The sequence below is a fragment of the Miscanthus floridulus genome, chromosome 8, assembly GCF_019320115.1.
Source record: "Miscanthus floridulus cultivar M001 chromosome 8, ASM1932011v1, whole genome shotgun sequence".
NCBI classification, from domain to species: Eukaryota; Viridiplantae; Streptophyta; class Magnoliopsida; order Poales; family Poaceae; genus Miscanthus; species Miscanthus floridulus.
In genome coordinates, this window is record NC_089587.1 from 53,578,949 (window position 1) to 53,650,024 (window position 71,076).

Genomic DNA, 71,076 nt, shown 5'->3' on the forward strand with positions numbered 1-71,076 from the left:
CTGCCTGACGGAGTCGCCCTTGGCTGTCCAGTTCCCGGCCCTCCACAACCACTATGATGCGCGAGCCATGTCGGTGCACGACGTGGTGCGCGGGGATCTCCGAGGCCTGTTCCAATGAAGGCTAATGTCCCCGGCAGCGGCCGAGCTCGAACACCTCCGTGACATGCTCCAGGAGGTCTCGCTGACCACGGATGCGGACGAACGAACCAGCTTCTTCGAAGATGGCGAGCACCAGCTGCTGTCCGGGCTTATCTACAAGGCCTCGACGCGAGGTGACCATGACTGCCTTCATCTGGAGAAACTTCGCCCCACCCCGTGTCAAGTTCTTCGGGTGGCTTCTCACACGACAGGATCCACTAATAGGCAGACGATGATGACGGAATATTTCTGTTTAGTAGTCGTTGCCTTTTTATTTTCAGAAGAATGTACACTAGAACAGACAACGTTTTTACACCTGTGGTATTTTCACATGTGTGTGGTTTGCAGGAATCGAACTCAGAACCTCAAGCATCGTGTATTACACCACTTACTGCTACACCTCAAAGTACATAACTTTTGACTCAAGGGTAGAAACATTTCCATCCTATTCAATCTTCCAGATTTTGAAATGAATATTTGAAGACCCAAATAAATTCAAATGAAAAAGCCTTTCACTAGAAAGTTTTAGACCTTTTTGATTTTGGTCGTTTTTCGTCCGACATCATTTGAAAAATTATAAAAAAATATGAATTTCAAAATCATTACTCTTAATTAGGGATGAAAACGGATCGGATACGGACGCATATCACCGATATTACATTTGTTTTCATATTTCTGTCCGGATTCGGATTCGAATACGGATAGTGTCAACTATGTCGGATAGGATACGACTGGATATCGACATCATAAATATGCGATTTAAGTATTCGGATACGGATACGGTATCGGATGTTGGATATCCGGACTCGGATATGGACAGATCTCAACCCCTCTAAACGGATTCGGTTTCGAATACGGTCGGAAAATATCCGTACCGTTTTCATCCCTACTCTTAATACATAATTTCCGGGCCCTAATTGATTTCAAATGAAAAAGTAGTTAACTATAAAGTTATAGGTCTTGTCAAGTACTACAAGATCATTTCTCCATTCGAGATCTTTTGAAAAATTAAAAAAATTGATTTCGATTATTTGTATTGGCGCTAGGTTAATAAAACCGTTAGTGTAAATATATCTTTACTGACGGTTTTCTTAAGACTACTGCCAGTAAAAATCATGTATCGACACCAAAAGATGCCGCCATTACAAATCGGACTTACAATGGCGGTAGGTTAAAAGAATCACCGGTGTAAATACATGATTTCTACCGGTGGCATCCTCAAGAAAACCACTAGTAAAGACATATTTACACGGTAGATTCATAGCCATAGGCCCACAACGAACACTGTATGTAAACCGTAAAAGACGTATGGATAGTATCAAACAGTGATGAATAGTACTCCATAAATAGTGATAAGCAGTACTGAAAACTGCTATTTTGCAAATTAAATCACTGATGAAACCATAAAATACTGTAATTAATTGGGCCCCCAGAACACGAGATTCATGAGGTTCTCATCCTTCTCGGCACGCCTCCTCCTCATGGCCGCCATCGTTTCCTCTTCAGTGGTCGTCCTCGCCGCCGGCCCAGCCAATTCACCGGACACCCGCCTCGCGCTTGCGCCCGGCTGCAGGTGGTGGTGGTGACCGGCTGCGGCCGCCGTCATCGATGGCTTGGGCGCCGCTGGCTGCTTCGGCTCGGCCCGGACGGCGGCCTGCACCGCCCGGACGCACAGCCTGCCCACGTACCCCAGGCTCATTGTTACTGCGACGACTTGCTGGACAAGAATGCCCTCAGGAAAATGGCTACTGCGACTCGCTGTTTGCTGGTGATACGACATGGGTCATCAACACCGTGCAACATGGCTACTGCGACTTGCTGGGCAAGAATGTCCTCAAGAAAACGCTTATTGGGCAAGAAATTACGTAATACAACCTCCTAATATAAGTCAGCAGGTAATCAATGCTTCCTCCTGATCTTTGCTCTATTCTTGCAGCTTTGAGAATAATATAGAATGGGAAAAATAAATATATGGTTAAAGGGAGTAGAAAAAGGACATATATTCCATCTTGTATGTGTATTGTTATTCCCTTTGTGCGTTTGTGTTTTGCGTGAATTGGAGGGATGGATCGAGTAAAAGATCATTACCATCATTAATTCGTTGGTCTCCCCGTAATAATAAAATAAACCAGAAAATTATCATCATTGTCATCATACACCACAACAACAACAACAACAACAACAACAATAAGATGAAAAATTGAAGTAACAACTGCTCCGTCCTTTAATTACTAAATATTCTAAAAATTTTAAGACAACTTAAAGAAATGCTCAAATAATGTGTACACCCATAGATTAGACCCGATTAAATAGTGTTTATTAAGTCATCATTTTCTTCTTAACAAACTCTGCCAAATCTTAACATATGCACTATATAGGACTCTTATATTTCAGTATAAATTTTGGAGGTCATAATGGATTGTATTTCAGGATGGAGCTACTTGAAGATAAAATATTATGACATCTAGTAAGATCAAAAGTTGAAATATAAAATATAAATTCATGATGCCTTAAATATATGTAACTATACCTATATGACTTAAGCTAAGAGTTCAACTAAATCTATACGATACTTTAATGAGGCAAAATTTCTCTTCACTTTTTTTTCGACCACCTCACTAATTATCTGAGCAATGGAGAGTTTCTCTTATGTCCCGCTTACATCCTCCATGTCTGATATGCGACCCCAACTAATATGATCCGTTCTCATAATACGAGTTAGAACACCTCGCGTCTAGCGATGATGATGGATACGAAACCCGATTCCAATAAGGCGTATTGAGGTCGCACCCACAGTATCTCGTATGTGACCTAGATTCTCATGAGTCTTGCTCATGCGAGTTAGAACAACTTGCATCTAGCGATAACACACATATTCCAATTCCAATATGTATTGGGTTCTTTCGCAACATAGGGGCACATTTTTGCTAGTGCAGAATAAAAACCCCACTAGATGCAATGCAAATGATGAAAGCACATATAGAGTGATTGCTAAAGTTATCAGAACCTGTTAGGAAATGGAGAGGGGGGGGGGGTAAAGATAATAATTTTGATTACTTGTATATACTACATTTATCCACAAAATATTGATACTCATGTAACATACTCCCTCTGTCCCAAAATAAGTGTCGCTATGGTATTCTTACCGATCAAAATTTCTTAAGTTTGACTAGGTTTGTAGAAAATATAAGGAACATTTGTATCTCCAAATAAGTTTATTATGAAACTAGATTCAACAATCTATCTAATGAAACTAATTATGTCCTAAAAATATTAATATTTTCTTGTATATATTTGGTCAAAGTTAAAAGCATCTGACTCCTCGGGAATGAGAATGGCACTTATTTTGGGACGGAGGGAGTAGCGCATTTTAGGATGTGCTGAAGCATTGGTTTATAAGCTGATTGAACAAACAGTATGTCTAGCGCCCGGACATCTGGACGGCGCTAGCATCCGGACGCCCGCACCTGCTGCTCCTGCTTCACGTGGGGGCCCATGCCACTCTGTGTCCTGTGCCCACACCGTGTCTCACGCCTGCCCCGTGGCCCATGTCACTCCGTGTCCCGCGCCCGCATTGTGGCCCATGCGCGCTTCGTGTCCCGCGTTGCTTCGGGTCCCGCACCCGCACGTGGCACCTCCTCCACACCCACGCGCATGCAGGCAGGCCCAGCAACTGCAGTAGGTGGCTGCTACAAATGGGTCTTAGTGCAACATGTGCAACAACATATCTACTTTTACAACATCTAGATAAAACACTTACAACATACGTATGAAACACCAGGGAAACACGTGTGTAGCCATTGCAGAACATATGCAACATTCAAATAAAACACTTGCAACATATGTATGAAATATATGCAACATCCAAATGAAATACTTCCAAACATATGCATGAAACATATGCGACACCTAGATAAAACACATGCAACATACGTCTGAAGCATTTGCAACATTTGGAACAATACACTTGCAACATATGTATATAGCCCCCGCAACATATGCAACATCCACATGAAACACTTGCAACATGAATACACCCCGATGAAATATTTGAAACATGCTCTTGCAACATGTGCAACATCCCGATCTAATTTTGCAACATCCGTACGAAGCATTTACAGCATACCTCTGAAACATCTAATACAATTAAAATATATGCTTACAACATGCGCTTTCAGCGCAGCGCAACATCTACTTGTGCCTGACGACGGCTGCACGACGTGGTAGGGAGACATCGGCCGCACGACACGGAAGGGAGGCATCGGCATTGCGACGCTGCTGGGAGGCAGCGGCCGCATGACTGGGAGTGGGCAACAGCACGCCACGCCTAGCAGGGCCGGCAGCTGAGCGCGTCGTGCCTGGCAGCCCAGTGGCCGAGCGCTGCGCCCCGGAAGCGGCTCGCTGGCCTAGCGTCGTCGCGCACGAGCGGCTGCCCTCAGGGCTCGCCGGCCTCCGCGCCGCCGCGAGCTCACCTCTACGCGGAACGCGTGCTGCAGAGCTCTCCTGCCTCCACGCCGTCGCTCGCACGGCTCGCTGGCCTTGCGTCGTCGTGCACGAGCGATAGCTGCCGGGGCTTGCCTGTCTCCGCGTCAATGGGAGCTCGCCTCTGCGCAGAACGCATGCCGCTGGGGCTTTCTTGCCTCTGCGCCGCCACGCTGCGGCTCACTGGCATGTCGTAGACCATCGGTGCATGCTCACTGCTCTGTGTTGGATGCGCACAAGGGAGCAGACTGGGGAGAGAAAGAGGAGCAAGGAAGCGAACGGATTGGATAGGAATGAGTGGATGAGCATAGCGCTGCACTCGGAGATAGCAGCAGAGCGGATAGGAGCGATAGGAACGAGTGGATAGGAATGAGTGGATGGGCTGATTTGAGAAACGAAAGAACAGAAGATTATTGGGCTGGCGACGCGGCCCACCAATGGAGCGTCCGGGCGGACAAATGCTCGCTTCCCAGCATTATCGTTGAACAAATGATGTGATGGTTTGACGAGTTTGTATATATAGGACAGTCTTTTCCATATTCTTATAAAGAAACCTGCTATATTTCAGGTGCCTGGAATATAGTATGTTTTCAGGCAACGATCTTCACCGTTGGCTCATGAGCATGTAAGGCTGAGATTCATCTTGATGGAGGAAAAATCAAGGCAGGAGTGGATACGGTGTCGCCCGAAGAAAAGCTAGAACTCAGGCATCTGACCATTAGGAAAAGTGTCTTATAAAACTACAAAGTATATGCAAGTGTCTAAGGAAAAAATCACTACGGGGCACAATCTTTGCAGGGATTTCCGGCCTTTCTACAACGTACAGCTCTGGGAAAAAGCTAGTTTTCACTACAACATGAATTTACCTTTCAGGGATTAATCCTAGATCAAACTTAACTTCCTGGTCAAATACCGTACAAAGGATACAAACAACGAACTGCTAGCTGCTTCAATTCTGCATGCTATGCCAATCTCTCTCGCTCTCTCTAATAGAGTAACGACAACAACAATCCCAAGTACCGTACCAAAATCAATCTGTGCCTGCAGCTATGAAGGATGAACAACAATTAATTAATCTTCATGGAAAGTCAGTCGGCGATGCAGATGAGACATTCGACCACCCTGTACGTCAAGCAATTCGACAGTGTGCATGGGTCAGCTACGTTGTTAGATTACACGTGCGCACACGGCTTCCGAGGTGCTGTAGCTCGATCAGAGTCAGACGCCGTTGGATCTGCGGCTGCCGCCGCCGTGTTGCGTGTCGGCGGTGACGTACTTGCCCCAGAACCAGTGCTGGCTCCAGACGAGGTTCATCTCCTCGATGGGCACCCCCTTGGTCTCCGGCAGGAAGAGCGCGATGAAGGTGGTCATGACGAACATCCACCCGGCGAAGAAGTAGAAGAGGCCGAACTTCATCGTGCACAGCATGGTGAGGAAGGACTGGCCGATGATGAAGGTGAGCGTCATGTTGACGCACACGGCGATGCTCTGCCCCGCCGACCGGACCTCCAGCGCGAACACCTCCGACGGGACAAGCCACCCGAGGGGGCCCCAGGACCAGGCGAAGCCGGCGACGTAGAGGCAGATGAAGAGCACCAGCAGCCAGGCGTTGGAGCGGGACATCTCGCCCACGCCGGCGGTGCCGAACTGCAGCGCGATCAGCGTGCCCACCACGATCTGCGAGATGAACATCTGCGTGCCGCCCTGGAGGAACAGCGCCCGCCGGCCCAGGCGGTCCACGCACACGATGGACACCACGGTGGCGAACATGTTCACCAGCCCCGTGATGACGGCCGCCATCAGCGACGCGTCGTCGCCGAAGCCGATGGTCAGGAACAGCACCGGCGCGTAGAACATGATCACGTTGATCCCCGTCAGCTGCTGGAAGAACGGGATCAGCGCCGCCACGGTGAGCTGAGGGCGGTACCGGCGCTCCAGGATGTTGCGCCACGGGTGCTCGATGGCGCTCGCCTCCTCGCTCGCCGCCACCATGTCGTCGTACTCGTCGTGCACGTCGTCGGTGCCGCGGATCTTCACCAGCACCTTCTTGGCGTCGTCGTTGTACCCGCGAGCGATGAGGGAGTTGGGCGTGTCGGGGAGCACCAGCGCGCCCACCGTGATGATGAGCGCCGGCACGCCGGCCAGCCCGAGCCCGATGCGCCACCCCCACCCGCCCGGGATGCTCACCGTCCAGAAGTTGATCAGGTTCGCCGCCAGGATGCCGATGGTGGTCATCAGCTGGAACCCGATGTTGAGCATGCCGCGGAGCTTGGCCGGCGCCATCTCCGACAGGTACAGCGGCACCGACTGGTTGGCGAAGCCCACGCCGACGCCCAGCAGGATGCGGCCCATGATGAGCATCAGCACGTCGGTGGCGGCGCCGTTCAGCGCGGACCCCGCCATGAAGGTGAGCCCGCCGCAGAACATGGACCACTTGCGGCCGAACACCCGCGTCACCGACGCCGCCACGAACGACGTGGCCAGCGCCGCCAGGTACAGCGACGACGTGAAGAGCGTCAGCAGCTGGCTGTCGAACTTGCAGTACTGGTTGGTGTCCTTGTTCGCCTCCGCCTTGGCGTACACGGAGGGGAAGAACTCCTTGAGGAACGAGTCCATGGAGGTGACCCCGCCGGAGATGCCGATGTCGTACCCGAAGATGAGCCCGCCCGAGGACGCCACGAGGCAGGTGAAGAAGACGAACGCCGTCATGCGGCCGGGGTACGTCTTGCCCCCGGCCGCGTTCACTACCACGCCGCCTGCCATTGCAGCAGCAGCTGGGCAATGGCAATTGGCAACGCGAGAAACGCACGAGACGAGGAACCAACCAATGCAAGGGAGAGGTGGCCGGCCGGGGGCGCCTAGCTGGTGGAGGAGACGCGCGGCGACTTTCTTTATATGGAGGAGGCGGCGGCAGCGGCGGCGATCCTCGTTCAGTGCCGGCACTGACGGATGAGACGCAGCTGCGATTTCTGATCACTCCTTGCACTGCCTCGTAAATTGCTAAAATTAGACGTCGTGTTTATCCATGTGCCGGTCTTAACCTTTTCAATCCATTTTTAGTCTTTACTATTTCTTCTCGGTCTTGCATGCAAAAGATGATTCTTGTTGACCTTCAGACTTCCATTGGCATTGCAGCGTTCTATGTTGGACGAGAAATGAAAACCACCTGAACAAACGTAACTATCGTTCCTTCTATCCGTACTGTTACAAAATAGATGGGGTTACGCGTGTAGTGTCAGGGGTGACATTCAGTTTTTTTTTCTAAAAATAGATTAGTGTTGCTCACGCTGGCTTCTTCCACTCTCTCTCATATACTCCTTGTGTGTTGTGTTCTCAGAAACTCTCAGTCCAATGCCTCAAAAAAAAATCTGTCAGAAAAAAAATTGGCATCCTAAGGGCCTCTTCGGTTAGTGTGGAATGAGGCCAGTAATTATTGTTGCTGATCAATGTTATACAAATTAGACAATCGTTCCGGCTAGAAATCGTTCCAGGTGTCCATTCCGAGGTAACCAAAGTGGCCCTAAAAGTTTCTGACAGATTAGCATAAGGAGAATGACCATGGTACCCATATTATTAGAGTGTTTTCCTAAAACGGGATTTCTTTCTATATTTGGTAACCACCTACAATAACTGCGTGTGCACTCATATTAAGGAAGAATCACATGCAAACATACAAATTAGTTGTCATCATTGGGACTAATCAGTCTACCTTGAATTAATGTGGATATAGTAATGGCATGTCTAGTTCACTCCACACACAAAGTCACTGTATGCATAGAGTTTATCCTATAGAATCGTATATAAACATTCATATATAAACATTTTTAGTAAAAAATCACTTTTCTTAAACAATCAGCTTCCACAGAGAGTCTAGAGCAGGAGTTCTAACAAACGTTTCATACTTTCATGCAGGTTTAATTATCCTGTCGTGAAAAAGGAAATATTTCCAGAGCAAGACTTCATCGTTTACTTAAGTAAAAAAAATATATCAATTCACAAGTGTACCGAGATCTTCCAGCACAATAGCTCGAGGCATCCTATACAAAACTCACAAACGAAGCAACTGATGTTTCTGTACACAAACAGCGTGAAGACGCTCTTGACCACAGTGTTTTAGGGGTCAAGCTAATACACAAGTTGGGCAAATATAAAAAAAAAAATCACCCAACAGCAAAAGGGTATGAAATACCATATACCACAGCAAAAAAAGATTAAGACAAGGAATGTCAAAAGTCAAAACCAATTCCATCTTAGGCTGTACTGTCCGTAGCATCATATAGACATGGTCATTGGGAGAATCTTCTGCGGCGTTGGTTGTGGTTTGATTTCCCACGATTCCTTTTCATCCGACTCTTGGGGGAGAATGAACGGCTGCGAAATTTCCTTGATCATCAGATCACCGCAGAAGGGGCACTCGCTTGCTACAGCATCATCCAACTGTGATCTCAGCTGCAGAAACAATGATTGACTGCATCAGCAAAGCAGCTGCAGGGTGAACGGTACGAGAATTCAGATATTTGCAGACCTTATCAACTGGGGTTGTGCTCGTAATAGATTCACCATTAACACTTGCCCCATTTTCTTTTGCTGCTTTCCTGTCCATCAAGCTAAGCCGTTTCTGAAGGTCCAATATTCTCTCAGCCTACAACATAACAAACTCATCCATAAATGATTGGTATAGGAGATTAAACATAAGCCTGCTTTACTGCTGAATATCACAACGATCAATTGAAGTATTGTAGATAGACTTACTTGCACCTGGTTACTGCAACGAGTTACATGTCCAATCAAGCAATTTGCATGGAAGGCATGTCCACACGGAAACACATAAAAGGGGGCCATGTGTCCAACAGATGTATAGCTTCTTCCTACCTGGTGTAACCCTCCAACGGTCAATATTTTACGCCCGCAAACCTGTTAGGTCCGGACAGAAGTTAGCATCACAACAGTAGTGCAGAAGAGTTTGAAAAGCAAGCATAGATTCATACAACCATGTCTATCAAAATGGTAAAGAATCCAAATAAACTCAGGGGCAAAAGAAATGCAACAGGTATCATTCCATATGTTTGAATTTCAGAAATGCAAAAAGGTGGGAAGTAATGAAGGCTGCAACAGGTATACATCAACGTAAAAGGCTGCAACAGGTGTACTGGAGTATTTTGGATACTACGATCACCAGTGCCTTACCCCACAATCCTGCTCACGATCAATTACGGTATATCTCTGAGCGAGGGCACCAATATCACTTCTGATATTGTCTGCCCCACGTGTGGCATCATCCATCTCCTGTTTCAGCTGCTCAATCTGGCTGTTGTAGTCCTTGAGAGATTTGCATATTTCCTCCTGTTCAAGCAGTTCCATAATTATAGAACGCAAACACAGAACAGAGGTTACAGAAAACAAGTGACATGAATCTCAAACTGAAGAAAGAACTGAAGAATAGAGATAATATTTTTAATAAAGCTAGAAATTTAAGAATTTTTTTTAATCTTACTTTGAAATCGTCAATCAATACGAAGTCTGGGAAAAATGGTAAGATATCCTCAATCTTTAACAAGTTATTGGTCTCCGAAAGGAACTCTATTGCTTTCTTTATATTCTCTCTCTTGACTCCTTTCTCTTGCTCGATGACATGCTTAGCAACCTTAAGCCACAGCTTCTTCCTAAGCTCTTCATCATCTTCTACTTTGTCAGCTTCCGCCTTTGCAAGTTCTAAGTCCACCTAGTGACAACCAAACAAAGTATAAGAAAAATAGGAACACGAAGAATTAAACTATCAACATGGAGAGGCACAACTACTAATGAGATGGAACTTAGGAAGGAATAAGGTGTACCTTCAAAGCAAGTGCCACAGCTTCCTCATGCATGGACATCATGCTGTAAATACGAACACAAGCACGCATTCTCTTCTCTTGAAGACATAGGCGGAGAGCATACTTGGGATCGTAAAAGAAGTCGAGGCCATTTGTTTGTCCTTTACCAAATTTTGTGTTGAGAAATTGCAAAAGCTGGGATTCATCCTCCTACAGATTAGTAGATCAGAGTACATGAACATTATAATGGGTTCATGTATGCAAATATGCACTTAACCTTATGGATATGGGTATTTATTCCCTCGAAAGAAAAACTGAATATGGCATGAATGCAACAGATGTAATATTGCTACTCTGCACAAGCACAAGCATTATTGTGTCCAACAGACACAAAGTAAATGTGGCGATAAATTAAGACACGTGTTTTGTTTGTAGTCTGAAAGAATGACAGGAGGACCCAGCTGTTAGCATACAGCATGAGAAAAAATAATGTGCCATGGCAAAAGGATTTACCTTCTTGGCATATAGTGATAACAACAGATTATGCACTCCAGGGTTCTCATTGTTCAAATCTTTCACACAAAACTCCAAGTATTTAATAACCTCATGTGTTTCATTCCTGCAAGAGTCACAAACATAATTTCATTACATCATGCACGTTGCAGAAGACCATGTTAGCCACTTTAAATTGCAGTTTGCTCCGGAGCTTAAGAAACAATGAAATAAAAGCATTTTATGGTTTGATTCAAAGTTTTGGAAGGGCAGCTTCAGATTTAAGTTTAATGGAGTTATCTTTCCATCCAAAGCTACATAAATAAAATGAGAAATATAACAAAAGTTTCACAATAGAAAAAATATAGGGTTCTCTGACATGACGATTTTCTTTTGCAGAAAAGCTGTTAAAATATGAAGACCATGGATATAATGTAATAATGGAAGAAAGAATGTAAAATAAACTTTCTACATAACATACTTCGCATGTGGTTCGCTCACATAACGCATCATTGCTGGTATGAGTTTCCCTGGATTCAACTTGTTTCTCGCCATCATCCATGATTCAACAGTCTCATAAGCATCTAACATGATCAAATCTGGGGCAAATTTATACTGAAAGAAAACAAATAAGCAAATTTAATAAGGTAGAAATAGCATGAAAATTTTGAAGTTAAAAACCAGATCATTGAAAGAACAGAATTATGTACCACAAGGTCTACAGGAACATTGCGCCGTTGAAGCACTTCCAATGCTTTTTTTGCTTCTCCTTGCTGACACAATAATGGAAAAAGCATTAGACCTGGTGTCTCAACTGAAGCCACTGAGTGCATAGTAAAAGGTGAATGATACTTCATCTAAGTACAAGAATGTGTCCTGAAATGTAACTGTCATGTGCGGGCGGGTGTACGCCCGGCGCAGGCGCGCCCGCGACATACGCAGGGCGGCCGAGCGCGCGTCCCAGGCGCGGAACGTGCCCAGTGAGGCCGATCAGGCACGTCGTGGCTAGGAGGCCTCAGTTGGAAAGTTATCAGGATTAGTTCCCTTATTATTATTAGCATCTATTTGTTACCTTAAGATTAGGAGTTTGTTTTCCTTTTGTTGGCAGCCGCAAGGCTATATATATTATGGTAACCGGACTTGAAGAAATTAAGCAAGATTGTTATCCTATCTTCCATCTAATCTCAAGCCTGTGGTAGAGGGGCATAACCTCACCGGAGAAGACGGCCGAAGGCTACGAGCTCCGCAGCCGAGGCCCTGCGCGTCGAGGGTTCGACGCCCTTGACAGCCTGGTATTAGTAGTCAGCCGCTCATCCTCTTCGCGTTCACAGTCCGCCGCGCCAGCACCCTCCCGCAACCAGCCGCCGCCCACCCACAACCCACCCACCGCGCCCAGTCAGTCGCCGCCCATGGCCGAGCCTACCCTGACCGATCTCTTCAACGAGATGAAGAAGGTGTCCGCCAAGATCTCCACCCTGGAGGCCGATGTCGCCTCACTCAAGGAGAAGGCGCCCACGGCTGAGAGCACTGACACCCGTCGCGCCGACAATCAGCGCGATCTCGAGTTCCATCCGAAGCACAAGAAGTGGGATTTTCCCCACTATGATGGCACGTCCGACCCCATGTCGTTCCTCCACAAGTGCGAGGCGTACTTCCGGCAACATCGCACCATGCCGGAGGAGCGCGTGCGCATGGCGGCCTACCACTTGGACGACGCCGCACAGCTGTGGTTCATCCAGCTGCAGGAGGACGAAGGCACGCCGTCCTGGGGGAATTTCAAGGATCTCCTGGACCTGCGCTTCGGTCCCCCCCTGCGCTCGGCCCCCATGTTCGAGTTGGCGCAGTGCCGCCGCTCCGGCGCCGTGGAGGAGTATGCCAACCGGTTCCAGGCCCTGATCCCTCGCGCTGGCCGGCTCGACGAGGCGCAGCGCGTCCAACTCTTCACCGGCGGCCTCGGGCCTCCGCTCAGCAACGCCGTCCGCATCCACCATCCGGACACCCTCGTCGCCGCTATCAGCCTCGCCCGCCAGGTCGAGTTGATGGAGCTGGACCGACCGGCGCTTCCTCCCCCGAGAGCAGGCGCGCGCGGGCCACCACCGCCTCCACCGGCCGCGGCCAGAGCCGTCCTGCCGGGCCCGCCGCCCCTCCTGGCTCTCCCTGCACCGCCGGCGGCTGCGCAGCCGGGCCGACCCGACGGCTCCCAGCGCCGTCTTACGCAGGAGGAGATGGCCGACCGCCGTCGCCTCGGTTTGTGCTTCAACTGCAATGAGAGGTACACCCGTGGCCATAACCGCTTCTGCAGGCGCATCTTCTTCGTCGAAGGGGTCGAACTGGAGGCCGAGGGCGAGGACGCCGCCGTCGTGGACAACGCCGAGGCGCCCTGTTTCTCCCTGCAGGCGCTGGCCGGGGTGCCGATGGCGGGCACCATGCAGATCACGGTGGGCCTGGGGCCCCTGATGCTCGTGGCTCTCCTCGACTCGGGCAGCACGCACAACTACATCGCGGAAGACGCAGCGAGGCGCTCCGGCCTGCCCCTCCACCAGCGCCCCCGCCTTACGGCGCTGGTCGCCAACGGGGAGCGCGTCGCGTGCGCGGGCGTCCTCCGCGCCGCGCCCCTGCTCGTCGATGGCGAGTCGTTCCCGGCCGACCTCTTCGTCATGCCGTTGGCAGGGTACGACATCGTCCTCGGCACACACTGGCTCGGCGCGCTCGGGGCCGTCGTCTGGGACCTCAGCCGCCAGCGCCTGTCGTTTCAGCGCCGCGGCCGCACCTTCTCCTGGACCAGCGTCGCCCCACCGTGGTCTCCGGCACTGCGCGCGACACTCGACACCGACTCCCTCCTCGAGGCGCTGCTGCTCGCGTACGGGGGGGTCTTCGCCGACCCGACCGGTCTGCCCCCTGTGCGCGCGCACGACCATCGCATCATGCTCAAGCCGGACGCGCAGCCGGTGGCCGTCCGTCCTTACCGGTACCCGGCGGCCCACAAGGATGAACTGGAACGCCAGTGCGCCGCCATGATGGAGCAGGGCATCGTCCGCCGGAGCGACTCCCCGTTCTCGTCGCCCGTCCTCCTCGTCAAGAAACCGGACGGGTCGTGGCGTTTCTGCGTCGACTACAGGGCGCTGAACGCGCGGACAGTCAAGGATGCCTTTCCCATCCCGGTGGTCGACGAGCTCCTCGACGAGCTCCACGGGGCTCAGTTCTTCACCAAGCTGGACCTGCGCTCGGGCTATCACCAAGTCCGCATGCGCCCAGAGGACATCCACAAGACGGCGTTCCGCACCCATGACGGCTTGTACGAGTTCCTGGTCATGGCGTTCGGCCTGTGCAACGCCCCGGCGACCTTTCAAGCCCTGATGAATGATGTGCTCCGGCCGTTCCTCCGCCGCTTCGTTCTGGTATTTTTTGACGATATTTTGATCTACAACACGACGTGGGCGGACCATCTGCGACACCTCCGGACCGTCCTCGATACACTCCGCCGCCACCAGTTGTTCGTCAAGCGGTCCAAGTGCTCCTTCGGGGCGCCCAGCGTTGCCTACCTAGGCCACATCATCTCGGCGGCTGGGGTGGCCATGGACCCGGCGAAGGTCCAGGCGATCGTCGACTGGCCCACTCCTCGCTCCCCCCGGGCGGTGCGCGGCTTCCTCGGCCTCGCCGGATACTACCGCAAGTTCGTCCACAATTATGGGACGATTGCGGCACCGCTGACGGGCCTGCTCAAGGAGGGCTTCTCGTGGGACGACTCCACCGCAGCGGCGTTCGTGGCTCTCAAGGCCGCTGTGACGACGGCGCCCGTACTCGCCATGCCCGACTTCGACAAGCTCTTCATCGTCGAGTGCGACGCCTCTACGTCCGGGTTCGGCGCCGTGCTGGTCCAGGAGGGCCACCCCGTCGCGTTCTTCAGCCGGCCGGTGGCGCCCCGCCACTCCTCGCTCGCCGCGTACGAGCGCGAACTGATCGGGCTGGTCCAGGCGGTCCGGCACTGGCGGCCGTACCTTTGGGGGCGGCGCTTCATAGTCAAGACGGGCGCTTCATAGTCAAGACAGATCACTACAGCCTCAAGTACCTCCTCGACCAGCGCCTCGCTACGATCCCACAGCATCATTGGGTCGGCAAGCTCCTCGGGTTCGATTTCTCGGTGGAGTACCGGTCGGGCGCCACCAACGTCGTCGCCGACGCTCTCTCGCGGCGCGATCAGGAGGACGGGTCGCTGCTGGCCATCTCCGCTCCTCGTTTTGACTTCGTCGACCGCCTCCGTCACGCCCAGGCCACGGATCCGGCCTTGGTCGCCATGCACACCGAGCTGCGATCGGGTGCCCGTTCTGCGCCGTGGGCGCTGGTGGATGGCATGGTCGCCCACGCCGGGCGCCTGTACATCCCGCTGGCGTCGCCGCTGCTGCAGGAGATTGTGGCCGCCGTCCACAATGACGGTCACGAGGGGATCCACCGCACCCTCCATCGGCTCCGACGCGACTTTCATTTTCCCAACATGCGTGCTTTGGTGCAGGAATTCGTCAAGGCCTGCGTCACCTGCCAGCAGTACAAGGCTGACCACCTGCAGCCGGCCGGCCTGCTGCAGCCGCTGCCGGTGCCATCGGCGGTCTGGGCCGACCTTGGCATCGACTTCATCGAGGCGCTTCCCAAGGTCCAGGGCAAGACGGTCATCCTCTCCGTGGTGGATCGCTTCAGCAAGTACTGCCATTTTATTCCTTTGGCACATCCCTACACTGCCGAGTCCGTCGCCAACGCCTTCTTCGCCGACATCGTCCGCCTCCACGGGGTGCCGCAGTCCATCACGTCGGACCGCGACCCAGTCTTCACATCGGCGTTCTGGCAGGAGCTCATGCGGCTCACCGGGACAAAGCTCTACATGTCCTCAACCTTCCACCCACAGACGGACGGCCAGACGGAGGCCGCCAATCGGGTCATCGTCATGTACCTGCGATGTTTCACCGGCGATCGCCCCCGCCAGTGGATCCGGTGGCTGCCGTGGGCGGAGTACACCTACAACACCGCCTTTCAGTCGTCCCTGCGTGAGACCCCATTCCGTGTGGTTTACGGCAGGGACCCGCCGACCATTCGGTCCTACGAGCAGGGCGAAGCTCGGGTCGCGGCCGTCGCTCAAGAGATGGAGGAGAGGGCCGCCTTCCTGGACGACATTCGTGTCCGTCTGGAGCAGGCCCAGGCGGTCCAGAAGCGCGTCTACGATCAGCATCATCGTCGCGTCGTCTTCACCGTTGGGGACTGGGCGCTGCTGCGTCTCCGGCAGCGTGCTGCTGCGTCCATGCCCCGTGCGGTGCGTGGCAAGCTGAAGCCGCGCTTCGTTGGCCCGTATAAGGTCACCGAGGTCATCAATGAGGCGGCCGTGCGCCTGGAGCTACCCCCGGATGCCCGTCTCCACGATGTGTTCCACGTGGGCGTCCTCAAGAAGTTTGTGGGGTCACCGCCAGCTGCTCCACCGGCGTTGCCGCCCCTCTCCAACGGTGCCGTCGTGCCTGCGCCATCGCGGGTGACACAGGGCCGCCTGGCTCGTGGAGTTCGTCAAGTCCTCGTCGAATGGGAGGGTCACGACCCCGCTGCAGCCTCCTGGGAAGACCTCGACGATTTCCGCACTCGGTTTCCTTCGTTTCAGCTCGAGGACGAGCTGGACTTCGAGGCGGGGAGAGATGTCATGTGCGGGCGGGTGTACGCCCGGCGCAGGCGCGCCCGCGACATACGCAGGGCGGCCGAGCGCGCGTCCCAGGCGCGGAACGCGCCCAGTGAGGCCGATCAGGCACGTCGTGGCTAGGAGGCCTCAGTTGGAAAGTTATCAGGATTAGTTCCCTTATTATTATTAGCATATATTTGTTACCTTAAGATTAGGAGTTTGTTTTCCTTTTGTTGGCAGCGCAAGGCTATATATATTATGGTAACCGGACTTGAAGAAATTAAGCAAGATTGTTATCCTATCTTCCATCTAATCTCAAGCCTGCGGTAGAGGGGCATAACCTCACCGGAGAAGACGGCCGAAGGCTACGAGCTCCGCAGCCGAGGCCCTGCGCGTCGAGGGTTCGACGCCCTTGACAGTAACTGTTTCCAGAAAATCCAATTGATTGTGGCCAAAGAAATGGACTTACACTGAAGATGTGTAAACAAGACAGGTGGTACTCACGCCAAAAAAACAAAGGTCAGTGCTAGTAGAACAATGCACATGTGTTGAGACATACAATTATGCATTAATGTTCAACTTCAAATAACTTTTTCCTTTCTGTTTACTTACATAAGAAAAAAAAATTTGGTTTAAGAATTATAATTGTTCAAAGAAAATATAAAAAGGTGTATTCAATGGTAGAAATATAGAGATAATGCAAGATCATTGCAGCCTGAACCCTACCCAAGCCAAGCACAATACAACAACCACAAACCGACCCTATGCACAACCAGTCTCAGCTGCTTATGTTAAAACAATTAATGGGATTGTGCAAGTCCTGGTGCCTTTTTGAACTCGAGTAGGCCTAAAGCCCAGCAGCATATACGTTATTTATGGGAGTGTGCTTTGCAGAAACATGATATAACAGATAGTATGTCAGCTGTGAAAATTGGGTACCAACTACAGTTAAAACATATAAATTAGGTTCAATGATTGTAGGGCTACACATTTCCTGAGATGATAAATGTTCATATAATTAAACACACCTGAATGTAATGATGAACCACAATTTCATACTGCTCCTTTAAACCAGCAAAGTACACTAGCTCATCCACTCTTCCGTAACTGCAAAAGTTGAAGTGGTAAGTCAGGACACCTCATGCAGTACAGGCATGGAATAATAATCTAAACTAAAGAAATGGCAGTATGGCACATTTATCTATTTATTAGTCGACTCACATCATTTTTTTGCTGCTAACTAAGTATGCTACTGAAGGTGAAACCAAAGTCACAAAGTTCCTGGGTCCACAGGGTCGAGGAATGTGATAAACTAATTGTGAAATGATTCCGCATACCCAGGTCAGGGACAACATTCCCCAGGTCTGAGGGTGACTATGGGAAAACTATAAGCAAAAAAGACGGTACAATCTTTCTGACTACCTTAGTTCCTTGGAGTTAATGATCCTTTTTTTTCTCAAAAGTGCTTATCAGCATTGCAAGTATTCAGGTTTGCATTTTATTTATTGCAAATTAAAATCATGTATCTGTAGTCCTAAATATAACTGTATATATACAGAATTAAAAATAAAAATCTAACTGAAGCGTAATTCTCGACAATGATATAGCATACCTTTCCAGTAGTCTCATTGTTGTTGCTTCATCTAATACATCTTTGCTGTCACTAAGAAAAGCACGGAATTCATTTACTATCGAACGATATTCCGAGCTATTAGGTTCTGCTACTGAATTTGTAGTGGTAGCAGTGGTATCCTCCAACAGGAGACGATTAATCTACAAAATTACAAAAACAGTGAATAAGACTGGAAAGGCGGTTACTCAACCCAATAATGAAGCTGGAAAATGGAATGGCAGGCACCTTGTCTAAGTATAGCTCAGTAGCCCAAGTTGAGATCATCGTAATCTGCATCTTGTCATCTTTGGTGAGGTTATCGAGCCTTCTCAATAAGAAAGTTCTGAGAGCATCCTGCCAAGTAGACATGGTCCACAGTTTCAGACAAAATTCCAAGATGTCCATATCAGGTCGTGGATTTGGTGTGATTGAATCCAGCCCTCCACTGGGCTATATGTTTCTGTGTTAGAATGTGTTTTGTTTGGGGACTCTTCTTCCCTTGTACTCTATGTACTCTCTTTTCTTCCTTACTGCATGCTCGAGAAAAAAAAACAATCCAAGATGCCCATAAAAACATACGTAGTGCACAGCTTGAGCAGAACTGCAGAAGTGTGTCAAATAATCAAAGGAAGCTTCCTTTAAGTAAAATACATGACCTTAATGTTATTGTATTTCTCATTATTAACCTCGGAAATAGCAACTCAAAATGCGTCGTGATAAGGGATATGTAAAATGAATTAAATCAACAGAAGTTGATCTCACAGAACTATAGCAATTTATGAGTTATGATAACACACAATTGGCTGATAAGGGTACAGAGAAACATAGCACTTTCACACATGATAAGAAACATAGCACTTTCACACATGATAAGAAACATAGCACTTTCACATGCAATATATAACTGCATCAGAGAGTTTTGAGTACAATTACCTGCTCACCTATTGATATAAATTTCAGGCTGATCTCCTCAAACGACAGGATGTAATTTATCTATAGCCAAGCAAAGTGTTACCACAGGGCACATGATGTAATTTGCAGTCTCAATGCGAAAAAACAACATAAATACAATAAATGTTACCACAGGGCACAAATAACAGTAAAGTATCACCTTTGCATAGAAGGATGCTGCTATGTAATACTCTTTTGCAGCAAATGCAGCATCAGCCTGCAAAACAAAGATTTATATAGAACTGAAGTCATTAACCAATGATCAACATAAGATCGAAATAGAAACTCCAGCTTATCACCATACAGAAGGGGAACATAGAAGCAAAAATTAGCATGTGGGATTCTTATGCAAATTACATAAAGTTGGACGCTGCATCAAGATATATGAACAATACCTGAACTAGGTAGACTTGGTCACGCTGGTAAGGGTTACGGCAATGGGATAAAGCAGCAGCATAATGATTCATATCCAAGTAAACTTGCCACATGTCACGACCCTCATCTGAAGTGGAGACCTAAATAATTGATAGCATTAGCAATGCAAATCTAGAAGCATTGATTACATGACTCAAAGCAAGAACCCAAAAATCCCAAACCTGGAATATAGAACTTTCATCATATGCATAGAAAAGTCCTGTAGATGGATCACTACAGAGGCCAATTATTCCTCTTGAAATTTCAGGTGTATCATCAACTACAAGTTCTTCCACCATCTGCTGACTTATTCTGTTCACTACCTAAAAATTTCAGGTTATGCGTTGGCTTTGTAAAGAAATACACACCATAGTGGGAAAGGAAAAAATAGTATGAGAAAACAAAACAACTTATAGGGAAATGGTGTAAAGATAAACTTTTGAGAAACTTATACCTTAATCTTGTCCCCAATCAGAAGCAGAAAATGGAATTCAGACAAAGCAAATGACCTTGGTTTGATTCCGGAATCCCCCAATTTTGAATAGTCAAAAAAACCCTTATTCTCCACAAAGTTCTCATCTCCACTAGTAGAGCTGGAAAACAAAATTGAGTCAGGAAAAACATAGTGAAGAAAATCCAGAAAAAATATATTGTGTTTCCTTTAATCAGATGCAGAGGTAGGATGGAGTACTACACCATGAAAGTCAAGCTCAAAAAATAGCACTACAAAGATATGGTGACCTAATGGGGGGGGAATCTCCAAACTGTCTGAAAATTAATTTGGCATGGCTTCTTGAGATGAGGTTTATTGTTAAAATACGTGTAAGCAGTTCCACCGACCAACTCAGATTCTTTAGCAACCAGGCGAGTGACAGAGCTTCTTTTTTGGAAAGAGACATGTTATTCAATGAAAGCTACAGCTCTACTACTAAAGAGAAGCTCAAGTAGCAACATTTGGTTATGAAGTTCAAAGTTATCTTTAAAGTCTAGAATAACCAAAACATCAAACAGGGACCATCTTATATGGTGTACTCCTGCTCCAAATAGAAGCTGATGATAATTAATTCATATCACAGTATCAGTGTTCAAAGCTAATAACAGGTGTCGAGGTTTCAACAATGTGCAATCTACATATATCACTTTGCACATGGCAAGCAAGGTACTATTACACATTAGTAGTCAAAGTTCAATAGTCTGAACATGTATTCCCAAAAGAATACATGCATTTGGGAATGCAGGGGTAGATTGCATGCCTAATGAGACAAGCCAAGGCTTAGCCAACTAAGGAGAACCAATGTACTAGAGTACAAGGTTAATTCAGTGGTTCACCTGTGTTGTGCCCCAAAATTCAGTTCACCATGATAAATTCCAGATCCAGAAAGCCATCCAAAGTGTTTAGCCCTTCTTTGTTTGATAAAGAAATGTAGTTCACTGGGTGGCATCCAATGGACACATATGTTAGAAACACAAAATTACTTGTATAATTGCAGCTGCCTACTCTTAAGCACTGTAGAAATCACATTGGTTACCTATTAGGTATTTCTCCTGGGAGCTCCATGAAGTGTATGGCACGATCGGAGTAACTAGCAAAAACAGTCTGTGCGGTATAGTTGTTATTGAAGACATCACAAATTTCAATATAAAATACAATGGAAAGCCCTTTTGAAGAAAATCTATATTATATGGTGTTTCTCTCCAAGAATTAAAGCATTCAAAGTCAAAGCATAAGCACTGCGTTATTGAACATAAGCACTGACACTAACAAGGACATCAAAGTCTCAAGCTAGCAAACTCACCTTCCCAACTAATTTAATCAGGATAATCCCTCAACATACCAATCAAAATGCATGAGAATTAATACTTACTTCTAGTGAACCAATGCCAGTAAAAGAGTAAAGCCGCGTCGGAGTGACAGCCATCACATAGTATCTTGTGGAGTTTCCAACCACAGCAGTCTCCATCTGCACAACCAATTGCTCAATCACGGTCACTACAGTGAAAACAGAAGAATCAATTTAGTAGCAGCAATTGACAGTATCCAAAACCTGCAGGTCCTTGATGCCCTCCCTTTGCTCAGTGAGCTCGAAGAGCGGCTTGACATACTTCTCCCTCTTGTCAGCCTCATCCACGGCCATCTCAAAGATCTGGCCACTCTCAGTGCCCAGGATCACCTCCTTGGTCGATGCTGCGGCACCAAAATCAGCCGATCAACGACGAATGAATGAACGAACCCAATAGATGATGATGATGATTGGATCGAGAGGAGGGGATCGGAGATCACCTTCCGTGATGGACTGGCGGTTCCAGGCGACGGCATTGACGAGGAGGCCCCGGAGGCGGGGGAGGGGCTTGGGGCGCGGCCACCTCGCGTGGTGGTAGTACGTCTCTGCGCCGCCGGGGTGGACCACCGTGGCGACGCAGTGCTTGCCGCCGGGGTCCAGGAACACCCGGTGCACCGAGTGGTCGCCGGAGCGGCCGCTCCCGAGGTCGAGATCTGCAGGCGCGTCTCGGCGGTGAGGCGATGACGCCTTGCGAAAAGGGTGGGGGAGGGGAGGAAGCGGGGGAGGGGAAGACTTACCGTGGGCGTCCTCGAAGGAGAAGTCGTGGCAGACGAGCCAGCCGCGGGAGGTGCCGAGGACGATGACGTCGCTGCCGGCGGCCATGGAGGTCACGACGCCGTGGCCCCGCGCGGCCTGGCGCTCCAGGGGGTCCACGGAGAAGAGCTGGCCGCCGCCTCCGCCGGCTTCCATGGCCGGAGCCACGGGGGGTCAGTGAGACTTGCCGAGGTCTGAGGGAGAAGCTGCGGAGCGGTGGCAGTAGAGGACGCCGGCGCCGAAGCTACTCGGGAGGGGGGACGACGGGCGGGGCGGGATCGCTGCGGCGGTCGCGTCGCGTGCGAGCTCGCCGAGAGCCGGAGCCGAGCCCGTGGAGACTGGAGAGGGATGGATCGCCGGCGCTGCTGGGCTGTGTGGGCCTTCCCGTTTCCGTAGCACTTCATCTGATCTGATCCGCTCTGAGCCCAGGCCCAAAATTCAGATCACGAAATGGCTTCGCTTCTATTGCAAGTAGGAGCAGGAGTAGCTCTTCCAGTTAGACTGACTCCAACCATGAGACCCAAATACAATATCTATATCTCGGTTTGGGTCCAGCACAGAAAAAAAAACGTCACAACCCAAAAGTCAGCCTCTCCAACAACCGCAAACGCAAAATCCCCAAATCCACCGGAGGTCGCCGCCTCGTCTGTCCTCGCCTCCACGCGCGCTCCTCCTCCAACACCGGCGGCGAGGGCGGGCGAGCTCCGCCCCGGCGCGGAGGACCCCGGATCCCCGCTCCCCGACGGCCGCGCCCCGCTCCCCGCCTCGCCGCGCGCTCCTCCTCCAACACCGGCGGCGGGCGCGGGCGAGCTCTACCTCGGCCACGGCGCGGGCGAGCTCCGCCTCTGCGCGAGCGAGCTCCGCCTCGGCCACGGTGCGGGCGAGCTCCGCCTCGGCCATGGCGTGGACGAGCTCCGCCTCTGCGCGGGCCCGGGCGAGCTCTGCCTCTGCGCGGGCGAGCTCTGCCTCGGCCACGGCGCGGGCGAGCTCCGCTTCTGCGCTGGCGAGCTCGGTGATTTGCATAGCGATGCGAGAGGGGACGCTTTTTTGCCTAGCGTTTAGGGGAGCAGGCAAAATGCGTCGGGTGTATGGGTCTGCTGTTGGAGGACGTTTTCGGGAAGGCAAAGAACTGTGCCGGACGCAAAAATGAGTCTGGGTCTCCTCGTTGGAGACAGTCTTACCCGCTCCTGCACTCACTCGTCGCGCTGCCTCGCAAGCTTAGGCTGTGTTTAGTTCCCAAAAAGTTTTCCAAAAAATGCTACAGTAGCTATTATATCGAATCTTGCGATACGTGCATGGTGCATTAAATGTAGACAAAAAAAACCAATTGCACAGTTTGGTTGGAAATCGCGATACGAACATTTTGAGCCTAATTAGTCCATGATTGAACACTAATTACTAAATAAAAACGAAAGTGCTACAGTAGTCAAATTCCTAAATTTCACCAACTAAACACAGCCTTACGCGTTTGGTTCACACTTGCGTGGGTAGCCTGGCTCGCATCTAGTATCCAGGCTGGACTGAGACAGGCTCAATGTATGCAGGTGATCATTGTATGGTTACCCGAATAAATGTAGACAGGATAAGCAGAGCACATGTTTGGTTGTATGTATGAGCTAGGAACTGATAAGCAGATAAGAACATGCAGTTGTTTGGTTGGTTGTATCTACTAGAGTTTGAATACCTCAAGATTAAATTCGGTGAGGTTACCATAGCCACAGTCCAACCCAGCCATGCATACCACATCTCCTCATACAACAGCTTTACGGGCTCAATATTACAACTAATGATTAGATTAACTTGTACAATAAAACTAAGATAATAATAAATTGGACAATGATAATGATATCCTTGGTCGAGAAGATTGTTTTGTCCAGTTTTTTTATGTCCTTGCAGTCATCAGGGACTTGAGCAAGAGGGCCGTGAGCACCCTTTTAGTTGTGATAGACAACCAAAGTTTCTTTTTCAGTCTTGTATCCTTTGTAGCAGGCTCCCTTGAAGCCATTGACACTTGTGTGGCATTCTCTCCAGGAGGAGAACACTCTAGTTTGGTGCCCACAATACACAACATACCAAGTCATAATGTCAATCCTAGGTGATGTAAAATTCAGTAATACAATGTGAGTATATTGAAATAGAAACAATTAGCAAGGAAAGAAGAAATAAATGGAGTTGTGCTCAGATCATGCAAGAATCAAAGAGGACCTCATAATAGGCAATGGAGTAGTGCTCAGATCATGCACAAATGAATCAGGTCATCATAAAGGCAATGGAGTTATGCTCAGATCATGCATGAATGCAAAAGAACTTCATAATAGGCAAAAGAGTTGTGCTCAGATATAGCAAGTATGAATAACAGGATATCACAGCCAAGTGAAGAAAAAAATCAACAGAAGGCAATTAATGAATTCTCATGAAATAAATCCATGGCCATAACTGCAACCATGATCAAGTGTCCATGACATCATAGGCAATGTAACTAACTGATCAAATACATCATCACAGAGCTAATGCATGTGCTCCTGGCACCTAACCCACAACCACGGTACTTGCCACTCTCAGACCTACAACCTAAACATACCACCCAACCATGAGGTAACTAGCTAAAGAGACCAGCATGCTGTCTCAAACCAAAAGAAATGGAGCATAGTGTTGCAAGCTCCAGTCAGCTCTATCCTGCACAAAAGAGGTCACAGCACAAAAGGAGGAGGAAGCAGCAGGTTGATAGCTTCACTCCATAAAACACAGATCAGTCAGCAAGCATGTAGATACATCTACATGTAGTAATGCTTGGCAAGCCATGTCCTGAGCCAAAGGACACGGTGAGAGTCAGTCATGTTGACAAAAACATCATCTTGAGCCTTGTTATCAACCAGATGGGAGAAAGCATAGATCAGAGCCTCCTTGGTGAACCTCGGCATGTACATCTGTGGGGGGTACGACCCCGGATACCTATGGCAGACCATATGGGCTGCGCCCCTAGGGGCGGTCCAGCCCACAAGACGAAGCCTTGCGGGGCACAACTCTGCTCGGCGCCTCCTGTAAGACACCGAGAAGATATACTGAAGATACTACGAGATCTGTTAGGATATGTATGATCCTAAGATTCATGTAATCAGTTATTACTTTTCAGTTATTTCTCAGATCTAACCGACTTGTAACCCTGCTCCTCAAACTATATAAGGCGGGTAGGGACCCCCTCCAAACTCACGCAATATCATACGATAGCTGATACAAACCAACAGACCACAAGAGTAGGGTATTATGTCATACTGATGGCCTGAACCTATCTAACTCGTGTGTGTCTATTGCCTTCTTGTTCTTGATCTCACGCTCCTCTGCCGATCAATATACCTTCGTGGGATACCCCTCGGAGGACTGCCGATGATATTCTGTCGACAGTTGGCGCGCCAGGTAGGGGCTGTGCGTGCTGTTTTCCTTTATCAAACAAGATGATTTTTTCCGTAGGCTCTTCGTCCCTCCCGTAGCCCGGCCAGATCTTCACGGTCGGATTGATCTCGTGGATCATCAATGCTGATGGAGTCAGAGAGCTCCTTGAGCCGGTGCAGATCGATTCTACGCCGATCACCCCCACACCTACGACTGTAGATCCGATCTCGGAACCACTTCTGAGGTCGCCTTCGTCAACAACCCGCTGCCTGCTTCCTTGCTACCAGAGGAGGCAGATCAACAGCAATGATCTGATCGCATCCATCGACCAGGTTGGTCACAAGCTCGCTGATTGCCTCTCCATCGCCAAATCAGCTCTGGACACCCTTGTTCAGCACCGACCACCCACCAATCTAGACCTCCCGGAGGCTGCTCGAAAAACTCCGAGAGTTATGGCTCTGCCCTTCGGGCTCACCAACGCCGCCACCACTTTCCAAGATGCCCTAAGGGGCAAATTCGCCGACCAGGTGGGAGACGCTCATCCTTTCGCCGACCAGTTCGTCGACCAGCCTCCGCCGGCCGTCAACATGCTCCATGTCAGTTAGCACCCTAGGGCATCCCTCCACACCATCCTAGAGGAGAGTCCAAGCTTCGAGTCCCAAGACTCCACAGAGACCCTCGCCGAAACCTCCACTGAACAATTTCCTCTCCCTCCTCTCCGGGGGGCACGATCTTCAACGTCAACGTCGATAGCCCTCCTCAAAACGGCGAGACCGAGGAGGAATGTGCCGCTCGCGAGAACCAGAACATCAACTATGCACAACGCCGAGCAAACGAGCATGCCCTCGTGATGGCCGAGCAGCAGCTCGACTCGCAAGGGAGGCTACTCCAGCGCAACCTCGATGAAGAGTTTCTCCGCGTTGATGGCCATGATGTTTTCAAGACTCCAAGCGCCAATCTGGCAGTGGCCGCTAATGAGCTCACTCGTCTCCCGCAAACGCTCGAGCTCGCCAAGGTCGTCGCCATGCTTAAAGCGGCACACTGTCAGGTTAATGAGATTCGTGAGGATCAGAGGCCTTCGTGCTCTACGAGCGCGATTCACCGATCAGCTATGTCGAGATCTAATCGCCGCCCCAGTCAAAGTCATTTCGCCGACCAGTCGCTACCTCTCCAGGGGGAGCCGAGGGCCACCGTGCCGAACACCATCGCCAACACGACCAGGAGGTCGAACAGGACGCTCGAGCGCACCTCAGCAACCTCTAGGATGCACGATGGCGTATCGAGCAACGTTGCTTCGATCACCATGAAGACAAAGTATGTCACCGCCAGGAGTACGAGCAGGAGTATGGCAACCCGGACTCAGCCCTCGAGCCTATCGCTGACCATAATGCTGTAGACGATGGTGTCGACAACCCTGAGGGGCCTCTAGCTTTCACAAGGGCACTTCGAACACTTCAGTGGCCCCATGGTTTTAAGATCACTGGGGTCGAGCCCTACGAAGGAAGGATGAACCCGACACAATGGCTGTAGGCTTATGCCACTGCTATCCACGCCGCTGGAGGAGACTCTAATGTCATGGCAAACTATCTTCCTATCATGCTGACGCCTGCTGCCATAAGCTGGTTTACCAGCCTTGCCCCGGACTCCATCGGATCCTAGGAGGATTTGAAAAAAGTCTTCACCGATAACTACATGACCACGTGCACTCGGCCGGGCACCAAGCACGACCTAAACCGCATCGACTAGAAGCCGTCTAAGCTCCTCCACAGCTACATCCGACGCTTTTCTGAGATGAGGAACTCTATCCCCAACATCACGAAAGTTGAGGTCATCACCGCCTTCATCCGAGGACTCCACCACCATGAGCTCCGCTCCAAGTTCAACTGCAAGCCGCCTACTGGGATCGACGAGACGATCACCACCGCCAACCAGTACACCAACGCTGAGGAGGCCGAGGTGTGCTTCAACGAGGATGTGAGCACCCAACGACCAACACGTCGGTATGACGACTGCCCCGCCGATCGATGCCACAGCGACCGCCATTTTGACGACCATAGTTATCCTTATAACAGCGGTCGAGATTGGCAAGAAGGGCCCAAGTCTGGCCAAAATCGCCGCCGTCGGCCAGACCACATCATCGCTGCCGTCAATGAACCTCACGCCAAGCGCAACTATGATGAATAGTACAGGAAGATCCTCGACAGCCCGTGCCCGCTCCACAAGAATGCCAAGCACAAAATGAAGGAATGCCTCGGGTTGGCTAAGGAATTCTAGAACAAAAAGCTGGACGACGACGCCAATGACGGAATCGGAGGTCGCGGACCACCTGGGGGCAATGGCAATGCTTTCCAGGACCACGACAAGGTGGTCGCCACCATCTTTGGGGGCCTTGCCTCCACCGAAAGTAGAAGGGAACAGAAGCTTGCCGCACGGCGGGTGCTCAACGTCACCGCGAAGGACGCTGTCACCAACCCTAGCTATCACCCATGGTCTGAGGTTCCCATCACCTTCAGCAGGGACGACCAATGGGCAGACATTCCCTACATAGGGCGTTTCCCCCTTGTCCTCGACGCAACCATCCAAAAGGTGTTGTTTAGAAAAGTGCTCGTCGATGGTGGGAGCGCTCTGAACCTCCTCTTTGCCAGAGCCCTAAAGGAGCTAGGCCATACTTGGTCGGCCAGCTCTAGCCAAGTTCATGGCTATACCACACTACGCGTACTTGGTGCTGAAGATGCCTTCGCCTACAGGAGTTCTGGCCCTATGGGCTATCCTCTCCATCGCCTACGCCTGTGAGACAGAGTCTCGCTCTCGCCGAAGCTACCGACCTCTCTATCTAGATGGCCAGCATGGTCGCCGAAGCCAAAATGCTACCCGTCGACATGGAGATACCAGACTGGAACCTCCCACGTGCTTCCGCCAAGTCCAAGGAAGTGAAGGAGGTCGGCCTCGGGCTCGACGACCCCTCCAAGACTGTGAAGATTGGGGCTCACCTTGACCCCAAATAGGAAAGCGCACTCGTCTCCTTCTTACATGCCAACGTCGATGTGTTTGCTTGGAAACCTGTAGATATGCCGAGGGTATCGCGGAAGAAGATCGAGCACTCCTTGAATGTCTCACCGACCACCAAACCGATCAAGCAGAAACTTCACCGATTCGCGCTAGACAAGAAGGAGGCTATTAGGGTAGAAATAAAATGGCTCTTAGCTGCTGGATTTATAAAAGAAGTGTATCATCCTGATTGGTTAGCGAACCCTGTTCTCGTTCGAAAAAAGAATAAAGAATGGAGAATGTGTGTTGATTATACTGATCTTAACAAACACTGCCCTAAAGACCCCTTCGGTTTACCTCGGATAGACGAGGTTGTTGACTCCACCGCTGGCTGTGAATTACTCTCTTTCCTTAACTGTTACTCCGGCTATCACCAGATCTCTCTCAAGAAAGAAGATCAGATCAAGACATCGTTCATCACGCCTTTCGGCGTGTATTGCTATACCACCATGTCCTTCAGACTCAAGAACACCGGGGCGACTTATCAACAGGCTATCTAGATGTGCCTCGATCAACAGATCGGCTGCAACGCCGAAGCTTACATCGATGATGTGGTCGTCAAGTCTAAGACCGCCAATAATCTTATTGCCGACCTCGAAGAAACATTCGCCAACCTAAAAAGATACCGATGGAAGCTGAACCCTTCAAAGTGCATCTTTGGAGTTCCATCCGGTATACTCCTGGGCTACATTGTCAGCGCATGAGGCATAGAACCCAATCTCGACAAGGTCTCCGCCATCACCAAGATGAAACGACCGACATGTGTCAAGGATATACTGAAGCTTACAGGCTGCATGGCTGCCTTAAGCCGCTTCATATCACGCCTCGGTGAAAAAGTGCTACCTTTCTTCAAGCTCCTCAAGGCCTCCGAGCGCTTCTCCTAGTCGGAGGAGGCAGACACAGCTTTCAAGCAACTCAAGTCGTTCCTAACAAAGCCTCCGATCATGACAGCGCCACGACCAGATGAAACTCTGTTGATCTACATCGCCGCCACTTCTCGTGTCGTCAGTGCAGCTATTGTCATCGAACGCGAGGAAGCCGGGCACGCCTACAAGGTGCAACGTCCGGTATACTTCATAAGCGAGGTACTTAATGAGCCCAAAACTCGTTATCCTCAGATACAAAAGCTATTATATGCAATTCTGATTACATCGCGCAAGCTCCGACACTACTTCGACTACTACAAGATCGTTGTGGTCACTGAGTTCCCTCTGGGGGACATTCTCTGCAACAAAGAGGCCAACAGCCGCATCATCAAGTGGGTTATTGAGCTCGGTACTTACTCCATCGAATTTAGAAGCAGGCCTACTATCAAGTCACAAGTGCTCGCTGATTTCATCGCTGAGTGGACAGAGATCCAAGAGCCTATCGCTGTTACTTGCCCCGAGTACTGGGTGATGTACTTTGACGACACCCTTAACATCAACGGTGCTGGTACGGGCATTCTGTTCATTACGCTGACCAAGGATAAGCTCCGATACACTCTCTGGATACACTTTCTGGCCTCCAACAACGCCGCCTAATATGAAGCATGTCTCTACAGACTCTGTATAGCCATCGAGCTCGGTGTCAAACGCCTCATGGTGTACGAGGATTTTGTACTGGTCATTAACCAGCTTAACAAAGACTGGTCTTGCTCCAGTGAGAAGATGGATGCATATTGCGCCGAAATCAAGAAGCTTGAAGGAAAATTCTACGACATCGAGTACCACCACGTGGTACGCGACTAAAATCAGCTCGTCGATCACTTATCCAAGTTGGGCTCTTCTCGCACCGCGATCCCACCAGGGGTCTTCGTTCAGGATCTCTTGGCACCATCCATCAAAGAAGATACGGAAGTTCAGGAAGTTCCCCCCGTCGAGCAACTGGTACTTACAGTACCTTCACCGGCCGCCGATTGGAGGGAGCAATTCATCAAGTACCTCACCAGCACCGAGGTACCCACCGACAAGGCTGAAACCGAACTCCTAATTCATCGAAGCAAGCATTACGTGCTGGTGGATGGCAACTTGATGAGGAAAAGTGCCAAGGAAGGGATACTGTAGAAATGCATCACCCAAGAAGACGAAGTGAAGTTACTCCTCGAAATTCACTCTGGTTTCAGCGACAACCACGTGGCTTTGAGAACACTGGTCGGCAAAGCCTTTCGAGCAGGCTTTTATTGGCCCACCGCCATCTCCGATGCAAAAGACCTCGTCCGACGTTGTGAAGGATGCCAATTTTTCGCCAAACAAATCCACGTACCGGCACAAGAGTTGCAGACCATTCCAGCCTCCTAGCCTTTTGCATGCTAGGGACCGGACATGATTGGTCCTTTTAAGCCAGCACCAGGAGGTTTTCGGTATGTATACGTCGCCATCGATAAGTTCTCCAAGTGGATTGAGTATAAACCGCTTGACTCCGCTACTGCAAAGAAAGCAGTCGAGCTCTTCGAAGATATCATCCATAGATTTGGTCTCCAGAACAGCATCATCACCGACCTCAGAACTACATTCACTGGCCATCACTTTTGAGATTTCTGCGAAGACCATTGTATCTCCGTCAAATACGTCTCCGTTGCCCATCCTAGAGCCAACGGTCAGGTCGAACGGGCGAACGATATGGGTGGGCTTCCCTCGTTCCTACGGCATTTGCCAGTTAGATCTAGCCATAATTCACTTGAGCTGAGCTGATCTAGTCTAGTCTGAATGCACCTACCATACCACTATACCATTACCTCTGTATCTGTAGTTTTGAGGTACCATGTTGTTTTGTGTGGGTGTGAGGCTGGGTCATGGACTCACTAGTCACTATATACTTGCTTGCAGGAACACAGCATTCCACTGTTGAAGGACTCACTATGCTATTGCATTTCACATTACTGTAGTGTTCAGCATGAGTTTACAATGTTGAGAAGAGGAAGAGAAAATGGAACAATGTTGCAAAAAATCGTGAAGAACTAAATTCAAGATTGCTTTTGCAGACAAAACCAATTCATAATATTGTAGAAATGAACTCATATGCTGCTATAACCTAGAATCGACCTCTGCATCTTCTCGGCTACTATCCGCCTTCATTTTCCGTACGCGTTGAATTCTGCCTTCATTCTGTCCATTGTGTTTGAACATACAAAAGGATTGCTCTTCTTATCCATTAACTATCCAACAATCCAAGAGGTTCTCTTCAGCCTTTTGTAAGTCTGAAAACTTACTTTGAGACTGATGTGCCATCCGGTGTCCTTTGTTTAGCGAATGCGCTACCAACATTAGCAACTGCAACATCGGCCATCTTCTTGTTTTTGGACTTAGACCTTTTCTTTTTCTGCTTGTTGTTTTGCTGCTTCGCCTCATCGCCGTTTACTGGTATCTTAATGTTCGGTTTCACACCAGCAGCACCGGTCATCCCTTCCACTGCCTTTTTGGATGCAGTATGACCGGCACCAATTGAGTTATCTTTGGAGATCTTCTCCAAGGTACCCTGAGCGTTGTTCTTGGTTTTGTTGGCAACTTTAGTATATTGCTTCTCCAGCAGCCTATTATATCGGACCCTGTCACTGTCCTGATCTAGGGAGTTCTCAGACTGTCCAATGTTATCCATTTTGTTGCTTGGAAACTCCTTGTTCCTCCGAGAGGATCCAGATTTTTTTGAACGACTTTCTCCATAAATATCATCTTCAGGTTTGGCAATTCCTACTGCTGTGGAATTGGCAGATCTCTTTTCTTCAGGTTTGGCATTTCCTACTGCTGTGGAATTGGCAGATCTCTTTTCTTCAGACTTGATGGGAAGAGCCACACTGCTTGAGTTTGTAGCCTTTGTGACTAGCACGACGTTTGGTGTTGCACTGGCATTGTTCATTTGCATAGGAGTGCTCTTTCTATTCACCTCGGCTCTGTCTGGTTTCTTGAAATCTTGGAACCTCGTCTTGATCTCTTCGAGTTCGGCCTCCTTCCGTTGCAGGATTTCCATCAGAGCTGCCATCTGGTCAGGGTTTGAACCTGTGGCTTTCTCTTCCATTTGTCTGATGCAGCTGTTTTTCTCCGAGAGAGCTGCTTCCAACTCTTTTTGAGTGTTGGTAGCATTTTTGGTCTTCTCTTCCATGTGTTTGATGTGTCTGTCTTTCTCCGTGAGAGCTGCCTCCAGTTGTTTTCTAGCCTTCTTGAGATTTGTGGCTGCCTCTTCCATTATATTGATGCGGTTATCTTTTTCTGCGATAGCTGCTTCCAGATCTTTTTGAGTCTTCTTAAGATTTGCAACTGTGGTTTCCAGTCCCTTGAGTTTGGTTTTCTGGTCTATCTTCTGAGTTCTAAGTGAAGATGTCGTTGCTTTCATTTCTTCCACCTTCCTCTTCATCTCTTTGTTAATTGCCTTCTCTTTCTGAGAATAAATAATGAAGCAGCAACATTCAGTTAGTTACATTTTTTTAATTTTCCGCATATTCTATATCTGCCACAGAGAAAGGTTGTGTAGCTCATGTAACAGTGTAGCTACGAAATCGAAGTTCTTTGTCTGTTAGTTACAAATGTCATACTATATAAAATGCCTACAAACAAGCATAATATAGCTTCACTGCAGCAAGTCTTTGGGTATAAAATAAGAGATTCTTTGGTTTTGGAACTATGTTTGCAAGTAATAACTCCAAAAACCTAGTTAAAACTGGAAAAATGGCCAGTTTTTTTTCTTACAAATGAGATGTTATCTCTCTCATTAATTTTTTCTGATATATTCAAAATTTTGAGATCAAACTGACTATCTAGTGGTCGTCCTTTTATAAAACCCTTTAGAGGTAAGCAAATCCTGAAGTACTAATTCTTAACAGTATGTCAGTGTTGTACAAATACATTGAATTGTGCCACTTTGTGGTACCAACATGCAGACAATAACAACTAATAGCAGCTTCTGATCTGCTACGCTCTTTTCCCCTTCTTTTTTTGAAAAAGATGCTACGCTCTCTTGTGGAAATCTGGTTTGCTGCTTTGTTTCTTGAAACAAACTAGACTGAGGAAAATGACTAGTGCAGGTAATTGGAAGTAGAAGGGGTGGGTGATCCATGACCATGTCCATACCTGGAGAAGGATCCGAACGGAGACAAGCTGCCGGTCACGTTCCTGGAGACGCCCAGCAAAGACGCGCTGCTCCCTCACCTTCTGCAGGACGACGATGCTCAGCACACCGGCTGCGAGGGCCACCAGCAGCAGGAAAACGTAGGGGAGCTTCCTGCCGGCATTGGCCATTGCATAGCCCTTTGATCTGTACTTGCTCCCATCCATGTCCTACCAGTGTGAAGGGTGCACTTACTCTTGTTTATTACTGTAAATTACTCCTTCAATTCCTCTGCTTGCAGGATCTTGGCCTTGTTTGCTGGCTGCTGCAGAAATGTGAATGGGTTGGGGGGCGGGGCTACAGCTTCTTTCTTGGCTTTCCTGGGTTTGGGAATGGCAGGGCTTTGCAGAGTTTCTGCTTGGAGGTCACTGGTGAGGATGGGATACAGCTGAGCCTTTGAGGTGAGGGACTCTCCATGCTACTCATATGCCAATGCACATGATCTTGAAGTAGTAGCCTATTTTGTTTTTAAATTTTGAGCCACGGAATCAATCTATCAAATTAATCAACAAGATGACAATGTGGCATTGACTTGCACTTACAGACTTACTGGAAAGAGGAAATTTTGACTGCAGGTGAGAAGTGGCAACTGAATACTGACTACCGACAACTGCACTTGTGAATATGTTCTGATGAACCGGAAACCGTTCGATTATGCATCAGACGGTCCAGTGGAGGTTGAAGGTTGCGGACCTGACAGTTTCCACGGTTTTATATTAAGCAAAATCACAGAATTCTGAAGTCAACATCGGTTGTAAGCCGGCAATTAATGAGATGAGATTCTTCTGTGCTTCTTCTCGGATCTCCAGGCAGAGGTGACCTCAGGATGAGTAATCTATTCGTGGAGCAGCAGCACGGTTAGTGCTCCACCATGCAGGATCCAATATCCTGGACCTGAGGGCTCCATCAAAGGACGTGTGAAAACGCTAAACTGAAGTCCAAATGGGATTGCCAAGAGAAGACAGTACACTTGGTACTAGTTCCAACTTACAGCCATGTGATGGTGGTGAAAGAAGAAGAAAAAAGGTTACTTGTGTCGAGGAAACTGATGACGCCATGACTAGAAGAAGAAGAAGAAGCACCTGTTGGTTTTACTTTTACAGACTACTAGATTACAGAGCAGCAGCTTGATGAAGAAAGTATCCATGCCAAAAAAAAAGGAGAGAAAAGAATGGTGATCATTTGTGACTTGTTAACTGCGAACACAACCAATGGATGATGGAGGTTGCCGACGGCAGGTGAGCGTTGATGGGCTTCACGTCGATACCACCCTCCTCGACTAAGACCTGAATACGTGATGGCATGCCATCAACATTCCTTGGTCTTGAAGTGCAGTCATGAACCAGCTTTTGCTGTCGGCAGGAACTGCTGCCTTATTTTCCGAAGGAAATGGACGTGACGTTTAAGTACAACTAGCAAGGTGGCCTGCACATTGCGTCGATAGTATCATTTGTTATACCAAATATTAATTATGCAGGTATAGTACCAATTGAGGCTTTTATCCATGTGCCATTATAAAAGTTGGTAATTACACACAAGCCACTAAAAAATTGAGTTCTCACATGTGCCACTGTTTTGAACACTTTTGCCCTTCATGTCATTTCCGTCAGATTTGCCTCCAACGGCCGCGGGTGTGAAACGTCAAAAATACCGTTAAGTCTGAATATGCAATTAGTTTGTTTTGAGCATCTTAATAACCTCAAATAAAAAAACTCAAAACTAGAAAGTTGTAGATCTCTATAATATCTACAATTTTTATATAAAAAAGTATCTTCGTTTAATTTCATACAAAAAAACATATAATTTGATATGATTAATATGTCTTAGAAAAATCATATTTTTTTGTACGGAATTAAACGAAGATAGGTTTTATATAAATATTGTAGATCTTGACGAGATCTCTAACTTTCTAGTTTTAAGCCTTTTTATTTGAGATCGTTAAGATGCTCAAAAAAATTAATTGCATATTCAGACCTAAGGGTATTTTCAATTTTTTACACTCGGTTTGATACCGTTAAAGCCAAATCTAACGGAAGTTACGTGGAGGGCAAAAGAGTTCAGAGCAGTGGCACATGTGATAACTCAACTTTTTTAATGGCTTATGAATAATTATTACAAACTTTTATAATGACACACGGATAAAAGTCTCTACCAGATTAACCTAAGCCAAAGATTAGGAGGCTTTTACGTACCATTATAAAAGTTGGTAATTGTCTATAAGCCATTAAAAAAGTTGAGTTCTCACAGGTGCTACTGCTGTGAACTCTTTAACCCTCCACGCCACTTCCGTCATATTTAACTCTAACGGTGTCAAACCGCGGTTGTGAAAAGTCTAAAATACCCTCAGGTCTGAATATGCAATTAATTTTTTTAGGCATCTTAATGACCTCAAATGAAAAAACTTAAAACTAGAAAGTTTTAAATCTCGACACATTTAATTCTATACAAAAAAATGATTTGATATTATTAATGTCTTAGAAAAATCATATTTTTTGTACGGAATCAAATGAAGATAGTTTTTATAAAAATATTGTTGATCTCGACGAGATCTATAACTTTCTAGTTTTGAGTTTTTTTATTTGAGATCGTTAAGATGTTAAAAAATTAATTGCATATTTAGACCTGAAAGTGCATCTGGCCCTTTAGTGGGTTTTGGATGATTGAATGACAACATGATTAAAGGTCTAACCCGTTTGCTAAGTGTGAACATGTAATAGGTTATCTCACAGATACTTAATGAAAAGCCAAAATGATGTGTTGTTGTATAAACAATCTAGTTCAAGCACAAGACAACAATGCAAATGAAACTCATACAAAGGCTTATCTATTGTGGGATTCCATGTACTATGTGAAAGCAAGCTCGTTAGGATTAATTAATGAGACATGAGGGATTACATATGGAATGGTCTCTTAAGTAAAGCTTGCTAAATTGAAATGAAAAAGATGACAATACATGAATGGATGATTCAACACAAGATGTGACTTGATGGCTTGAGATGGTGAAGATAGCAAGGAAGGGCTTCGAGGTACTAAGCAAGGGTGAAGGACAAGCGACGGCTTGACGGCCGAAGAACCTAGCTAGGGTGAAGAAGGAAGTACTTGCATTTAGTTGAGGTACTAATCAAGCTATGATGGCCATGTTTATGTGGAGGATCAAATCACTATTGGAATGTTTGATGGAAGTGACTTGATACATTTTGGAGTTATTCATATTTGATGAATGGAATCAAGTCACGTGCTCAAGATGGCTATGCTCAAGTGACAAGATCAATATTGACATGTTGGCACCCTCACTTGATGAAGATTGAAAGATACGGCATCAATTTTAAAGAAGATCAACTCAAAAGGTTTAATTTCGTATTTCTTTTGATCTTGAGTTAATAGGTATGCCGTACTATTAAGAGGGATGCAAGTTTCGGTGGTCTGAGGAAGATAGAGTGCTCAAGCATAATAATTAAATTCAAAGAGAGACACTCTAGCACTTCACGAGCACATAGAATAATTTTTCTGTGACTGTCGGTGTCGGAAGTTCCGACGTAAGCCGGAACTCCCGACAGTCGGAAGTCTTGACTCTTGCCGGAAGCGCTAACTCCCAGTCACAGCCTGCGCGGTGACTGTGGACGTCGAAAGTCCCGACGTGAGTCGGAACTCCCGATAGTCGGAAGTCCCGACCCAAGCCGGGAGTCCCGGCATCAATGGTTCTACTGACCTGCTGTCTGTGCCCGTCGGAAGTCCCGACGATCGTCGGAAGTCCCGACCGTCGGAAGTCCCGACGTTTGTCGGGAGTTCCGACACTGACTTGACCCAGGCTGGGAGTCCCGGCATCAGTGGTGCTGACTGTTTGTTCAACTGTGCACGTCGGAAGTCCCGACGAACGTCGGAAGTTCCGACCGTCGGAAGTCCCGACGTTTGCCGGGAGTTCCGACACTGACTTGCACCCGTGGACTTTTGACCTCGTGTGAACAGTGTTTTCTTCATACGTCGGAAGTCCCGAGATCTGCGTCGGAACTCCCGACGTAGATCTGAACGGTTAGATTTTCACTTGGAGTATAAATACCCGTCTCCTCCATTCTAACCGTGGCCCACTCATTTCAATGCGACGAACACTCGGCCAAAATAGCCCCCAAGCATTCTAGGCTCCCCTCTCTTCACTCCTTTACTTCCAACTTCAATTCCCAAAGGGTTTGAGTGATTGGAGAGTGGATTGAGTGAGAAAAACACTTTGAGCAAGCTTGAGCACTTGATTTCTTCGTCAAGCCGGTTTGATTTGCATTTGTTACTCTTGGGGATTTTCCCCTAGCCGGCTAGGCGTCGCCCAAGCGCTTCCATCTTGTGGAAGAGCCTTGGGAAGTTTGTATTACCCTTGTTTTCTAGTGAAGAAACTCAAGTGACCTTTGTGGTATCCTTGAGTGAGGCAAGGAGGTGGAAGAGACTCCGACCTAAGTGGTCACCTCAACAACGAGGACGTAGGAGCTCCTTTGTGGGGCTGCCGAACCTCGGGATAAATTCTTGTCTCCCGCGTGCTTGTTGTTGTTGTGATTTGCTCGAAATTACATGTATTTGGTTGTCTTCCTCTCTCTAGCTATTCATTAGGGTTTGGGCCTCGATCTACGGAGTGGTGGCTTATCAACATCAAGAGAGTGACCCAACACCTTACCTTACCACTAGGAAGTGGGTTTGTAAGTTATCGGCATCACAAAGTTCATTTTAGCACTTGTAGTTCATTTCCCGTAGGGGTCGGAAGTGCTGACAGTTTGCGTCGGAAGTTCTGACCTAAACTGTCGGGACTTCTGACACGTCGGAAGTTCTGACCCAAACGTCGGGACTTCTGACACGTCGGAAGTTCTGACCCAAACTATCGGGACTTCCGACATTAACTGACTAGTGCATTTTGATTCAACTCCTTGGTTGCAGCTGTTTGGCTCCCTAGGTTTATCTAGTATCTTTTATACACTTTGTGGCTAACTTGTGAGGGGTGGTATTACTCTGATTTGGAGTTTCCAATTTGGAAACTCCTATTACTAATCGTTTCCGCTTTTAAAGGTGTTGATTTTTCAGAAATGCCTATTCACCCCCCCTCTAGGCGACATCCTAGGTCCTTTCAATTGGTATCAGAGCGAGGTTCTCACCTAAAGCTTCACCGCCGTGAGAAAAGGATGTCGACGCCTATCAAGTTGGAGCCGGTGCTTCTCCAAAACAATGGTTCAAACTTTATACCTTGGTCAATTCATGTACTCAATGCTTTTAGAGATATTAGTCCTCTTGTTGAGCATATTGTGTTTGCAAGCATACCTCTTCCTATAGTTGATTGGAGCAACTATAAGAATTTATCAAAAGAGGAAGAGATATGCGTGCAACTCAATGCTCAAGCTATTAATATCATTTTGAGTACATTGAGTGCAGAGGTTCAAGATGAGGCAATATTCAATGGACAACCACCTTCGGAGAGTGCTCATCTCATTTGGACCAAACTCGTTGAGTTATATGGAAAATCCAAATGCGATGATGCACTTGAGGTCGTGTCAATGGAAAATACGTCCATTATGTCTTCATGCAGCGAAGAAGCCTCACAAGACCTCAAGAGCGCTGAGCCGGAGCAAGAGGCTCAAGCCCGGTGGTGGCCAAGTGATGAGTCAACCTCAGTATCTCATGATACTCATCACTTGTGTCTCATGGCCAAGAAAAGCAAGAAGAAGGCTAGCAAGAAAGATCAAGCCAAGGAGATAGCACAAGTAGATGATCAAGAAGAGAGTGATATTGAAATTGAAGATAGCTACACTCTTGATCATCTAAGCAACAAAGACAAGCTCATTCTCATGAAGCTAGTTGAGAAGAATGATGAGCTAGAGGAAGAGAATGAGAAACAAGAGCAATCACTTCAAAATCAAGAAAAGTTTCTCATCTCCAAATTGCAAGAGCTAAAGGCCATAAATGAGAGGTATGAGAAATTATCAATTGAGCATGCTTTAGTTACTAACTCCTCTTCTAGTGTTTCACAACTAGAGAAGGAAAACTTTGAGCTCAAGGCAAAATTAGATGAACTCTCAAGCAATTATAATGTGCTACAAGCAAACTATGTTCATCTCAAGTGCTCTCATGAAGAATTAGTAGAATCAAGCATTATGCTTGAGGTGGCTCATGAGGTTGTGATTACAACGGTAAAATCATCTCAACCTCCTACTCACACACTCACTTGTACACACTCTCAATTGAATATTTCTTGTACTAATGAGTGTGCTTCTCAAGCAAGCCAATCTTCGATTGAGCAAAAATTTATAGAAAATGTAGAGCTTAAGGAAGAAGTGGAAAGGCTAAGAAATGATGTGATTCGATTGAAGGGTAAGGAGAGAGCACAACCTTCTCAAGATAACCGTGTTAACATGGTGAAGAAGCTTGAGAAGGGTTCAAACCTTGCTTTCTCCAAATCCCAACAAAAGAATCACATTTCAAGCAAGGCCAACACAACCAAGAGCAAGAAATATGAAAAAAGACCATGCTATGGTTGTGGAGTGAATGGACATGAGTCGGCTATGTGTCCACACAAGAGTTGGGCCAACAAGGTTGAAGCCGCCTATCAAAAGGCTTCTACCAAGGAGGCCAAGCAAATGAAGAGTGATGGACAAAGCGCTTGTCTCATGATCAAGAAATTGGGGCATCCTACCAAGAAATGCCCAATGTACAAAGATGCAAGAAAGGAAGCCCAAGTTGCAACAAGAAGATGCTATGGATGCAATGAGATGGGCCACAAGGTTGATAGATGTCCATACAAGCAAAACAAGCATAAAGCAAGCAAAGGCCGCATATGCTATGCTTGTAAGAGAAAGGGGCATCTAAGTTATGATTGCCCAAATGGTAACATTCCTAAGCCAAACACATTTGTTTATGATAATATGCTTAGGAAGACCACAAACGGAGTTAACACTAGCAAGGTGATGTGTTCACCACAAACTAGTGCTAAAGCCATTTGGGTGCCTAAGCACTTGTTGACTAACCCAAAAGGACCCAACAAGAGTTGGGTACCAAAGTGTGCTTAGGTTAATGATGTAGGTACTTGGTGATGAGATGGAAGCTTCGGGGTGGTTGAGCAAGCAAATTGAAAATATTCACTCAATCTATCAATCAATTTTTATCATAATCTCATATATGGTTGACCCAAAGATAAATCAATTGGTAACAAGTACCTAAAAACCTTATAGGATAGCCACTTTGTGTTTAGTGCTCAATGGCTCACAAATAAGTATATTTATGAAATAATTGGAAGTGGCTAATTAGTTTCATTTAATAATTATCATGTTTGCCATGTGATGCTTTTAATGGCTCTCTAGTAGAGCAATGCATTTGTTCAGATGCAGGCATACAAGAAGTACTAGAGCTAAAATGAAGAATCACAAGCAGCGCTTCAATTGTTTCTGTCCTGCACCTACCGGACGTGTCCAATATGGCCAGCGTAGAAAGGAAAAGTGTTTATGTTCTTCACATGCCGGACGTGTCCGGTATGTCTGCCGGACGTGTCTGGTATGGCAGGAACCAGAGCACTAATTGGGATGCAATTGAGGTTTGATCCATATGATTTCATATATCCTTATTTTGCTCAGAAGCTTGTGATCTATCAAACCTAAGTGGGTTGTGAGTATGTCTCAACGAAATTTAAATATGGCAAATTACTTTGTGTTGGTCAAAATAGAAAATTGACTCCCAAATTCTTAAAAGAATAAAGTGCTTGTTGAAAGTCATTCAAATTACTTGTGGTACTTATTTAGGGGGAGCTCAGTTTCTATTTTGCACCAATGTGGACTAATAAATTTATCTAGCATTATTTGTAGTCCTTTAGATGAAAATTGATTTCATATATGGTATGATTATTTGACAAGTGAGGTCAACATGATGTTGTAATGCCATGTATTATCTCAGTGGTGATATTGTGGACTAACAAATTTATCTAGCATTATTTATAGTCCTTTGGATGTAAATTGATTTCATATATGGTATGATTATTTGACAAGTGAGGTCAATATGATGTTGTCATGCCATGTATTATCTCAATGGTGATATTGTGGGCTCAAGGCAAAGGTATGTATTTACATACGTGCATTGTAAGTGCATCTAAGGCCCTTTATATGCTAGTGTGTGCATTTGTGTGATATAGGATAGATGTTTTACAAAATCCCTAACTAGCATGTGTAGGTGGTGTGGTTTTTTTTGAAAATCATGTGGTTTTTGGGTCTTTGTGACCTAGTCATGTCATATTGTGATTATTGCTACCCTTGGTTGATTATTTGCCTAATCACATGTGACATGGTTCTATCAAGTCCATAAATATCCCTATGTCCCACTAAAATCTCTCTCAAGTTTTGAAAATCATAAATTTGCCAAATATTCGAAAAAAGAGAAAATCAATTCTTGGCTAATTCATGTCCCCTAAGTGAGAATCCTAAGCCTATTTCAATTGATGCAAATATTATGCCTAGGAAGGTTTGTTATGGTACCCTATTGGTTAGTATTGCAAAAATATTCCGCTATTCATACTAAGGCTATGCCTAAGTATGTTGCGTCTAACATGGGAGGACCCAAACTAGTTTGGGTACTATCGAAAAGTGGATGATCGTTTATAGGTACCATGGCATTGGAGACTTGATTCAATAGAATTATTATTGTTCATCTTATGTTGAGTCAAGTATTGAAGCCTAGTGCAATTCTATCCCAATGCCAAGTCAAAATTGAGTGAAGTCCATATGCTATCAACATACAAGTGTCATATTCAAGTTGTGGGAATTTATTGATATATTTAAAGGCATGCAAATAAGTGGAGTTGAAGCTTGCAAAGATGATCATAAGCTATCAAGGTATATCTCTTGTTGATCAAAGTTTATTTGGGTGCATATGAGTTAATTGAATTGGATATATATGCATATGTTGCTTGCTATGAGATGTTTGAATGGATTAAATGCTTAAGTAATCAAGTTTGAAGTTGGTTTGATTAGATATGTTCATAAGATTTCTTCTAGTAAGTGGTTTGAATGGACATATGTCTTGTGAGAGTATTCAAACAAGTTGATTTCAAGTTTGGTTCAATTTGGAGAAAAATGGCTCAATTATTGAAATCTGTCCAATATTGAAAATCTGAGCTAGCAGTGATCATAGACATGTTTGAGTAATCAAATCTATTTGTATTGGCTTGAAATTTGGTCTGCATGCTCTACACTTATGGTATTAGTTGCTGTGCAAATTTCATGAGATTTGGATAAGTGATACTTCGGATTTGGAGTAGATCTTGTCAGCTATAGTGCAGCAGTTTTCAGCATGTACCTGTGTGGAAAGATATGAAATCTGGTAGCAATATAGAAGTCCAAAGAAGCTCAAATTTTTACAGCTACTAGAAGACTTAGTGTGTCACATCTTCACCAAATTTCGTGGTTTTTGGATATGTAATTTGGGAGATATGATTTATTCTTTGAAGAGTACAGAATCTGCCAGGAAAGTGATAATTATTGGATTGATCAAAAGTCACTTAGATTCAAAGGTCCTCAAATTAGAATCATATCTATAAGTGATTGAGGTACCTATGTTTTGGTTTTGGTTTGAGATAGAAGCATGATAAATGATGAGTACAAGACAATTTATTTGAAGAGTGTATCTAGTACACATTTGGTACTCAAGCTAGAGATCAAGACCAAGATCAAAATGAAGATGGAGTTTAAATTCTAGCGATAATTGGAGATATTTTGATATAAAGAAAAGGACTTAAACAAGTAGAAAGAAAAGGACTTAAAGAATGATTTAAAGTTATTCATCAATTTAAGTCCAACAATATGGATCAATCAAACAAATTCTTTCAAGTTATCTTAAGTGAGTATCAAGGATGGTTCTTTAAAGAGAGGTCACTTCGCTCTAGGCTTGGATGGCTAAAATCTAAGTGGTAATCTAAAGGGACATTTGAGGTACTTGGTTGAAGAAAATCAAGAGATTGGTCTAAAAAGCAAGCAACACCCAAAAGAGAACAAGTCATAAAATTTCCAGTGGTATCATGAAATTTCAAGTGGTATTACAAGTGGTGCATCTTTCAGTTCTCTCAAGCAAGCAATGATCAAAGAAGAAGCAAGCCAACCACAACAAGAAAAGTGCACTTGATCATTAGTGATTCTCAATTCATATGGGTGAAGAATAGGAATTCAAAGAATTGGTATCTATTGGTCTTCACTAAGCTTATAATTGGACTTCATGGTGCTATTGGAGAAATGAATTGAAATCTATATGACTATCTTCCTCTCCAACATAGCAAAGGTATCATTGTATTATGCATGATCATTTTTCATCCCTTACTAGTATGCGGTTAGTGCATATAGTACATGCTTATAGGATCATGCACTACAAATGAAAATTTTTAGATTCATAGACTACCACTATTGCCTGAATGATTATATGATCTAGTGGTCAATGTATGAGTTTGTTCATGAGCTAGTAAACCCATGTACTTGATCTATTTTGAATTGCTAACAAGTGACAAGTACAACCTCTTTAAGATGACAAAGAGGGAGTGACAAGTAATATAACCCACGCCATGACAAAGGGGGAGAGTTTAATACAAAGGGGGAGAGATTGGTACAAAGTTTAAACCTTAAGCACCCTTTGTGCTTTGTGTGACCCTTTTTGGCGATAGATGACAAAGGGGGAGAGATATGATTAAAGCTTAAGGAGGGGAGAGATGAAAGCTTAAGGGGGAGAGATATGTTTAAAAGCTTCAAGAGTGCAACCTTTTGTCTAGCTATGAAAGGGGGAGACTAGCTATGACAAGGGGAGAGATATGACTTGAGAAATCTTTGTGATGACTTGAGAAATCTTTGTGATGAGTGCCATGAGGGGAGAGATGAAAGCTTAAGGGGGAGAGATATGTTTAAAGCTTCAGGAGTGCAACCTTGTGTCTAGCTATGAAAGGGGAGAGTAGCTATGACAAGGGGAGAGATATGACTTGAGAAATTTGTGTAATGAGTGCTATGTGTGACATACATGTGTTATATTTATTTTCATAAGGACTCTACATGCTAGAATGAAAATAATTGATGTGATGCCTTTATATTTATTCTTGTGTGATATATCTTGTCATATGCATCACGGTTTTACTTTGTCACACACACATGCACCCCACGGATGCAATGATTTAGGGGGAGTCTCCTATATGTTTTAGTATGTGCAATTGACATTTGAGGTCATTTTGTGAATTCTAATCATAAGCACATATTAAGGGGGAGCCTCTCATAAATCATTGAACCCAAAAGTTTAAATGTTTATATTATTTTGTAAGCTTTAATCAAGTTGTCATCAATCACCAAAAAGGGGGAGATTGAAAGTGCATCTAGCCCTTTAGTGGGTTTTGGATGATTGAATGACAACATGATTAAAGGTCTAACCCGTTTGCTAAGTGTGAACATGTAATAGGTTATCTCACAGATACTTAATGAAAAGCCAAAATGATGTGTTGTTGTATAAACAATCTAGTTCAAGCACAAGACAACAATGCAAATGAAACTCATACAAAGGCTTATCTATTGTGGGATTCCATGTACTATGTGAAAGCAAGCTCGTTAGGATTAATTAATGAGACATGAGGGATTACATATGGAATGGTCTCTTAAGTAAAGCTTGCTAAATTGAAATGAAAAAGATGACAATACATGAATGGATGATTCAACACAAGATGTGACTTGATGGCTTGAGATGGTGAAGATAGCAAGGAAGGGCTTCGAGGTACTAAGCAAGGGTGAAGGGCAAGCGACGGCTTGACGGCCGAAGAACCTAGCTAGGGTGAAGAAGGAAGTACTTGCATTTAGTTGAGGTACTAATCAAGCTATGATGGCCATGTTTATGTGGAGGATCAAATCACTATTGGAATGTTTGATGGAAGTGACTTGATACATTTTGGAGTTATTCATATTTGATGAATGGAATCAAGTCACGTGCTCAAGATGGCTATGCTCAAGTGACAAGATCAATATTGACATGTTGGCACCCTCACTTGATGAAGATTGAAAGACACAGCATCAATTTTAAAGAAGATCAACTCAAAAGGTTTAATTTCGTATTTCTTTTGATCTTGAGTTAATAGGTATGCCATACTATTAAGAGGGATGCAAGTTTCGGTGGTCTGAGGAAGATAGAGTGCTCAAGCATAATAATTAAATTCAAAGAGAGACACTCTAGCACTTCACGAGCACATAGAATAATTTTTCTGTGACTGTCGGTGTCGGAAGTCCCGACGTAAGCCGGAACTCCCGACAGTCAGAAGTCTTGACTCTTGCCAGAAGCGCTGACTCCCAGTCACAGCCTGCGCGGTGACTGTGGACGTCGGAAGTCTCGACGTGAGTCGGAACTCCCGACAGTCGGAAGTCCCGACCCAAGCCGGGAGTCCCGGCATCGATGGTTCTACTGACCTGCTGTCTGTGCCCGTCGGAAGTCTCGACGATCATCGGAAGTCCCGACCGTCGGAAGTCCCAACGTTTGTCGGGAGTTCCGACACTGACTTGACCCAGGCTGGGAGTCCCGGCATCAGTGGTGCTGACTGTTTGTTCAACTGTGCACGTCGGAAGTCCCGACGAACGTCGGAAGTTCCGACCGTCGGAAGTCCCGACGTTTGCCAGGAGTTCCGACACTGACTTGCACCCGTGGACTTTTGACCTCATGTGAACAGTGTTTTCTTCATACGTCGGAAGTCCCGAGATCTGCGTCGGAACTCCCGACGTAGATCTGAACGGTTAGATTTTCACTTGGAGTATAAATACCCGTCTCCTCCATTCTAACCGTGGCCCACTCATTTCAATGCGACGAACACTCGGCCAAAATAGCCCCCAAGCATTCTAGGCTCCCCTCTCTTCACTCCTTTACTTCCAACTTCAATTCCCAAAGGGTTTGAGTGATTGGAGAGTGGATTGAGTGAGAAAAACACTTTGAGCAAGCTTGAGCACTTGATTTCTTCGTCAAGCCGGTTTGATTTGCATTTGTTACTCTTGGGGATTTTCGCCTAGCCGGCTAGGCGTCGCCCAAGCGCTTCCATCTTGTGGAAGAGCCTTGGGAAGTTTGTATTACCCTTGTTTTCTAGTGAAGAAACTCAAGTGACCTTTGTGGTATCCTTGAGTGAGGCAAGGAGGTGGAAGAGACTCCGACCTAAGTGGTCACCTCAACAACGAGGACGTAGGAGCTCCTTTGTGGGGCTGCCGAACCTCGGGATAAATTCTTGTCTCCCGCGTGCTTGTTGTTGTTGTGATTTGCTCGAAATTACATGTATTTGGTTGTCTTCCTCTCTCTAGCTATTCATTAGGGTTTGGGCCTCGATCTACGGAGTGGTGGCTTATCAACGTCAAGAGAGTGACCCAACACCTTACCTTACCACTAGGAAGTGGGTTTGTAAGTTATCGGCATCACAAAGTTCATTTTAGCACTTGTAGTTCATTTCCCGTAGGGGTCGGAAGTGCTGACAATTTGCGTCGGAAGTTCTGACCTAAACTGTCGGGACTTCTGACACGTCGGAAGTTCTGACCCAAACGTCGGGACTTCTGACACGTCGGAAGTTCTGACCCAAACTATCGGGACTTCCGACATTAACTGACTAGTGCATTTTGATTCAACTCCTTGGTTGCAGCTGTTTGGCTCCCTAGGTTTATCTAGTATCTTTTATACACTTTGTGGCTAACTTGTGAGGGGTGGTATTACTCTGATTTGGAGTTTTCAATTTGGAAACTCCTATTACTAATCGTTTCCGCTTTTAAAGGTGTTGATTTTTCAGAAACGCCTATTCACCCCCCCTCTAGGCGGCATCCTAGGTCCTTTCAAGACCTGAGGGTATTTTCGATTTTTCACACCCACAGTTTGACACCGTTAAAGTTAAATCTAACAGAAGTGGCGTGGAGGACAAAAGAGTTCACAGTAGTGGCACCCGTGAAAACTCAACTTTTTTAATGGTTTAGGAGTAATTATCAACTTTTATAATTGCACACAAATAAAAGCCTCAAAGATTAACCTATTCATAGCAGATCAATCTGCGAACCATCACAAATAGCAGGCTAGTACTCAAACGGATTCATCATTCACTAATGGAACTCAAAGGACCTCCAGCCCCATGGGTGCACTAAAACCGGTGCAAGCAACAAGAACTCCATCTTTGAATATCCCAAAATAAGCATCTCCTCAACGGAAATGTGCGTCCGGACGGACGGACCCGCACTCGCCCACGCCGCCTCCACCCACGTTGACCGCTTGCTCTGCTCGTGGGACCGACCCCGCCCTCGCCCGCGCCACCCCCGCTCATGCCCCTGTCGCCTGCCCGCGCCACGCACGGTGAGCCCGACACGCTAGGCGCTTGCTAGCTCGCTCCCGGACTTGTGCCTCCCCTCACGGTCACGCTCCATCCTCCTGCCCCCCTGTCGAGGTTTGTGTTGCCGCGAGCTCCACACAGGCGACCTCCGCGCCACTCCGCGGCTTCGAGATCCGCTCGACGAGCCTCCATTCATCCAAGCAGCAAGCAGATGCTACGTTGAAAACGCATGTTGCAATAGTAATATGTTTTAAGTATTTCAGATGTTTCAGAGATATGTTGTGAGTGTTGTATATCGATGTTACAAAAGTAGATCGGGATGCTTCACATGTTGTAATGGCTATACACGTATGTTTCAAGTGTATGTTTGAAGTGTTTCATCTGTTCCAGACGAATGTTACAAGTGTTTTGTCTGAATGTTGCATATACATGTATATTGCAAGCATATGTTTCAAGTGTTTTCAGGTGTTTCATACGTATATTTGCAAGTGTTTTATCTGGATATTGCATACGTTTGCAATGGTTTTCAAATGTTTTGCAGACATTTTCGCAAGTGTTTAACACGCTTGTTTCAAGTGTTTCATCTGTCTTTTTTTTTGGTATGTTGCAACTGTTGCATCTAGATATTTTAAAAGTAAATCAGATATTGCACATGGGATGCACATGGAAAGCGGCCGGCAGCACAGATGACGTCCGGCAGCATGGGCAACCTCCAGGGCGGCGTGGGCCCACTACTGGTGCGCTCCCTCGCGAGCTCCGCGCGCTAGGTGCTCGTTCGCTCCCTGTGCTGGCAGCGTTCGGACGCTAGAGCCCGAGTCGGACATCGACAGACGTTAGCGCCCGGATCGGACGTCCGGGCGCTAGCAAGTCCGTCTCCTCAATTGGGCTTAGGAGCTCAATGTTGTGGGGCTCAGAAAGGTAACTCATCAGCAGGGCCTCCTCAGGTTGACAATTGAGCCCCAGGATGACATTATGAAATTACGAGGTTGTGGCTCAAAACAGATACGGAATTATCAATAAAAGGCAGTTCAAGCTGATTTGTCTTGGTGAATCTCAGGATTTCATCCAGTTTGCACTACAAATTGCGATCAAAGGCAAAAACAAGCATAAGAGCATCCTCTCGGACCGCTCTGAGTCTTAGATAATGTCGTGGCATGTACACATGCCAACATTCTCTCTAAAACCTGAACTCCTGAAGAATACCATATCAAAAGAAAAGGAAAAAGAAGAACAGGCGACTCAATAGCAACAGAGTCCAATGAAAAGAGATGAACCCAAGTCATGAGACTACTAGTCAAGCCGTGACATCATTGATTCGGGCACAATGGGGCCGATCTTTATTAAGCAGTGAATAACCTACTCCATAAAGGTCCACAACCTTTTTGTCCAGAAATTTTCATAAAACATACAAGATTTCTATCTATCTTCTAACGCGAGTCTGGAGATACAAAATTGTCCTTTCAGTGGAAGAACACGCTGTCCATTTTCCAATCAAAAGGCTGACCCACCTCCTTTTGTTTTCCCTGTCAATACATCCTTCGCCTCGTTAATCTTTGAAGCAAGGTAATGACTTCCACCTGCATCTGGATGATTGGCCACCATCACCCTCTTGTGTGCTTCTTTGACCTTCTCTGCATTGGCAGTTTCCCTGGAGCCATCAAAGTAACAGAGGGCCGCTAAATCAAGAAGTGACACAACCCAAATTATAGTACAAACGAAAATTGAATCACAAAGCAGTGACACTCCTACAAATGCAAGAATTGATCAGCTGGGCACATATGTAAATTCTATTCATTTGGAAGAGTTAATGCACCATCCAATTCAGTATGTTCACATCAAGTACAGTTTATATGACATTCCAAACCTTTCATATATCTGGGCAAAAGGAGGGACTATTTTTCTGGGGTAAAGTGGAAGAAAACAAACTTTGCAAGGAGAGACTGAATTTTCAAGGGGATATTTTAACTGGACTACATTTAATTAGTTTGGGAATCAAAATTCTTGAAACAACACCAATATAGTTGCTCTGGAGCTATGTATATCCAACACTGCATGCTTACAGCCAATGACAAAAGGAGCAGCTCTATAGACAGGGCCTCTAGTGACAAACTAACCCACATCTAGCCATCTAGAAGGGGCCACATAGGTGATACAGGGGCACTGTAATGTTGTATACCCATCTAAGTGTACCTGCAGGGTCATAAGACATCCATAGGCACGACATCATGTAATTTGGTCTCTAAAATGTGGGGCAACGTCTTTTTCACATATATGCTATTAGCATTTTGATTTAAGGATAAGACTTTAACCCTAGATGTGTTGTCATCCCACATACAATTGAGGTGCTGCTTATCTTATCTAATAACTGTGAGTTTGTTTCTCCAGTCACTTTGACCTCTACTCTTGTTCCTCCCCTCATACACCAATTCTTAACGCTTCAGTTGCTAATCAAGCCTTCTACTACATTACATATCCTGAACGATTGAATAGTGACTCCGAGCCCGTAACTGTCCGAAGCTACGTGCTGCATTTGTTCTGAAAAAGATTTCCCATCAAGATTACTCCTTACATGGAAAAGTAAAGTTCACTAGTGCCCTTTTTACAATTTATCCAGTTGAAAATTAATGAAGCAACCTAATAAAACACTAAAATAGATTTATGATATGGGTGTGTACTGTGGTTCAGTGTGTACCATGGACTGTTTCATTTTGTACTTTTTATATGCCATATCAGCTAAAATTGCATATATCAAATGAACTACGACATGCATTTTCCAAGGGGTTTGGGCTTGGGCAGTTAATGGGAGTATTAGACGGATAAATGCCTTCCTGTGAAATGGCAGATTGCAAGGAGCCAGATTGGGTATGATAAAGATCGTTGAGTTTGCAACTTTCTTCCACTCGAGTTCAAGAAAATTGGCTATTGACACTTTCAAGAAGTGGATTCACAGATTTAAATCTGCCATTCTCAAGATGGGCTTCGCAAAATTACCACTTAGTATGTTAACGTCTTGATTAGCTTACCATTTTCCCTCTTTTACTTATTTTCCGATTCTTTTCTTTTTCCTATTTCAGGCACCTGAAAGGACCCAAATGCCCTTAGGCCTATTGACCTACGCGGTTACATGGATTGGAGTGGTTGGCTCAGGGGTTGAATCAAGGACGGATAATCTGAAAGTGACACCACATGCGCTGCCTGACACCTGTTGTTGCTAAGTCCTCAAGCACTGACCGCCCTGACTTCGACAGGGCTAGACGCCTCGACCTCCCATATGCCAGAGGCCTCGGCTCCGCTAGCGCCGGCGGCTCTGACTCCATGTGCTGGGCCAGCCAGCAGCCTACAGAAAGGCAGGTCAGCCAGTACTCTACGTGGTCAACCAACCTGTAACCTGCACAGCTAACGAGCGGCCATGGGCACGCATGAGCTGGCCAATGCCTAGTGGCACCATTGCGTGCCCAACCAGATTCATGTACATAGCTAGGGGCAATCTGGCCCGTTAATTAGGAAAGATAAAGAAAATGAATAATGGCAGTTGTCATCAAAGAGCTAGTGATCTATGTGGCAGTTTTGCGAAACCCATCTCCAAAGTGGCAAATCTTCGAAATCACTTCTTGAAAGTATCAAATAGCCAATTTTCTCCACCCACCCCCTGCCGTTTCTAACCCCAAACGATTAACTCCAGCCAGATTAGCATAAATTTAAATGGTGCTAGAGAACAGGATATTGATATGAAAGAGAAACACAAAAAATGCTCAACTGTGGTACAGATATTATGTAATGTGCACCTGACACCAAGGATTAAAGCAGCTTCCCTTCGTGTCATCGTAGGTTGAAAGCCACCTTCATAGAATTTGCGCATCCTTGGAACTACAGGCCGTGCCTTATAAGCATTCCAAGCTTGGATGCTATATCTACCGGCAAGTGCAGCTGCTGCAACTGCAAGTCCTGCTATAAGTGGTGTAGCCTGCAGAATTGCATACGTGTAAATAGCAATATAAAAAAACTCTGCCATCTTGAGTATCCAGGTTTTTAGCAGCAGCAGCAACAACAACAAAGCCTTTAAGTCCCAAACAAGTTGGGGTAAGCTAGAGTTGAAACCCAGCAGAAGCAATCAAGGTTCAGGCATGTGAATAACTGTCTTCGAAGCACTCCTATCTAAAGCTAAGTTTTTGGGTATATTTCATCATTTCAAGTCTCCTTTTATTGCCTCTACCTAAGTCAACTTCGGTCTTCCTCTGCCTCTCTTCACGTTACTATCCTGACTTAGGATTCCACTACGCACCGGTGCCTCTCGAGGTCTCCGTTGGACATGTCACAACCATCTAAACCGGTGTTGGACAAGCTTTTCTTCAATTGGTGCTACCCCTAATCTATCACGTATATCATCGTTCCGAACTCGATCCCTTCTTGTATGACCGCAAATCCAACGCAACATACGCATTTCCGCGACACTTATCTGTTGAACATGTCATCTTTCCGTAGGCCGACATTCTGCATCATACAACATAGTAGGTCTAATCGCCATCCTATAAAACTTGCCTTTTAGCTTCTGTGGTACCCTTTTGTCACATAGGACACCAGATGCTTGCCGCCACTTCATCCACCCTGCTTTGATTCTAAGGCTAACATCTTCATCAATATCCCTGTCTCTCTGTAGCATTGATCCTAAATATCGAAAGGTATCCTTCCTAGGCACTACTTACCTTCCAAACTAATATCTTCCTCCTCCCGAGTAGTAGTGCCGAAGTCACATCTCATATACTCAGTTTTAGTTCTACTGGGTCTAAAACCTTTGGACTCCAAAGTCTCCCGCCATAACTCCAGTTTCTGATTCACTCATGTCCGGCTTTCATCAACTAGCACTACATTGTCCGCGAAAAGCATACACCAAGGGATATCCCCTTGTATGTCCCTTGTGACCTCATCCATCACTAAGGCAAACAAATAAGAGCTCAAAGCTAACCTTTGATGTAGTCCTATCCTAATCGGGAAGTCATCCGTGTCTCCATCACTTATTCGAACTCTAGTCACAACGTTGTTGTACATGTCCTTAATGAGCCCGATGTACTTCGTTGGAATTTTATGTTTGTCCAAAGTCCACCACATAACATTCCTTGGTATTTTATCATAAGCCTTCTCCCAAGTCAATAAAAACCATGTGTAGATCCTTCTTCTTCTCCCTATACCGCTCCATAACTTGTCTTATTAAGAAAATGGCTTCCATGGTTGACCTTCTGGGCATGAAACCAAATTGGTTCATAGAGACCCGTGTTATTGCTCTCAAGCGATGCTCGATAACAGTATCCAGGTTTTTAGCAATTTCCTTTTTTTTGTTGGGGGGGTGTATCAGTGTATTCATAGATCAAAATAAAATGACAACAGAACCACTGAAACAGATCACCAAAGAACCATACTATACAAATGAACAAGTAAGCATATATCAATAAGATACAATGAAACGGCAACGGAAACAGCTTGTAGATTACACAGGAACCGAACAAGGGATCAGAATAATATTATAGCGTTCTTAAGTAATGTTCAATATGGCAAAGACAGCATGCGTTCTTTTCAATTTGGACTTATTCTAACATTACTCTAGCTACAATTACACAGTCAATATACCGCAGCATCATTTCATTTCATTTCATCTCACAAAGGACAGAAAGATAAGCAGGGATGAAAATTCAGGGGGTTTAGCAGCCTAATAATACCATATAAAAATCAGAAAGCTACTAAAAGCAGGTAGGGACGCAATACTTCCAAGTAACGGGGTGGTAAACTGGACACTTGCGCCCCAAAACGCTATCTAACTGAGAAAGGAGAAGAAGCTCGAGAGGCTAACCATGGGCAGGGTAGAAGTAGCGAGTATGTGGAAGTAGTTCACTGAATCCTTTCGCCCACGCGGAGAGGAAGGGAATCGACACTGGATCTGCAAGGTGGGTTAAGCTGGGTGAGCCGAGGAGGCGGCATCTGGAGTAGAAGAGGGGGAGGTGGTCGCGGAGCGCGGCGAGGAGGCGGGACTCGAGGAACCGGGAGGAGAAAGGGGGAGGAACTCACCGCGGCTCGCCGGCGGCGGCCGGCAGGTGGTGGCCTGGTGGGGGACCGGGGTGCTCACGCCGGCTTGCAGGGGAGAGAACTATTACCAATTCAACACCACATAGCCGGCCCAATAGGCCCAACAGCTGCAGTGGCGATGTTGGATCGGGCTTGTGCAAACTAGTAATTGTTTTTCTACCTAATAAGAGCATCTGTTTTTCAAAAAAAAAAAAAAAATAGAGCATCTCAAGGGTACCCTATTTCTCTTCCCAATCCTTGGTTTTTGGTAAGATGAGAAAAATCCCTCTCCAACAACTCCTAATCCTTTCTCCTAAAATTTACGCACTTGGGAAATCCTCCCTAGTCGTGGAGTCGCGATCGCACGGATACACGCGTATTCTTCGGCCAATGAAAGGTGGAAGGGCAAAAAAAAAGAATAAAGAGTATGAAAGGGTTCCAGATGCAAATGTACAAGCGAGAAATAATATATAAAATTTGTTAAAATAATTTAAAAGTAGATATGATTCCTGGTGTAAAATTGTCTTCTATATTTTAGAAGTGAATTATTGGAAATTATTGGAGATGTCCTTCTTTTTTCTCCCAATACATTTTTAGGAGTAGGAAAACATGGACTTTTTTGGAGGAAAAATTAGGATACTCTTGGAGATGTATACTCTCACAATTTTGAACCAATAGAGGTCGATGAGATCTACGAATTTGCAGTTGAATTTTTTTCATTTAAAATTATTTATTTAAAGCCTAAATATTAGTTGTAAGTTCTCATATATATTTTAAGAAGACAATTTTCATGAATATTTTTTAGGTGATTGCTTAAGTCAACTGTCTCTAAAAGTGATTTCTACATACGACTGGCTTAAAGAAAACCGTCATAGGAAATAGTCTCCACCGATAGTTCAAAAGAAATGATTCTCACGTTGATATTAGTAATAATTGTATAGTGAGATGGTAAGGAAGGCTCACATGAGGAGAGAGGTTCTGGTTTGAATCCTAGGAAACATACAAATTTGTAGTGAAATGCCCTATGTTCATGAGATTCTCACAATGACAATCAAAAACTACCACCAATAAGTACTTTGTATACTACTGCCACTCTATATCAACACCAGTTACATAAACAAAATCACGCGCGCTATGATCTTCCCATGTGTTACTCTTTGTCGCTTCTTTTTGTCTTTCAGAAAGGGGGGAGGGAAAGAAGCATTTGTGACCTTAAAATAGACTAAAAATCAAAGAGGGGTGCATGGAAATCATTGGGAATTTGAAAATAAATGCTCGTTCCTTCACCTTTTTAAATAAAAAAAACATTTGCATTGCAAGCTTTTTGGTTGTTAATGTACATATGGTCCTTCTACATATATGATGAACGTGCCGCTGTATGGCTATGTAACAACTAACTAATTAAAAGAAATAGTCAAATTAATAAGACATACAAACCTCGAACCCACGGATTTATGGCATGTTTGGATGGCGGACTGAACTCTGAAAACTGTGGTAGGCAGCTATCCCAATTTCCGGTGGACAAAATCAACCGCCCAAGGCATGTCTGCCAAGTCCCAAGCAAACACACTCTTAGGGCCTGTTTGCATTGTCTACCAGACAGCTTGCCTAGCGCCGACGTTGCTCCCAGGCGTCCGATTTCCGGCGCTTGGGGGGGGGGGGGGGGGGGGGGGGTAGGATTGCTGCTTGGCGATCAACTTGCCTAGGAAGGCGTGAAGCAAACACGCCCTCAATCATTGTTCCTTGATGAGTAGGAGGTATAATGCCCCCCTCCCCCGCCGTTAAGTGTCAAAGGTATTGCTTGGTTCTCTCACCTTTCATTCCATTTCTACAAGGGTTGGTGGATTAGCCGCTTAGTTATATAGCATTGTGCTGAAAACATCGATCTATAAAAAAATAAAAAATGAGTTGGATCAATTGGAACCTCACCCTATAGAGAACTGTGATAATAAGTCGCAGGTGCACAAGTCCATGAAGTTTCTACATTTACTAGGCAGGCAGGCGCGCTACACCGCGCCCGTATTGGCTGCACAGGCCTATAGCTGTTTGTGCTTTGTGAAGTCTGAAGTGATACTCTTGCATCTCTAGGGCAAGGTAAACAACAACGACGGGATAGTATTCGTTAATTTAGATATGTACAGCAGAGTGAAGCACTGGTCTATAGAGACTCAAATATACATTAGTAATTCGTTATGGCTACATAAATGTACATGCTTTCAGAAAAAAACAGAAAACAGTTTGCAAATATTCGAAATGGTTACAAAAAGTACAGATGCTTGGTATGTTGTGTGGATTGTAAGAAAACAATAGCAGCTGGACCCTCGTCTCCAAATTAGTTCAGCAAGAATGAAGTCACTGTTGCTGCATGACCTTTGTGCTCTCCGAATGTTCTCCCTGCAATCTCTTCGTCCAACTGTATTTTAGATACACTTGTGAATAGGCTTGTAAAGCAATTAAAATTGTTGGTCAATGAATGCCCTGTTCGCTAAGCCATGGCTGAAAGTACTGTTGGCTGATTTGCTGTGAGAGAAAAATAATGTTCGTTGGCTGAAAAAGTACGGCTTATAAGCCAAGCGAACAGGGTAGAAAATTTGGGATGAGCATTTCAAGCCAATTAGAAATAATTTCAACATCAGTAAGGTTGCCACTGACAACAGAGATAATCTAAACATCAGTGGGGATGATCTCAAAATAGGGCATAATACTCTTTGAATGATAGAACCAAGAGTGACGCCTTCTGCAAATTAGAGGCATTTCATTCTTTCTCCTATAACAGATGGACTGAGCCTCAACTGACAGAATTAAAGTACATACGATTACTCACCTGCAAGTATTCAGAGTTGATCTCACCGCTACTGAATATGAATCTCTGTTGAACAGGGAGAGGTCGTAGTTAGGAGGGAAGCAACATAGGGGTCAACACGGACTCACCAATTCTGCTCATATAGAAGAATATAACAGCATTAACAAACAAAAACATGCAGTACCTTGAGAAGGAAATTTTCTTGTTGAAAGAGACTTATCAAGTCTGTTGTGCCATGTGCACAAGGTAAACAAAGATATGGTGCAAAAAACTGAACTACAAAAAAATGAAGGTCAGAACAAAGCTAATAAGAATATATATGGTGTGTGAAAGTAGCGCTACTCACGCATATTTGGTGTGTGAAAGTACACATAAAGGTATTGTGACACAGTATAACTTGAAAACAAAAATGAACTTTTGCCATAAATTAGTCATTTCATTGTTAGAAAAATTATCCAAGATACAATCGACGCAAGAAAAAGAGTGTAAGGGCCTGTTTGGATCCTATCAATTGAAACCAATGTCTAAAGAATGTTTTCCATTTCATTATTAGATTCCTAATTTCTCTCAATTCCTTGGAAGCAAACAGACCTTAAGTAGTAATATTTGAAGAACATCTCTCTCCTTGGCATCCAATCTCTGTTGGGCGGAATACCATTTACAGACATGCAGGAAACATAATCAAGGATGCATAGCATGCAGATCCAATTAACATCCTAAGGTAACTGGTTGGCAATTCCAAAGCTAAACTCAAAGGATGCACTGAAAATCCATTCACTTAAAGAGCGATGGTAAGGTATGAGGTATGACAGTGAGCAATAAAACGAATTGAATCGTAGCAGAGTACATGTTGTCCAGAATGGCAGGTCAGTGTCATGTGCGATCAACACGCGTTACAACACCCTTTCCACAATCTGAAAAGGAAATGACCTGAAATCAAAGGGAAAAAACATCTCAGTTGAGATTGGATCAGTCATGAAATAGCAATTGTATGAAGACATGGGACTAATATACAAAGCAGGTTGTTTGTCCCAACTTCACAGGTGAATGCAAATAATATTGCTTTGTGCTGTAACTGTTTGTAAATATCAAGAACATGGAGGCTGGCATAAGAAACATTAAGAACCAAAGGTCACACTGAGTCTGTTTCATATAAATTGTAATCTGCACAAAGAAAGGAAAAGACAGTAAATGTTATTGGGTACATAAAATTTTCAGTTAACAGAAGCAAGTTATAAGACATAGCTTCAGTGTTACCTAATAAGAGGCTGGCAAGTGGCAACAACAAAGAACAGTTCATTGCCCTCACCAATTAGTTTGTATGAACTCTGGAAATACCTATTCTATCATATTTTGGCAATAGGATTTAGCTAGCTATTGCACAATGTATATGAAAGGAAAAATGATGTAAAGTCATTAAGGTAATAAACTAATCTATCATCTATTATGCTCAATAGAAATTGAACGGTATTTACAAACTCTCAATCTCTAAACATTTGTCACTAAAAATCTCACAGCCAGAATCTAAAAATGGCAGGCAACACAGGGAGCAAGACGACAAATGCCGACACGGATGTGAGATCTCTGAATGTTTTGTAGATTGGGGGGTTGGGGTGGGGGGGGATCAAACAGGAAGAGGAATACATCTGAAAGAGTACTTCGTATAGACTTATCTTAGGCAAGTTTCATCTAAATACACTACACTGCTACAATGGTGCAAATGAAATCTGGATAATATACAAAATAGCTAAATATATACAATACCTTAACATGTCGAAGAAATCACATATGCTTTCACCTGTCAGCGCTTAATAGGATATTTCTTTGTCAATTAACAGGCAGGGTATCCTAGGTGCAGCAAAACATCAGGAAAGCACCATAGATCAGAGAAAGCACAATAATTGATGAGGCATAAAACGTTCATATGGTAAAGCAAATATACGAACCTGAGAGCGGTAGATTTCTCAGATAAACCACAATAGGTATGTGAATATAATTAGTTCCCGTCAAAGCAACCAGTGCACAACTTAAGTAACGAATTTGGAGTTTATGCCTGGTAGAAGTTGTACAGAACAGGGAGGGGACCGGAGCAACCTTTGTGCGTCCTGGTAGCTGAACGCCTGAACAGCCTGATTTCGCCCATTCTTGCAAGCAACAGCACGTCGACACAAATCTGAAAGGAGGGAAGGAATGAGGTGATCGCTTCGTTGTTACCTCTCGGCTAGGCTTGTATGCGAGGCAGCGGGGCTGGAGGCAAGTTATGGGCTGGGGAAGGGGAGCGACCTCATCGAGGGGGCCAGCCCGGAAAGGTGAGTAGAAGACTTGCGGCAATATGAACCCGCAGCCGTGGGTGGCACCGTCGAAGCTACCCCAATCCTGTTGTGGTGGGCAACCTTATCCCAATCCTGCTGCGTTCGGCGACCTCATTGAGAAGAAAACTGCTGGGAAACGAACAGAGAAGCCGAAGAACTGAATATTACTCACCTCGTGGAGAGCAGATGCCCCGCGGATCGGCGGCGAATCCTCGCTTGCTGGCATGGATCCGAGCCCTTAGCCAGCCGGCAGAATCCGCACCTCTGAGCGTCGCCAGCCCCTTAGCCACGGATGTAGCCATCGAGCGTCGAGCGGCAAGGCGTAGTGGTGAGGCGGGAGGAGCTGTGGTCACCGGGGACCTTGCACCGTCGGTATTAACCCCTGTAGGCTTGAGCCGGCCCGAATCAATAGATCCGGTTCACCAAAAGACGATGCGTGGTCTGGCCAATCTGATCGGAGTCCCGCGCAAGGAGTCAAGGCAGATTTGGTGATCAAGCAAGATCCTGATCGGTTAGAATATGAATTATTATCCGGCCATATATGGCAATTGTAACTGGTTAGGATTAGTTTCCAGATCTGTAACTCTGCTCCCCGGACTATATAAGGCGGGCAGGGACCCCTCTAAAAAACATCTCTTATTGATATACAGCAATACAATCAGATGTAGGACATAGGTATTACGCCTTCTTGGCGGCCGAACCTGGATAAAACCTCGTGTCTGTCTTACGTCACCATCTTGTTTGAGGCTTACGCATCTGTCTGCCGACAATCTACTACCTTGGGCATACCCCTAGGTAGACTGCCGATCATATTTCGTCGACAGTGGCGTGCAAGTAGGGGGTGTGCATACTGCTCTACAAGCAAACAGAATGGTCATCATCTCCGGCTCCATGGCTACGCCGAACGGCCTCACGTTCACCGTTGGCCAGATCACCTGGACCACCGGCTCCGACGACTTCATCGCCATGACCACGGAGGAGGCGTGGATTCAGTCTGCGCCGACCACTGCCTCACCTGCATCGGCTACGGCTCCAACCACGATGGATACGGCTTCGACCACGACGGATATGGCTCTGACCACGACGGATACGGCTCTGACCACGATGGATCTGGCTCCGACCACGGTACATCTGGCTCCGACCACGCCCGCATCACCTTCAGCCACGCCGACAACCCGTCGTCCGCTTCCTCGCTACAAAGGGAAGCAGATCGACAACACCGACCTGCTCGACTCCATCGATCGGGTCGACACCAAACTCGCTGAAACCCTAGCTCTGGTAAGTACGATTCAAAGTCAACCTAATGAGTAGGTAACCGCACCCCACAACAGATCTACCCGACCAGCTCAGGCCAGTCGTCCTGCACGACTTGGTACAGATCTCGTGGTCATATCTACTCCTAAAGGGCGCTTCGCTCGTCGCCGGCCAGCCTCCACGACAGGTCTCCGGCTCTCCGGGTACGAAGCCTCGATGGAGAACTAACAGGCCCAGCCCTACGGCTTGCGCAACGCTGCCTCCAACTACGCGTATAACATACAACGCTGCTCGGATCTGGGTTTTGTACATCAGCCTCATCCGAGGCCAAGCAACTTCGTCAACATGATCCGGATTGAGGATTATCAAGAAGGATCCGTCCATACGGTCCAAGAGGGTGACTCCAGCTCCTCGTCTAGCATCGCATCTAATGCCTCCGTGCACACCGAGCTCCAGCATCACGACGATGAAGGCGTCGAATACGATCTGGATATCTCAGACCACGCCGTGGGTTTCCCGCAATTCCCGTCTTTCCCACCAAGGCGAGGGAGTTTGATCAACGTTGTCAGCAATGACGAACCGCCAGCAGTTGGTGAAACAGAACAAGAAAGGATTGCATGCGAGGCACGCAATATTGACCGATTTAATCGCCGGCAAATCGAAGCTGAAGCAGAAGAGGAGGCACGACGCATAAGGGTCCAACCACGCGACCTCAACAATGCTTTCGACAGGGTGGGGGACAAACAGGTCTTCAGGACTCCAAGCGCCAACATAGCCGTCGCCATGGCGATAATGCAACGGCTACCCAACACCTCGGAAACCCAAGCAGTTCGCGATGATATACAAGCTTATCTGACGGCTGCTATGGCTCAGACCGCAGAGATGGTGAATCAAGCCCGGGCTCCATCCGTTTCAGTCGAGTCAAGCCATAGCCGCCAATACTCAAGTTGCTCACAGCCACTCAACCAACGTGGCTCGCGCAACAACGACCCATCAGACAACCGTTAAGGCGGAAACGGCGGTCATGATGGTGGTCGGGACGACAACCGCCGTCGGGAGGACAACCGCCGCGATGTTCGGGATGACAACCGCCGAGATAACCGCGATAATCGCCGCGGTCGTAGGGTTAATCAGGATGGCAACCGGGATCGCCGTGATGGCAATAACAATCTTCGCCGCTACCTCGGGGAACGTGATTTGCGCGATCGCATCAATCAGAGAGCCAACGATCGAGCATCCCACGAAAGTTATCGCCGTATGGAATATGACACTGCCCACGGCCCGCCGGGTCTGAAGCAGTTTACTCCGCACCTTCGCCAAGTCATATGGCCCAAGAACTTCAAGCTCGAGAAACTTCAGAAGTACGACGGCAAGGAGAACCCCGAATTATGGGTCATGCTCTACGAAACTGCGTGCAGATCAGCCATGGCTGACGAGCATGTCATGTCCAACTATTTCCCAGTCGCTGTTGGCCACGCGGGTCACCAATGGCTGGTCAGCTTGCCGGCGAACTACTTTGATTCTTGGCAAGAGCTCAAGCAGGCTTTCATTGACAATTTCATTGCAACTTGCGAGCAACCGGGAAACAAATACGATCTGCAACGGATTCGAGATCGGAAAGATGAGCCACTGCGTGAGTACGTCCGGCGTTTCTCAGAGATGCGCATCAAGGTCCCGTCAATCTCCAACAATGAGGCAATTGAGGCTTTCATCACTGGCCTCCGCTTCCATGACGCCCTAAGGGACAAGCTCCTGCGCAAGAGGCTCGAATCGGTTACAGCGCTCTTGCCCACCACTAAGAAATATGCAGACGCCGACGATGCTAAAAAGATAATTATTGAAGAAGCAGCAAGGGTTCCACGCTCCGACCACCCCCCACACCGCGACGACTACCGCGGCAACAGTGGTCGGAACGACAATTTTGACCGCCACAACCAGCGCAACGACTCCTGCGACCAACGTAATCAGCGGCGTAACCGCCGTGACGATTACAGGAGCAAGCGTGCTCGGGAAGACGATGGCGAGGTCAATACCGTTAAAAAGGTTGGCGGACGTCGTAATTACGAAGACGACTACGCCAAAGCATTGAAAGGGCCCTGCCAGCTCCATCCTAAGTCAAACCATACCATGGAGAATTGCCGCGTTCTCAAGTCTATCTACACGCGTCAACAGGCTCCGGATACATCCGACAAGCCTAACGACGCAGGGGAACAGCGCAATGAGGATAACGACGACGACGATGCAGACCCTCGTCATAAGTACGTCAAGCCAACCGATCGCGTGCACACCATCATCGGAGGCAAAGTGTCCATCGAGACCAAACGAGAACACAAGCTACTCGCCCGCGCTTGCTTGAACGTGGCCAACACCGACAACCTCCTTACCAATCCGCGGCTCCCTCCATGGTCCCACCACGAAATCTCCTTCAGTAGAAAGGACCAATGGGCCGCAATACCTGAGCCAGGATGTTTTCCCCTGGTCCTCGATCCTTGTATTAACAAGGTTCAGTTCGACAGAGTACTGATCGACGGCGGTAGCTCCATCGATATACTGTTCAAGAACAGTCTGCCCGCCCTGAAGATAGCTCAGGCGGACCTCAAGCCGTACGAGGCATAGTTTTGGGGTGTTGTCCCCGGATAGAGTTCTACACCTCTCGGGCAGATCACGCTACCTGTGCAGTTTGAAACCCCGGACCACTTCCGCACCGACTACGTCAACTTTGTGGTCGCTGACTTCGACGGCACCTACCATGCTATTCTTGGTCGACTGTCGCTCACCAAGTTCATGGCCATACCCCATTATAGGTATATGGTACTCAAGATGCCTACCGAGAAAGGAGTTCTAACCCTCCGAGGCAACATGTACGCAGCTTATACCTGCGAGGACGACAGTTTCAAAATAGCAGAGGCTCACGACCTCTCTATTCGCATGGCCGAGACCATGCTCGACGCCAAGAAGACCTCAGCCGACCACCTGGAGATCCCAGAGCTCGAGGCTCCACGCAAGAACATCAAGTCCAAGGAGCACAAGGTGATTCAGCTGGTCGACGGTGATCCCAGCAGAACGGCCCTTATCAGGGCCAACCTAGATCCCAAATAGGAAGACGCGCTCGTCAGGTTCCTGAGGAGCAACGTGGATGTGTTCGTATGGAAACCTGCTGACATGCCCGATGTACCTCGGAACTTGATCGAGCACTCTTTGAATATCAACGGCAAGGCCAAACCTATCAAGCAGAAGCTACGACGGTTCGCTCGCGACAAAAAGGAGGCGATTAGGGTAGAAGTTACACGGCTTTTGGCAGCCGGATTTATCAAAGAAGTGTATCATCCGGAATGGTTAGCCAACCCAGTTCTTGTACGCAAAAAGAATAATGAATGGAGAATGTGTGTTGATTACACTGATCTCAACAAACACTGCCCTAAGGACCCCTTCGGCTTACCTCGCATAGACGAGGTCATAGATTCAACCGCCGGTTGCGAGCTCCTTTCCTTTCTCGATTGCTACTCTGGTTATCACCAGATCGCTCTCAAAAAGGATGACCAGATCAAGACATCTTTTATCACGCCTTTCGACGCCTACTGCTACATGACCATGTCGTTCGGGCTCAAGAACGCTGGGGCTACCTACCAACGCGCTATACAAGCTTGCCTCAAAGACGGGATAAAAGACGACCTCGTCGAGGCTTATGTTGATGATATAGTTGTCAAAACCAAGGAAGCACATACCCTTGTTGACAACCGGGAACGCACCTTTGCAGCCCTTAACACATTTCAGTAGAAATTAAACCCAAATAAGTGCATCTTTGGTGTTCCTTCTGGCATACTACTTGGCAACATCGTCAGTCACGACGGCATACGCCCTAACCCAGAGAAAGTCAAAGCTGTCTTGGACATGAAGCCGCCCAAAAAGGTGAAGGATGTTCAGAAGCTTACCGGATGCATGGCTGCCCTCAGCCGTTTCATATCAAGATTAGGCGAAAAAGGATTATCGTTCTTTAAACTACTCAAAGCATCCGAAAAGTTTGAGTGGTCGGAGGAAGCAGACGCTGCCTTCACACAGCTGAAATAATACCTTACGTCACCTCCGGTCCTCACTACTCCAAGAGAAGATGAAACACTCCTGCTTTATATTGCGGCTACTAATCGAGTGGTCTCCACGGCCATGGTGGTCGAGCGCGACGAGCCCGGCCACGTCTACAAGGTACAGCGACCAATCTATTTCATCAGTGAGATACTCAATGAGTCCAAGACTAGGTACCCACAGATTCAGAAGTTGATCTACGCCATATTGATAACATCCCGAAAGTTGAAACACTACTTTGACGGATATCGTGTGGTGGTCATGACTGAGTACCCTCTACGAGATATCATTAGCAACAAGGATGCGAACGGGCGCATCGTCAAATGGGCAATGGAGCTATGCCCCTTCTCCTTGGAATTTACAAGTCGTACTACAATCAAGTCTCAGGCACTCGTCGATTTTATCGTCGAGTGGACAGACTTAAGCACGCCTACCTCTTCGGGATCCGATGAGTATTGGACGATGTACTTCGACGGCTCTCTCAACATTGACGGTGCGGGGGCAGGAGTCCTTTTCATGTCACCATCCAAGGAGCAGCTCTGGTACGTCCTCAGGATTTATTTCCCAGCATCTAATAATGCCACCGAATATGAAGCATGCCTACATGGTTTGCACATTGCGGTTGAGCTCGGCGTTAAATGTCTCTATGTCTACGGAGACTCGGCTCTGGTCATCAACCAACTCAACAAGGACTGGGACACGACCAGTGAAAAGATGGATGCATACTGTAAATCGATCAGAAAGCTGGAAGGCATGTTCTATGGCATCGAGTACATACACGTGGTCCGGGACAAAAATCAAGCAGCAGATACGCTGTCAAAGTTAGGATCATCTCGAGCCAAAATCCCACATGGCGTATTCGTCCAAGACCTGCTCACACCTTCCATCGAAGAGGAAGATTCCACGGTCGACAAGCCCCCAGACCAGCAATTGGTGGCTATGGTTCCAGCGTCGAGCACCACCGAGCCGCCTCCGACCACTCATGAGTCCAACTAGAGAATACCTTTCATCAAGTACCTAACAGATGGCAGTGGCTACATTGATCAGACAGAAAACGAGCGCCTGATGTGTCGCAGTAAGCAGTACCTGCTCGTCGATGGCAAGTTATGGCTCAAGAACGCAAAGGAGGAAATCTTGATGAAGTGTATAACCCAGGAGGATGGCGAACATCTCCTAGACCAAATCCACTCTGGCTCCTGCGGCAACCACGCGGCCTCAAGAACGCTGGTCGGTAAGGCTTTCCAAGTAGGGTTCTATTGGTCGTCAGCAGTAGCCGACGCAGAGAAGCTAGTCCGCCACTGTGAGGGTTGTCAATTCTTCGCCAAGAGAATCCACGTACCAGCACATGAGATCCAGACAATACCAGCCTCTTGGCCCTTCGCATGCTGAGGACTGGATATGATCGGGCCCTTCAAACTGGCTCCAGGGAAATTTACATGCGTCTTTGTGCTGATCGACAAATTTTCTAAGTGGATAGAATACATGCCTTTGGTACAGGCATCCTTAGAAAAGGCTATCACGTTCCTCGACCAGGTCATCCACCGTTTCGGCATACCCAACAGCATCATCACTGATCTGGGTACTCAGTTCACCGGGAACGCTTTTTGGGACTTCTGCGATGAAAGGAGCATAGTAGTAAAATACGTCTCGGTGACGCACCCTAGAGCTAATGGACAAGTAGAGCGGGCAAATGGCATGATCTTGGACACATTGAAGAAGAGGATGTATAGAGAAAATGACAAAGCTCCTGGAAGATGGCTCAAAGAGTTACCAGCCATGGTCTGGGGCCTCAGAACTCAGCCCAGTCGTAACACCGGCGTCTCACCATACTTTATGGTTTACGGCGCTGAGGCAGTCCTCCCAGCAGATATAGCTTTCAGACCAGCACGGGTAGAGAACTTTGATGAAGGCAAGGTCAATGAAGTACGGGAGCTAGAAGTGAATAGCGTAGAAGAGAAGCGGCTCGACTCTTGTATACGTACGGCCAAATACCTTGCTGTTTTGCGTAGGTACTACAACAAGAACGTTAAAGAGCAGTTCTTCGTGGTCGGGGACCTGGTCCTGAAGTGGAAGATGAACCAGGCTGGTGTCCATAAACTCGCAACCCCATGGGAGGGGCCGTTCATGATCAAGGAAGTCACACGACCAACGTCTTATAGGTTAGCTCACCTAGACGGTACGGACGTACCAAACTCGTGGCACATCGACAAGCTTAGACGTTTCTATGCTTAACTACTGAGATATGTACTCCTCTTGTACTTTCGATTTACTTCAATAAAGCTATTATGATTCCTCCGACCACTCTAATGTGTCACTTCGAATTTTATGGTTATTCTAACTTAGCCAGTAAAAGCCGACCACCATTCCTTCTACGGTTTTCGAAGCAGACCCTGTCTCCGGTTCCTCCCAACACGTGCATGGGATCCGCTCTCTACGTTACGGGTGATCGGCAGGTCCCCCTTGGTTTGACTTGTCCGCGTCTATGTGTGTACAGGTCACGCACCTCACACTCCGACCACATGGCAAACTAGGGCCGCACAAACTTTTTGGGATGACGTGTCGAGCAAAATGGTACAACTAAACAGAACGTTAACATGTTATCACTTAGTTACACCAACATGAGTTTTCAAGCTTAAATACGTTTTATACAAAGCAAACAAGCTTATGATGATATACAGTTATGTTATTACAAGCTTGCCTAAAGAGGCCCAAGTTTACAATAACACAACTATGTCCTTCTTCTATAGCTCTAAGCCTATTCCATTGGCTGGTCGGGGCGCGTGGCACCTACTGCTCGCTGCTTCCGATATCCTACTCGAGTCTCGGGGACTCTTGTGCTGGTCGAGCTGAAGGGGATGGCCCCGCCGATGCCAGGCTGGTCGAGACCGCAGGCTTCATCGGCTGGCTTGCAGCTGATGGCGTTTCCAGCTGACTTGTCGATGGCGTACCTTATACAGGTGCTGTCCCACCTCCGCACAGGTTAATGTCGCCAATTATCTTTGACGACAGGTCAAGCTAGGCCATCCGAAGCTCCTCAGCCTTGTCTGGGTCTACCTCCTTCGGGTATCCAGCCTCTAGGCGCTTGAGATCGATCAGGGGGTAGTGGGCACGCACCATGCTTAGCACATGTGCACCCGTGTACTCACCCGCCTCCTTCACAAACTCTTGGAACCATCCCCATGCTTTTCTGCATCTCTCGACCAGTCCGAGCTGAGGCATCCTTGGCTCTTCCTCTGTGAGCGCTGGGTCGATAAGGTCGAGGACGGGCAAAATGCCAGTTGCCACTTCCTGGCACCGGTTCTTCCATGTATCCCGATCCTCGGTGGTCTCTAGGCATCGTGCCTTCCAGCCGTCACGATCTTTCATCACGGCTTCTAGATGTTTCTTAGCATTGACTTTTAAAACTATAAACCGTACAAGACATCAAAATGTAATGGCACGACAAGATAAGGCGGGCAACAGAATGAGAAAAGGTGGTCTAGAACACTTACTTTTCAGTTCCTCCTTCATCTTGGTTGTGCGGTCCTAGAGTTGAGACTGGTTGCGCGCTAGTTTCTCGTTGTCCTCCTTCAGGCGACCACACTCTGCGGTCACACGGCTATTCTCCTCCTGAAGGTGGGTTACTTCAGCTTCTAAGCCTACACTACAACTGTCACTACCAACAATGCAACAACACGTGTCATGCACTTGCTGTGATAAAATGACAACTTACTTGTTTTTTCCTGCTCTTTGTTACTGAGCTGGACGACCAGGTTCTGGTTCTGTGCCTCTTGCTCTGTCCTCTCCTGGTCGGTGGCTTCAAGTTGGCGGCGCAAGCGTTCCACCTCGGCCGCCAGTTCTCTATTGTTGGCCGTGATTCCCTCAATCTGGTCGAAGCACCTCTTTTGGTACTTTGCGGTCTTCATCAAGTCCTGTATATAAACAAGCTAAGTCAGACACTTCGACTAAATAGCAGGATCAAGTGGTCAAGCCAAACATACCTGGACTTCTGTCACCAGACGCTTTGCCGCTCGTTCAACTTTTAGGGTCTCTTCGACCTCTGGGATTTCCTCATGCATAACCCATTCGTCGTTCTGCCAGCGCGACACATATACATGTTGTCGTTTGTCTTGGGGACGGCCCAAGATCTCTTCTACTTCGTCCTCTTCAGCCTCTTGTTCAGGAGGTGGCGCTGGTCTGGAGTCTGTAGTCTCTGCGACCACTATGGCTTTCCCACGAGCCATAGCATCGGCAAGCGTGCTCTGTGCCACCTCCAGCTGCTGCTCCTCGGCTTGGTCTGGTCCCCTTGGCGCCGAAGTGTCCCCCTCAGCAGGGTTAGTGCTCGGAGCACTTGTACTTGGCTTGGCTCTCTTCTCGACCGGTTGCTCGGGGACTGTCGCCTGGCCGCTCGTCTGTTGAGGTGCCGTTGGATTTTCTTCCACAGGTTCCTCCACGGCTGGCTGCTGGGCAGCTTTTTCCGCCATTGCTGGCGAAGTCGTACCGCACCCGGCTAGCTGGTCGGGATTTTCGGTGGACGCTGACCTAATATATCAGAGAAAAGTTCAGAAGACATTATTATTCAATACAAATTGTAAGCTTACATCAAGGTTACAAATACTTACAGCTTGGAAGCACAGAATGACGTGGCGAAGGAGCGTCTCTTCGACCGCGCTTGCTCCACGTGCTCGGCGGGTTCCACCGGGTCTTTTTCCACGACCAGTACTGGCGCCGGGGTTTGGTGCTCGACCCTTCCTCCGCTTGTCCTCTGTGTTGCAGTGGTCGGTGATGCGATCCCTGCTGGCACAGAGGAGCCACCCTGCTCTGTCGACTCCATTTGTCTCCTCCTCTTTCGAGGGACGAGTCGGAAGATGTCCGCATCCTCTGTTTCATCGTCTAAAAGGGGGAAGATGGCCTGACGACGTTTGTTGGCCGCCGGCCGCTTGCCAGCAGCCCTGGCCGTTGCCTCCTCCCCAACCCCGAGTACCGCCCAGTCGACGTCTTCGGTCCTGGCACTGGTCTGGGCGGTTGGGCTGGCAACTTGCGGCCAATCCACACTAGGGGGTGGAGACACAAACACTGTTGCCCGGTCACGACCATTACTCTGGGAAACATAAAGGCGACAACACAGTCAAATTTTATTACAACATAACTCTACAGGTACAAGGAAGTATCATTTACCTTTGGGGGAGGTCGGGCCAGCTTGAAGGCGTGCTCGATGTCGCTTAACCTGACATAATTGGGATCAGCTAAGTTGAATAGCTCCCTAATCCCGGCCTTGACTTTGATCTTGTCAAGCGTCTCTTTCCTAGTCCTCGTTGGATCTGCGCTCCCCTGGTATTCGTATCCAGGATGTACCCTCTTCTGGCAGGGCTAAATCCTTCGGCTGATGAAGTTCCCGACCACGCTTGGACCGTCCAGCTTTCCCCACGGGATCATCCCGAGCAGTTCTGCGATCTGCTCCAAGTGCTCGGGCTTCTCCGACCAGCTGTTCTTCTTCTCCGAAATCAACCCCACGTCGCACAGGGTGATCGTGTTCGGCTCTTCGCGGATGTAGAACCACTTCTTGTACCATTCGTCCAGTGAGGTGTTCTAGGGGTAGTGCAAGTACTGGGCCTTCATACCGTCACGCAGATTGAGGATACGCCTCCGGCTATCTTTGAGTCGCCGCTCCCTTTCTTCCGCAGACAGAACAGATGGCGAAAGAGGTCGAAATGGGGCTGGAAGCCACCATAGGCTTCGCAAAGATGGATGAAGGTAGAGACAAAAAGAATCGAGTTGGGATGCAGATTGTAAATCCTAATCTCGTAATACAAGCAGAGCCCCTGAAGGAAAGGGTGCACTGGAACCCCAAAACCCCGCTTGAAGAAATCCTCGAAAACCACAATCTCACCTGGTTGTGGATTAGGGAAGCTTTCTCCTTCCAGCGCACGCCATCCGGCGAGTGCCTTGTTGTGGAGCACTCCCATAGTGATGAGGTCTTCGATGGTCTACTCATTTCTCCTTGACTTCCACCACTCCTTCGTCATGACTCCGCCTTTCTTCTGGGCGTCTCTCTTCGCCATTAATCTGCCCTTGCTAAAGGGGTGGATGCGGTGGAGGGGGGATTGGTGATGATTTTTGAAGGAATAGGGTTCGGCAAGAGGAAGAAGAAGGTTGCGGCGGTGAATGACAATGGGGATCGGTAAAAAGTAACTTACCAGTTCTATATTATAAATAACCAAGAGCTCCGTCGTTTCGTCCACCCGAGATTCTTGGGAGACGTGCGCACGCGCCGCAGACGGTTGTTTTCACAACCTCGAGATCTACGCCAATAAACGCGCCCCTTCGTTACTGGTGTACGCGCCTCTTCGTTGATAATGTGAGAGGGCCCACACTGACGCACCTCCATACAGGTGCCAAGCGACTGTTTGCCAGAAAGAGCAAGAAGACAGAGTGACGTGTTATACCCGTCTGCTTTTTTGACCAGACGTGTCAGATTGGACTTGACAGAGTAAGGAGATAAATAAATACACCAAATAATAATACAAGCGGCGTTCATTTTTTCGCTGCATGTCTTGTGCTCAAGGATGGACCAGACCACTGCCGTGATCAAGGATTGCCCAGACCACTGCCGTGCTCGGGGACTGCCC

At 47.0% G+C, this 71,076-nt stretch overlaps 4 protein-coding genes and 2 long non-coding RNA genes across 12 annotated transcripts; 1 reads left to right on the forward strand and 5 right to left on the reverse strand.

Annotated features, from left to right (window-relative positions):
• Positions 1-5,318: 5,318 nt before the first annotated feature.
• LOC136472072 (sugar transport protein MST5-like) lies at positions 5,319-7,471 on the reverse strand. The gene has a single exon (XM_066469800.1). It carries the CDS (start codon positions 7,381-7,383, stop codon positions 5,839-5,841), a length of 1,545 nt encoding a protein of 514 aa, XP_066325897.1. The 5' UTR covers positions 7,384-7,471; the 3' UTR covers positions 5,319-5,838.
• Positions 7,472-8,538: 1,067 nt separating this feature from the next.
• LOC136476394 (vacuolar sorting protein 18-like) lies at positions 8,539-22,549 on the reverse strand. Its single transcript, XM_066474217.1, has 23 exons — positions 22,131-22,549; positions 21,834-22,046; positions 21,598-21,737; positions 21,418-21,513; positions 21,082-21,149; positions 20,882-20,983; positions 20,007-20,145; positions 19,735-19,875; positions 19,534-19,653; positions 19,299-19,355; positions 19,121-19,180; positions 18,434-18,541; positions 18,188-18,348; positions 17,604-17,682; positions 11,636-11,698; positions 11,407-11,540; positions 10,947-11,052; positions 10,455-10,643; positions 10,115-10,342; positions 9,808-9,963; positions 9,373-9,534; positions 9,146-9,262; positions 8,539-9,069 (listed from the first exon to the last, which is right to left on the reverse strand). Exons 1-23 carry the CDS (start codon positions 22,300-22,302, stop codon positions 8,893-8,895), a joined length of 2,988 nt encoding a protein of 995 aa, XP_066330314.1. The 5' UTR covers positions 22,303-22,549; the 3' UTR covers positions 8,539-8,892.
• Positions 22,550-30,164: 7,615 nt separating this feature from the next.
• Positions 30,165-30,629, forward strand: LOC136469079 (uncharacterized). The gene is made up of 2 exons (XM_066467407.1): positions 30,165-30,302; positions 30,387-30,629. Exons 1-2 carry the CDS (start codon positions 30,165-30,167, stop codon positions 30,627-30,629), a joined length of 381 nt encoding a protein of 126 aa, XP_066323504.1.
• A 1,141-nt stretch (positions 30,630-31,770) lies between these two features.
• Positions 31,771-33,830, reverse strand: LOC136473533 (uncharacterized). Its single transcript, XM_066471172.1, has 2 exons — positions 33,627-33,830; positions 31,771-32,937 (listed from the first exon to the last, which is right to left on the reverse strand). Exons 1-2 carry the CDS (start codon positions 33,828-33,830, stop codon positions 31,771-31,773), a joined length of 1,371 nt encoding a protein of 456 aa, XP_066327269.1.
• Positions 33,831-49,567: 15,737 nt separating this feature from the next.
• Positions 49,568-54,140, reverse strand: LOC136472073 (uncharacterized). Its single transcript, XR_010762245.1, has 3 exons — positions 54,023-54,140; positions 53,808-53,894; positions 49,568-49,613 (listed from the first exon to the last, which is right to left on the reverse strand). It is a non-coding gene; the product is annotated as an uncharacterized lncRNA (long non-coding RNA).
• A 2,009-nt stretch (positions 54,141-56,149) lies between these two features.
• On the reverse strand, positions 56,150-59,484 carry LOC136472074 (uncharacterized). 7 transcript variants are annotated; one of them, XR_010762249.1, is made up of 7 exons: positions 59,307-59,484; positions 59,106-59,227; positions 58,769-58,995; positions 58,587-58,670; positions 57,007-57,752; positions 56,844-56,888; positions 56,150-56,432 (listed from the first exon to the last, which is right to left on the reverse strand). It is a non-coding gene; the product is annotated as an uncharacterized lncRNA (long non-coding RNA). The 7 variants fall into 7 exon arrangements; XR_010762248.1 differs by having other exon boundaries at positions 57,007-57,986; XR_010762252.1 differs by having other exon boundaries at positions 56,150-56,413; positions 57,007-58,670.
• Between the last annotated feature and the right edge of the window lie 11,592 nt (positions 59,485-71,076).

Excerpts from the sequence above, each read along its gene's own strand:
- LOC136472072 (XM_066469800.1), bottom strand. The coding sequence starts at position 7,383 with ATGGCAGGCGGCGTGGTAGTGAACGCGGCCGGGGGCAAGACGTACCCC.
- LOC136476394 (XM_066474217.1), bottom strand. The coding sequence starts at position 22,302 with ATGGAAGCCGGCGGAGGCGGCGGCCAGCTCTTCTCCGTGGACCCCCTG. Across the intron at positions 18,349-18,433 it reads CTGAGCTATACTTAGACAAG|ATTAATCGTCTCCTGTTGGA; the intron begins GTGCCTGCCATT and ends GTAATTTTGTAG. Across the intron at positions 11,053-11,406 it reads GTGAGCGAACCACATGCGAA|GAATGAAACACATGAGGTTA; the intron begins GTATGTTATGTA and ends TGACTCTTGCAG.
- LOC136469079 (XM_066467407.1), top strand. The coding sequence starts at position 30,165 with ATGGTGTACGAGGATTTTGTACTGGTCATTAACCAGCTTAACAAAGAC. Across the intron at positions 30,303-30,386 it reads ACATCGAGTACCACCACGTG|GATCTCTTGGCACCATCCAT; the intron begins GTACGCGACTAA and ends GTCTTCGTTCAG.
- LOC136473533 (XM_066471172.1), bottom strand. The coding sequence starts at position 33,830 with ATGGATGGGAGCAAGTACAGATCAAAGGGCTATGCAATGGCCAATGCC. Across the intron at positions 32,938-33,626 it reads CCGTTCGGATCCTTCTCCAG|AAAGAGAAGGCAATTAACAA; the intron begins GTATGGACATGG and ends ATTTATTCTCAG.